The following is a 71068-nucleotide window of genomic DNA, read 5'->3' as shown; positions in this document are numbered from 1 at the left end:
GGGCATTTGGGCTCTGTGGCTGCCCTTGGGGAAGCTCCTCCTCCTGCCCAGGGAGCCCCTTCTCGCAGTAGCTATGGAGGTGGTCTCCTCCTCTTCAATATGTGGGGACTGCAGGGTTATTGGAGAATCTGGAGACAAAGGCTCTAGTAGCCCCTCGGGTGAACAGGAATTTGCCCCAGCCCCCGGATCAGGTGGTACCACCTCAGGGGTCTGGCCCCCTGGTCCAGGCTCTAGGGTCTGATCCCCCGCATCCCATGCCAGGGTTCCCTCAGGACCATGTCCACCTCCGGGGGAGAGGGGGCTTTATAGAGCAGCCCCCCCAGCCCCAGCAACTCAGTGGCTCCATCCAGGACTCCAGGGTCTTTTTCCAGGCCAGCAGGGGTATCAAGCAGGTCCAGGGCTCCCGAGGATGGAGAAGGGCCAGGGGGGGCCCATCCTCGAGTTGGGGCAGTCTGGGATTCCAGCAGATCCTCTCCAAATTCCATGTCTACTGGTAGGTCTCCAGCCAGGGGCTTCTCTGGCAGGGTCAATGGGTCAAATGGACTGGGGAAATCACTGGGGTCCATGAGTATGGCTGGATATGTACTGCAGATTAGGAGTAGAAGAGGAGGCAGTAGAGGTGGTCTTAGCCAGAATTCCTTCTTACATGGGCTCTGAGACACACCCCATCATCCACTTGGATTTCTTATGAACAGCCCCCACCACCACAATCTACAAGCATTTCCGAAGGCTTTAGTCCTAATGACCACTCCCCCCAATACAGCGCCCCCAGTGGGGAGAGGCGTTCCCCGCCCTGGCCCTGTGCCCACACTGGCCAGGCAGTCGGTCGTTCCACCCGCCCACCCCCCTACTCGACTGCAACTCCCATTCCCTTCCCCCCTTACCTTTCACCCCCCGCAACTCAGGCTGAACGCCCCCTTAGAGTCTCCTAAGGCCGTCGCCACCAGGAGCCTTTCCCGCCCCCGCGATCTCAGTTTCTATTCCCTCCCCACTCTACTGGAGCCCCCAGCTCCCCAGTCTTTACCCACCAGTCTGGCCCCACCCCCCCTCCCCGCGTTGCTAGGTCCTCCCTCGGCCCTTCCCCCGCCCCACAAACTGCCCTTCGCAACCCTTCCCCCAGTTACCTTTCAGGTCGCCCACTTCCTCAGCCCCGTCCCCCTTTCCCATTGCTCCTCCAGTCCTCCCTTCTCCTGTTGCCCACCCCCAACCTCAGGCATTTACAGGAAGACATTTTGGAGCTACGATCTCTCCTTAGACCCCCCCCCCCCCCACCGCCTCCGGCTACTGCAAGATCCCGCTTGCAGGTTCGGTTCGGCTTGAGCAGGCCCGACCCCTACCTGCGGCAGGGTTAGTGCAAAGGCTACAAGCCTAGAACTGCAGACAGCAACGGCCCCGCGCTCCTTCTCCACCTCCCTCCCTAGCAGCCGGGACAGGGGTCGCGGCCCCTTTAAATGGCAGCGCCGCTCGCAGCGCCCAGCGCTCTGCACCAGGCGGGCGGGCGGTGCCAGCAACCAACCCCATTGGCTGGCTCCAGGAGGGGGCTCGCGAGACAGCGCCGGCCCCCGGCGCGAGACTCCCAGTCCAGTGGCCGCCTGGAAATTGCGGAGTGGAGTACAGCCACTGGAGACGGCGCCTGAGCCCCCGCCCGGGGCCCCGTTAGTTGAGAAGGAAAAGATAGCCTCTGGAGCTTTGAAGCCGGCCCCCCGGGAAAGGCGGCGTCCCCTTTCCATCCAAGGGCCGAGTGCGCTCACCCACCAAAAACACAGATCTACGCACCTGCTCCCCTTACCTGGCTCAAGAGTCTGGCCCCCGTCACACCCTGCCCGCCCTGCCTCCTGGAGCCCACTCTACCCGTGATCCTCCTCTCATTCAAATGGTTCCCGGTCCCCTCCCCCTCCCCGTGTCTCTCTCGCTTCCCACTCGTGTTCACCCCCCCGGCGTCCGGCCCCCTCAATAGTCCCTACCTACGCCATGCAGCAGGCGCCTGCCAAGATTACCCTCCCCCATCCCCACCTCTCCGGGGCCCGCCCCCTGGGCGACTGTTGGGGTAGTGAGTGACAGCGGAGGATGGGGGGAGGCAGGGACCCAGCCCTCACGTGCCCCTCCTCCCCTTGTCTGCAGCCCCGGGGCCCCCAAAACAGTCTGAGAGTCAGAGTTATGGGGTATCTGAAGCTTGATCCCCAGCCACACAGGTCGGGTTAAATGGCTCTGGCTCAGTGGCAACGCCTGTGCGGTAACCGTTACTGCTTGATGACCCCCAGCCAGGTCCTGCAAAGCCACCCCCTACTCTCTCAACAGTCTTAGGGAAGTTCTGGGATCTTCTCCCTGAGTCTTCCTGCAGGAGCTCCCTGCATTATCTCTGGAGTTTTCCTCCCTCACCAGGGCTGATCTCTCTGTCTCTGTCTCTGTCTCTGTCTCTGTCTCTCTCTCCCTCCTCCCGCCCCCTTTCTGTCCTTGTCTGTCTCTCTCTTCTCGCTCTCTCTTCTCTCTCTCCCCCTGTCTCTTTTTGTCTCCGTCTCTGTCTCTGCTTCTCGTGCGCACGAGCACGCAGGCGCGCTACACGCTCCCCCCTCCTGGAGGTCCTTAGCATGTGGGTGTGGCTGAGGTTAGGCTAGAGAAGTGGAGTAGGGGTAGGTGGCACTAGCGTTAAGCCTACTGTCTTTAAAAAATGTGTGCCAGCATCCATTCTCAGTCCGCATTATATTAATAGTTAGAGCACTTTACAATCCCCGCTCCCCACTTCCCACCCCACCCCTAAGGGCTAAGAGCATTTAGTAGCTGAACTACCAGAGGAGGCTCAGGCTGGAAGGAAGTCTCCTTAGGAACAGGAAGGTTTGGTATCCAGTGCCTATTCTAGCCTGCCTCGTTGACTTCTGGCCTCTCCTCTTGGCCACACAAAGCCTCTCCTGGCCTTGTAGTCCTCGGGAGTTTACCCTCCCTTTTTTCATTCCTTTTCCCAGAAACCTTATCCTTCCTAGCTCCCCACATGGCCTTGAGGTTATCTTTGCTCCTTCCTACATACAGAGATAAAAGCCAGAGTTTCTTACTTTTTGGTTTCCCAAATCCAGCTTTCTCTTTATCTTAACCAGTATTCTATGTACTCATCTCCTACCTCCTGTTTATTTCTATTCCTGGACCTCCCCTTTGCGTTTTCTGCTTGTTCCATCTCAGTTGAGCCACGTAGTTTTTTCTATATTGCCTGCCTTCCTCGATATATACTTGAATCCTTGGCTGCTCTGCTTGTGGAGGTGCCTGGTCACTATCTTTCAAGTTGAGGGGAGCTGATCTAATGGAGTTAAGTGGTGTATTATTAATTCTAGGCGCAGTGTGGTGGCCTAAGAATGGGTTCTGGAGTCGGACCAGATTTCTAATCTCAGTTCTGCCTACTTTTTAGCCAGATGACTTTGGACAAGTGACTTGTCAAGTGAAGGGCCTTAGTTTTCTCCTCTTTAAAACAGATAAGGAAACAATCTAAATGTCCAATAATAGGGGATTTGGGTTATACAACGGACATAGTCATTAACAACCACATTTAGGTAGGGCGCAGTGACTCATGCCTGTAATCCCGGCGCTTTGGGATGCGGAGGCACATGGATCCTTTGAGCCTAAGAGTTCCAAAGCGGCCTGGGAAACATGGTGAAACCCCTTCTCTACAAAAAATACAAAAAATTAGAAAGGTGTGGTGGTGCACACCTGTAGTCCCAGCTACTCAGGAGGCGGAGGTGTGAGGATCACTTGAGTTGGGAGGCAGAAATTGCAGCGAGCTCAGATGGCGCCACCGCACTCCAGTCCGGGGCAACAGAGGACTCTGTCTCAAACCAAACAGAACAAAACCTCACATTAAAAAAAAAAAAAAAGAAAGAAACTAATGGCAGACAGCACAGAGGATTTTACGGTAGCGAAAATACCCTCATGATACTGTAATAGTGGATACATGTAATATACATTTGTTCAAAGATACACAATGTAACTACCAAGGGTGAACTAACTCTAATGTAAACCGCAGGCTTTGGTTAGTAATGATGTGTCAATGTAGGTTCATCGATTGTAACAAATTTACCACTCTGATCTGGATGTTGGTAGTCAGGGAAGTCATGACTGCATGGGGGAAGGAGGTATATGGGACTCCCCGGACCTACCTGTCAGTTTTGCTGTGAAACTAAAATTGCTCTTAAAAATAAAATCTTTATTAAAAAAAATTAAAACCCATAGAATGTACAACACCAAAGGAAGCCCTTATGTAAACTATGGGCTTTGGTTGATAATGTGTCACTGTACATTCATCACTGCAACAAATTTACCACTCTGGACAGGATGTTGATAGGGAGGCTGTGTCTGTGTGTGGAGAGGGGTACAAAGGACTCTTGATACTTTCAGCTCAATTTTGCGGTGATGCCAAAACTGCTCTAAAAAATAAAGTGGGCCGGGTGCAGTAACTCCTGTAATCCCAGCACTTTGGGAGGCCGAGGCGGGTGGATTACTTGAGCCCAGGAGTTCAAAACTAGCCTGGGCAACCCTGTCTCTACAAAAAATACAAAAAAAAAAAAAAACTATCCCGGTGTGGTGTCGTGCGCCTGTATTCCCAGCTACTCCGGAGGCTGCGGGGAGGGTCCCTTGAGCCGGGAGGCAGAGATTGCAGTGAGCCACAATTGCTTCACTGCACCACTGCAGCCTGGGCAACAGAGCAGGACACTATCTGAAAAACAAAAACAAAAAACAAGGCTTGGTGAGGTGGCTTACGCCTGTAATCCCAACACTTTGGGAAGCCGAGGTGGGCAGATCACCTGAGGCCAGGAGTTCGATACCAGCCTAGGCATCATGGTGAAACCCCATCTCTACTAAAAATACAAAAATTACCCAGGCATGGTGGTACACGCCTGTAATCCCAGCTACTCAGGAGGTTGAGGTAGGAGAATCGCTTGAACTTGGGAGGCAGAGGTTGCAGTGAGACGAGATCGGGCCACTGCACTCCAGCCTGGGCAAAGAGCAAGACTCTGTCTCAAAAAAAACAAAAACAAACAACAACAACAACAAAAAAAAAAAGCCACTTAAAAAAAAAAAAACAGCTGGGCACAGTGGCTCAGGCCTGTGATCCCAGCACTTGGGAGGCCGAGGTGGGCGGATCACCTGAGGTCAGGAGTTCAAGACCAGCCTGCCCAACATGGTGAAACCCTGTCTCTACTAAAAATACAAAAAAAAAAAAAAAAAAAATTAGTCAGGTGTAGTGGTGGGAGCCTGTAATCCCAGCTACTCGGGAGGCTGAGGCAGAATTGCTTGAACCCAGGATACAGAGGTTGCAGTGAACCAAGATCAGGCCACTGCACTCCAGCCTGGGCGACAGAGACAGACTACCTCTCCAAAGAAAACAAAAACTAGCCAGGCACGGTGGCTCAAGCCTGTAATCCCAGCACTTTGGGAGGCCGAGACGGGCGGATCACGAGGTCAGGAGATCGAGACCATCCTGGCTAACCCGTGAAACCCCGTCTCTACTAAAAATACAAAAACTAGCCGGGCGAGGTGGTGGGCACCTGTAGTCCCAGCTACTCCGGAGGCTGAGGCAGGAGAATGGCATAAACCTGGGAGGCAGAGTTTGCAGTGAGCTGAGATCCGGCCACTGCACTCCAGCCTGGGTGACAGAGCGAGACTCCGTCTCAAAAAAAAAAAAGAAAGAAAGAAAGAAAGAAAACAAAAACCAATGGCAGGAGGCACAGAGCTTTCGTTAGTAATGAAGTGTCTTTTTTTTTTTAATCTGATGTGTCAATGTAGACTCATCCATTGTAACAAATTTACCACTCTGGTCAGGATATTGTAGTCACGGAAGCTGTGCCTGCATGGGTAAAGGAAGTATATGGGAATCTGTACCTACCTGTCAGTTTTGCTGTGAAGTTAAAATGCTTTTTTTTTTTTTTTTTTTTTGAGAGGGAGTCTCACTCTGTCGCCCAGGCTGCAGTGCTGCGGCGGGATCTCAGCTCGATACAACCTCTGCCCCCCAGGTTCAAGCGATTCTCAAACCTCAGCCTTCCCAGTAGCTGGGATTACAGGCGCGCGCCACCATGCCCAGCTAATTTTTGTATTTCTAGTAGAGATTGGATTTCACCATGTTGGCCAGACTGGTCTCAAACTCCTGGCCTCAAGCTATCCACCCACCTCAGCCTCCCAAAGTGCCAGGATTACAGGCATAAATCACTGTGCCTGGCCTAAAACTGCTATTAAAAATGGCTGGGTGCGGTAGCTCACCTGTAATTCCAGCACTTTGGGAGGCCGAGACCGGCGGATCACGAGGTCAGGAGATGGAGACCATCCTGGCTAACCCGGTGAAACCCCGTCTCTACTAAAAAATACAAAAAACTAGCCGGGCGAGGTGGCGGGCATCTGTAGTCCCAGCTACTCGGGAGGCTGAGGCAGGAGAATGGCATAAACTTGGGAGGCAGAGTTTGCAGTGAGCTGAGATCCAGCCACTGCACTCCAGCCTGGGCGACAGAGCGAGACTCAGTCTCAAAAAAAAAAAAGAAAGAAAGAAAGAAAACAAAAACCAATGGCAGGAGGCACAGAAGATTTTTAGGATAGCAAAAATACTTTTCATGGTATTTTAATAGTGGATACATGTCGGTATACATTTGTAAACCGCAGGCTTTCGTTAGTAATGAAGTGTCTTTTTTTTTTAATCTGATGTGTCAATGTAGACTCATCCATTGTAACAAATTTACCACTCTGGTCAGGATATTGGTAGTCACGGAAGCTGTGCCTGCATGGATGAAGGAGTATATGGGAATCTGTACCTACCTGTCAGTTTTGCTGTGAAGCTAAAATGCTTTTTTTCTTTTTTCTTTTTTTTTTTTTTTTTTTGAGAGGGAGTCTCACTCTGTCGCCCAGGCTGCAGTGTAGCGGCGGCATCTCAGCTCAATGCAACCTCTGCCCCCCAGGTTCAAGCGATTCTCAAACCTCAGCCTTCCCAGTAGCTGGGATTACAGGCGTGCGCCACCATGCCCAGCTAATTTTTGTATTTCTAGTAGAGACTGGGTTTCACCATGTTGGCCAGACTGGTCTCAAACTCCTGGCCTCAAGCTATCCACCCACCTCAGCCTCCCAAAGTGCCAGGATTACAGGCATAAATCACTGTGCCTGGCCTAAAACTGCTATTAAAAATGGCTGGGTGCGGTAGCTCACCTGTAATCCCAGCACTTTGGGAGGCCGAGGCGGGCAGATCATGAGGTCAGGAGTTCAAGATCAGCTTGGCCAACATGGTGAAACCCCATCTCTAATAAAAATACAAAAATTAGCCGGGCATGGTGGTGGGTGCCTGTAATCCTAGCTACTCAGGAGGCTGAGGCAGGAGAATCACTTGAACCTGGGAGGTGGAGGTTGCAATGAGCTGAGATCACACCACCGCACTCCAGCCTAGGGGACAGAGCGAGACTCCGTCTCAGGGAAAAAAAACAAAATACAAAAAAAAACTGCTATAAAAAAAATACAAAAAATTGGCAAGGCATGGTGGCTCACACCTGTAATCCCAGCACTTTGGGAGGCCGAGGCGGGCAGATCACCTGAGGTCAGGAGTTCTATACCAGCCTGGCCAACATATAGTGAGACCCCATCTCTACTAAAAAAATGCAAAATGATCTGGGTGTGGGGGCACAAGCCTGTAGTCCCAGCTACTTAGGAAGCTGAGGCAGGAGAATCGCTTGAACCCGGGAGGCGGAAGTTGTGGTGAGCTGAGACTAAGCCACTGCACTCCAGCCTGGGCCACACAGTGAGACTGCATCTCTCAAATCAAAAAAAAAGGCTGGAGTGCAGTGGCACCATCTCTGCTCACTGCAACCTCTGCCTCCCAGGTTCAAGCGATTCTCCAGCCTCAGCCTCCTGAATGCCTGGATTACAGGTATGCACAACTACACCTGAGTAATTTTTGTATTTTTTGTAGAGACAGTGTTTCACTATGTTGGCCAGGCTGGTCTTGAACTCCTGACCTCAGGTTATCTGCCCACCTTGGCCTCCCAAAATGCTGGGATATAGGCGTGAGCCACTGCAACCATCCGTATTCTTGCTCTTATCCTTTTTAATTTTTTTTTTTTTTTTTTGAGACAGAGTTTCACTCTTGTCGCCCAGGCTAGAGTGCAATGGCACGATCTCGGCTCACCACAACCTCTTCCTCCCAGGTTCAAGCAATTCTCCTGCCTCAGCCTCCCTAGTAGTTGGGATTACAGCCATGTGCCACTATGCCCGGCAAATTTTGTACTTTTAGTAGAGATGGGGTGTCTCTATGTTGGCCAGGCTGGTCTCGATCTTCCGACCTCAGGTGATCCGCCCATCTCCCAAAGTGCTGGAATTACAGGCGTGAGCCACTGTGCCCAGCAACTCTTATGCTCATTGTTAGTGTTTTGTAGCATTCTAAACTACCCAGGGTGGGGGGCAGGCACGGTGGCTCACACCTGTAATCCCTGCTCTTTGGGAGGCTGAGGCAGGTGGATTGCCTGAGCTCAGGAGTTCGAGACGAGCCTGGGCATCATGGTGAAATCCCGTCTCTACTAAAAATACAAAAATTAGTCCTGGTGTGGTTGCTCACACCTGTAATCCCAGCATTTTGGGAGGCTGAGGCAGGCGGATCACGAGGTCAGGAGATTGAGACCATCCTGGCTAACACGTGAAACCCCATCTCTACTAAAAATACAAAGAAATTAGCCAGGCGTGGTGGCAGGTGCCTGTAGTCCCAGCTACTCAGAAGGCTGAGGCAGGAGAATGGTGTGAACCCAGGAGGCAGAGCTTGCAGTAAGCCGAGATTGCGCCACTGCACTCCAGCCTGAGCAACAGAGCAAGACTCCGTCTCAAAAAATAATAATAATAATAATTTGGGCATGGTGGCGTGTGCCTGTAGTCCCAGCTACTTGGGAGGCTGAGACAGGAGAATTGCTCGAACCCAAGAGGCAGAGGTTGCAGTGTGCTGAGATCATGCCACTGCACTCCAGCCTGGGCAACAGAGCAAGACTCTGTCTCAAAAAAAAAAAAAAAAGGATAAATAAAATGATGACATGTAATGAAAAGATAATTCATCCTCCTTATTATTAGTAAGTCCAATGGTGGTAGTCAGACTTCATGGTGTGCTTCTAACTATACTCCACTCATTAACTTTTACTCTGTACTGTTTCAAACATCTCTCCCAACTTTGGAGGCAACATTTCCTAGCTTATTCCCAGAAAGTCTACTGATTTTCCTGGGGATTTTGTGGGTCCCAATGTCCCTACAGGATTTTCTGCTATGGCACTGTGCCTCGGGAAATCAAGTTAGGTTAATATTATTTCTTCAATTCATACTTATAGTTCTTTATTTAAAATAAAAGCTTTATTGAGATAGAATTCATATACCATGCAACTTGCCCATTTAAAGTGTACAATTCGGCCGGGCGCGGTGGCTCAAGCCTGTAATCCCAGCACTTTGGGAGGCCGAGACGGGCGGATCACGAGGTCAGGAGATCGAGACCATCCTGGCTAACATGATGAAACCCCGTCTCTACTAAAAATACAAAAAACTAGCCGGGCGACGTGGCGGGCGCCTGTAGTCCCAGCTACTTGGGAGGCTGGGGCAGGAGAATGGCGTAAACCCAGGAGGCGGAGCTTGCAGTGAGCTGAGACCCGGCCACTGCACTCCAGCCTGGGCGGCAGAGCGAGACTCCGTCTCAAAAAAAAAAAAAAAAAAAGTGTACAATTCTGCCAGCACAGTGGCTCATGCCTGTAATCCCAGCACTTTGGCTGAGGCGGGAGGATCACTTGAGCCCAGGAGTTCGAGACCATCCTGGCCAACATAGGGAGACCTCATCTCTATTAAAAAAAAAAAAAAAAAGCCAGGCTTGGTGGCTCACATGTGTAATCCCAGCACTTTGGGAGGCCAAGGCAGGCAGATCACTTGAGATCAGTGTCAGGCCTCTGAGCCCAGCTAAGTCATCATATCCCCTGTGACCTGCACGTATACATCCAGATGGCCTGAAGCGACTGAAGATCCATAAAAGAAGTGAAAATAGCCAGTTCCTGCCTTAACTGATGACATTCCACCATTCCTGTCCCATCCTAACTGATCAATTGATTTTGTGACAATACACCCTCCCCGCCCTTGAGATAATGTACTTTGTGATATTCCCCCATCCTTGTGAATGTACTTTGTATGATATACCCTCCCCACCCTTGAGAAGGTACTTCAGGCCGGGTGCAGTGGCTCAAGCCTGTAATCCCAGCACATTGGGAGGCCGAGATGGGCGGATCACGAGGTCAGGAGATCGAGACCATCCTGGCTAACATGGTGAAACCCCATCTCTACTAAAAAAAACAAAAAACTAGCTGGGCGAGGTGGCGGGCGCCTGTAGTCCCAGCTACTCGGGAGGCTGAGGCAGGAGAATGGCATAAACCCGGGAGGCGGAGCTTGCAGTGAGCTGAGATCCGGCCACTGCACTCCAGCCTGGGCGACAGAGCGAGACTCCATCTCAAAAACAAACAAACAAACAAACAAACAAAAAAAAAGAAGGTACTTCATAATATCCTCCCCAGCCCTTAAGAATGTACTTTGTAATATTCTCCCCACCCTTAAGAATGTACTTTGCAAGATCCATCCCCTGCCTGCAAAAAATTGCTCCTAACTCCACCATCTATCCCAAACCTATAAGAACTAATGATAATCCCACCATCCTTTGTTGACTCCTTTTTTGGACTCAGCTTGCCTGCACCCTGGTGAAATAAACAGCCTGTTGCTCACACAAACCTGTTGGTGGACTCTCTTCACATGGATGTGTGTGACATTTGGTGCCGAAACCCGGGACAGGAGGACTCCGTCGGGAGATCAGTCCCCTTTCCTCGCCCTCACTCTGTGAGGAGATCCACCTACGACCTCGGGTCCTCAGACCAACTAGCCCAAGGAACATCTCACCAATTTCAAATCAGATAAGCAGTCTTTTCACTCTCTTCTCCAACCTCTCTTGCTATCCCTCCACCCTTCAATCTCTCCCTTCCTTAATTTCGGTTCATTTTCCTTTCTGGTAGAGACAGGAGATGAATTTAATCATGAAGTCAAAATTCTGGCGCTGGTCACGGACTTGGGAAGGCAGTCTTCCCTTGGTGTTTCATCACTGTGGGGATGCCTGCCTGGTTATTCACTCACATTTCAGAGGTGTCTGATCACTGTGGGGACGCCTGCCTTGATCCTTCACCTTGGTGGCAAGTACCACCTCCCCTGGGTGGCAAGTACCACCCCCCCAACCACACACACACACACACACACACACACACACACACACAACGTGTCTCTACCCTCTCTTTTCTCTGGGCTTGCTGCCTTCACTATGGGCAACCTTCCACCCTCCATTCCTCCTTCTTCTCCCTTAGCCTGTGTTCTTAAAAACTTAAAACCTCTTCACCTCACACCTGACCTAAACACCTTATTTTATTCTGCAATAACGTTTGACCCCAATACAAACTCAACAATGGTTCGAAATAGCCAGAAAACAGCACTTTTGATTTCTCCATCCCACAAGATCTAGAAAATGCTTGTCGTAAAATGGGCAAATGGTCTGAGGTGCCTGACGTCCAGGCATTCTTTTACATATCAGTCCCTCCCTAGTCTCTGCTCCTAATGTGACTCATCCCAAATCTTTCTTCTTTCTCTCCTGTCTGTTCCTTCAGTCTCCACCCCAAGCTCTGAGTCCTTTGAATCCTCCTTTTTAATGAACCCATGTGACCTCTCCCCTCCTCCCCAGACTACTCCTTGCCAGGCCAAGCCAGGTCCCAATTCTCCCTCAACCTCTGCTCCCCCACCCTATAATCCTTCTGTCACCTCCCCTCCTCACACCCAGTCTGGCTTAGTTTTGTTCTGCGACTAGCCCTCCCCCATCTGCCCAGCAATCTCCTCTTAGATAGGTGGCTGGAGCTGAAGGCATAGTCAAGGTTAATGCTCCTTGTTCTTTATCCCACCTCTCCTAAATCAGTTAGTATTTAGGTTCTTTTTCATTAAATATAAAAACCCAGCCCAGTCCATGGCCCATTGGCAACAACCCTTAGACACTTTACCACCCTAGACCCAGAAGGGCCAGAAGGCTGTATTATTCTCGGTATGCATTTTATTACCCAGTCTGCTCCCAACATTAGAGAAAGCTTCAAAAATTAGATTCCGGCCCTAGAACCCCACAACAGGACTTAATTAACCTCACTTTCAAGGTGTACAATAATAGAAAAGAGTTGCAATGATTTGCCTCCACTGTGACAAAAACCCCAACCATATCTCCAGCACACAAGAACTTCAAAACACCTGAACCACAGTGGCCAGGAGTTCCTCCAGGACCTCCTCCTCCAGGATCTTGCTTCAAGTGCCAAAAATCTGGCCACTGGGCCAAGGAGTGCCTGCAGCCTGGGATTCCTCCTAAGCCGTGTCTCATCTGTGCAGGACCCCACTGGAAATCGGACTGTCCAATTTGCCCAGCAGCCACTCCCAGAGCCCCTGAACTCTCACCCAAGGCTCTCTGACTGACTCCTTTCCAGATACTCTTGGCTTAGTGGCTGAAGACTGCCACTTTTGAGGTGATGCTGCCCAATCACCTCAAAAACCTCCTGGACCATCACAGATGCTTTGGTAACTCTTACAGTGGAGGGTAAGATCATCCCCTTCTTAATCAATACAGAGGCTACCCACTCCACATTACCTTCTTTTCAAGGCCTCTTTCCCTTGCCTCCATAACTGTTGTGGGTATTGATGGCCAGGCTTCTAAACCTCTTAAAACTCCCCAACTCAACTCTGGTGCCAACTTGGACAGCATTCTTTTTTTTTTTTTTTTTTTTGAGACAGAGTCTCACTCTGTTGCCCAGGCTGGAGTGCAGTGGTGCGATCTTGGCTAACTGCAAGCTCTGCCTCCCAGGTTCATGCCATTATCCTGCCTCAGCCTCCCGTGTAGCTGGGACTATAGGCGCCTGTCACCACACCTGGCTAATTTTTTATATTTTTAGTAGAGACAGGGTTTCACCATGTTAGACAGGATGGTCTCGATCTCCTGACCTCGCGATCCACCCACCTCGACCTCCCAAAGTGCTGGGATTACAGGCATGAGCCATTGTGCCTGGCTGACAACATTCTTTTATGCACTCCTTTTTAGTTATCCCCACCTGCCCAGTGCCCTTATTAGGTCAAGGCATTTTAACTAAATTATCTGATCCCTGACTATTCCTAGGCTAGAGCCACACCTCATTGCCACCCTCCTTTTCCCCAGTTCAAAGCCTCCTTCCATATCTTCCCCTTGTATCTGCCCACTTTAATCCACAAGTATGGAACACCTCTACTCCCTCCTTGGTGACCGATCATGCACCCCTTACCATCCCATTAAAACCTAATCCCTCTTACCCTGCTCAATGCCAATATCCCATCCCACAGCACACTTTAAAAGGATTAAAGCCTGTTATCACTCGCCTGATACAGCATGGTCTTCTAAAGCCTATAAACTCTCCTTACAATTCCCCCATTTTACCTGTCCAAAAACCGAACAAGTCTTACAGGTTAGTTCAGGATCTGCGCCTTGTCAACCAAATTGTCTTGCCTATCCACCCCATGGTTCCAAACCCATATATTCTCCTATCCTCAATACTCCCTCCACAACCCTTCCACAACCCATTATTCTGTTCTAGATCTCAAACATGATTTACTATTCCTTTGCACCCTTCATCCCAGCCTCTCTTCACTTTCACTTGGACTGATCCTGACACCCATCAGTCTTGGCAACTTACCTGGACTGTACTGCTGTGAGGCTTCAGAGACAGTCCCCATTACTTCAGTCAAGCTCTTTCTCATAATTTACTTTCTTTCCATCTGTCTGCTTCTCAAAGTATTAACTATTTTGATGATCTTCTACTTTATAGCCCCTCTACAAATCTTCCCAACAGAACACTCTCCTGCTCCTCCAACATCTATTCTCAAAAGGACATCGCACATCCCCCTCCAAAGCTCAAATTTCTTCCCCATCTGTTACCTACATGGGCATAATTCTTCATGAAAACATGCATGCTCTCCCTGCCAATCATGTCCAGCTGATCTCTCAAACCCCAACCCCTTCTACAAACCAACAATTCCTTTCCTTCCTGGGCATGGTTGGATACTTTCACCTTTGGATACCTGGTTTTGCCATCCTGACTAAGCCATTATGTAAACTCACAAAAGGAAACCTAGCTGACCCTATAGATCCTAAATCCTTTCCCCACTCCTCTTTTCATTCCTTAAAAACAGCCCTAGAAGCTGCTCCCACACTAGCTCTCCCTAACTCATCCCAACCCTTTTTCATTACACACAGCGGAAGTGCAGGGCTGTGTGGTCGGAATTCTTACATAAGAGCCGGGACCACGCCCTGTAGCCTTTCTGTCCAAACAACTTGACCTTACCACTTTATGCTGGCCCCCACATTATTCCTGATACCACACCTGACCCCCATGACTGTATCTCTCTGATCCACCTGGCATTCACTCCATTTCCCCATATTTCCTTCTTTCCTATTCCTCACCCTGATCACACTTGGTTTATTGATGTTAGTTCTTCCAGGCCCAATCGTCAATCACCAGCAAAGGCAGGCTATGCTATAGTGTCTTCCACATCTATCATTGAGACTACTGCTCTGCCCCACTCCACTACCTCTCAGCAAGCCAAACTCATTGCCTTAACTCAGGCCCTCACTCTTGCAAAGGGACTACGTGTCAATATTTATACTGACTCTAAATATGTCTTCCATATCCTGCACCACCATGCTGTTATATGGGCTGAAAGAGGTTTCCTGGCTACACAAGGGTCCTCCATCATTAATGTCTCTTTAATAAAAACTCTTCTCAAGGCTGCTTTACTTCCAAAGGAAGCTGGAGTCATTCACTGCAAAGGCCATCAAAGGGCCTCAGACCCCATTGCTCAAGGCAACAATTATGGTGATAAGACAGCTAAAGAAGCAGCCAATATACCTACTTCTGTTCCTCATGGCCAGTTTTTCTCCTTCTCATCAGTCACTCCTACTTACTCTCCCACTGACATTTCCACCTATCCATCCCTCCCCACTCAAGGCAAATGGTTCTTGGACCAAGGAAAATATCTCCTTCCAGCCTCACAAGCCCATTCTATTCTGTTGTCATTTTATAACCTCTTCTATGTAGGTTACAAGTCGCTAGCCCGTCTCTTAGAACCTCTCATTTCCTTTCCATCATGCAAATCTATCCTCAAGGAAATCATTTCTCAGTATTCCATCTGCTATTCTACTACTACTCAGGGATTTCTCAGGCCCCTCCCTCCCTACACATCAAGCTCAGGGATTTTCCCCTGCCCAGGACTGGCAAATTGACTTTACTCACATGCCCTGAGTCAGGAAACTAAAATACCTCTTTGTCTGGGTAGACACTTTCACTGGATGGGTAGAGGCCTTTCCCATAGGGTCTGAGAAGGCCACCCCAGTCATTCTTTCTCTTCTATCAGACATAATTCCTTGGTTTGGCCTTCCCACCTCTATAGAGTCCAATAACGGACCGGCCTTTTTTTTTTTTTTAATTCTCCAACTTAAATCTTTTAATTAAAAAGTAAACTTTGGCCAGGTGCAGTGGCTCATGCATGTAATCCCAGCACTTTGGGAGGCCGAGGTGGGCAGATCATGAGGTCAGGACCATCCTGGCTAACACAGTGAAACCCCGTCTCTACTAAAAATACAAAAAAAATTAGCCGGGTGTGGTGGTGGGTGCCTGTAGTCCCAGCTACTCAGGAGGCTGAGGCAGGAGAATGGCGTGAACCTGGGAGGTGGAGCTTGCAATGAACCTACATTGTGCCATTGCACTCCAGCCTGGGTGACAAAGCAAGACTCCATCTTAAAAAAATAAATAAATAAAAATAAAAAGTAAACTTTAATGTCAAAAATGCAAACTTGGGGAAGGCAGAAAGATCACACACAAGGCTGTCACTTTACTCTTGGAGGGTTGCACAGTGGCCAGGCAGAGGCTCTCCTCACTTCCCAGATGGTGGGTAGCGGCCAGAGGCGCTCTTCACTTCCCAGTCAGTTGGGTGACTGGGCAGAGGGGCTCCTCACTTTCTAGAAGGTGGGTGGCCAGGCAGAGGCGCTCCTTATGTCCCAGGCAGGGCGGCGACTGGGAAGAGGTGCTCCTCTCTTCCCAGACAGGGCAGTGACCAGAGAGAGGCGCTCCTCACTTGCCAGATGGCATGGCGGCCAGGCAGAGGTGGTGTTCCTCACATCCCAGATGGTGGCGGGGGGGGGCGGGCAGAGGTGCTCCTGACTTGCCAGATGGGGTGGCAGCCGGGCAGAGGTGCTCCTCATTTGCTAGATGGGGCAGCGGCCAGGCAGAGGCGGTCCTCACTTCCCAGATGGGTGGCAGCTGGGCAGAGGCACACCTCACTTCCCAGACAGTGGGGCAGCTGGGCAGAGGCGCTCCTCACATCCCAGACAGGGTGGTGGCCGGGCAGAGGTGCTTCTCACTTGCCAAACGGTGGGCAGCTGGGCAGAGGCGCTTCTCACATCCCAGACGGTGGGCAGCTCAGACCAGCCTTTATTAGTCAAATCACCCAAGCAGTTTGCCAGGCTCTTGGTATTCAGTGGAACCTTCATACCCCTTACCGTCCTCAATCTTCAGGAAAGGTAGAACAGACTAATGATCTTCTAAAGACATATCTCACCAAACTCAGCCTCTAACTTAAAAAGGCCTGGACAGTACTTTCACCACTTGCCCTTCTCAGAATTTGGGCCTGTCCTCGGGATGCTACAGGGTGCAGCCCATTTGAGCTCCTGTATGGATGCTCCTTTTTATTAGGCCCCTGTCTCATTCCAGACACCAGCCCTCTAGTTGATTATCTTCCAGTCCTCCAGCAGGCTAGACAGGAAATTCACCAGGCTCCTAATCTTCTCTTGCCTACTCCAGATTCCCAGCCATATGAAGACACCCTAGCTGGACGATCAGTTCTTGCTGAGAATCTGACCCCTCAAACTCTACAACCTTGATGGACCAGACCCTACTTAGTCATCTATAGTACCCCAACTGCCGTCCACCTGCAGGACCCTCCCCATTGGGTTCACTGTTCCAGAATAAAGCTGTGTCCATTGGACAGCCAGCCTGATCTCTCCTCTTCCTCCTGGAAGTCGCATGTACTCTCCTCTACTTCCCTTAAACTCACTCGCATTTCTGAAGAACAGTAATAACCCTTATGAGCCTAATACATCCTTTCATTTTTATTAGGTCTCTTCTTCCTTACCCTACTCTTTACAACAGGACTTTACGCAGTCACCCCCCACTAATTGGACTGCACCCCAAAAACTTGTCATCCCTACTATCTTCTGTCTAGTCATACTCCTACTCAACATTCTCAACTGCTCGTAAATGCCCTGCCCTTGTTTACATGGCTGGTTTACACTTTTCCTCCAAACCATCGTAGCAGATATCTCCTGGTATTATCCCCAATCCGCCATTCTTGACTCCCTCTTGGAGTGGATGGATGATCTTTGCTGACAGGGCACACTCCAATACTTCCACCTTGATGAAGTCCTATTCTTTACTTTTATACTTACTCTTTTTTTTTTGACACAGAGTCTCACTCTGTTGCCCAGGCTGGAGTGCCGCGGCATGATCTCGGCTCACTGCAAGCTCCGTCTCCCAGGTTCACGCCATTCTCCTGCCTCAGCCTCCCGAGTAGCTGGGACTACAGGCACGTGCCACCACACCTGTCTAATTTTTTGTATTTTTTTAGTAGAGATGGGGTTTCACCATGTTAGCCAGGATGGTCTTGATCTCCTGACCTCGTGATCTGCCCGCCTCAGCCTCCCAAAGTGCTGGGATTACAGGCATGAACCACCGCACCCAGCCTACTTTTATACTCACTCTTATTCTCATTCCTGTTCTTATGCCACCCTGTACTCTCCCCAGCTATCTCTACCACACTATCAATTTCACTCACTCTCTCCTAGCTGTTTCTAATCCTTCTTTAACAAACAATTGCTAGCTTTGCCTTTCTCTTTCCTCCAAAATTACCCAGGCCTCGACTTACTCACTGCTAAAAAAAGGGGACTCTGTATATTTTTAAATGAAGAGTGTTGTTTTTACCTAAATCAATATGGCCTGGTATATGACAACATAAAAAAACTCAAGGATAGAGTCCAAAAACTCGCCAACCAAGCAAATAATTACACTGAACCCCCTGGGCACTCTCTAATTGGATGTCCTGGTCCTCCCAATCTTAGTCCTTTAATACCTATTTTTCTCTTTCTCTTATTCGGACCTTGTGTCTTCCATTTAGTTTCTCAATTCATACAAAACTGCATCCAAGCCATCACCAATCATTCTATATGACAAATGCTCCTTCCAACAACCCCACAATATCACCCCTTACCCCAAAATCTTTTCTTCAGTTTAATCTCTCCCACTCTAGGTTCCCATGCCACCCCTAATCCCACTCGAAGCAGCCCTGAGAAACATCGCCCATTATCTCTCCATACCACCCCAAAAAGTGTTTGTCGCCCCAACACTTCATCACCATTTTATTTTGTTTTTCTTATTAATATAAGAAGACAGGAATGTCAGGCCTCTGAGCCCAAGCTAAGCCATCATATCCCCTGTGACCTGCACGTATACATCCAGATGGCCTGAAGCAACTGAAGATCCATAAAAGAAGTGAAAATAGCCAGTTCCTGCCTTAACTGATGACATTCCACCATTCCTGCCCCACCCTAACTGATCAATTGACTTTGTGACAATACACCCTCCCCGCCCTTGAGATAATGTACTTGTTTTTTGTTTTTTGTTTTTTCTTGAGACGGAGTCTCGCTCTGCCACCCAGGCTGGAGTGCAGTGGCCGGATCTCAGCTCACTGCAAGCTCCGCCTCCGGGTTCACGCCATTCTCCTGCCTCAGCCTCCCGAGTAGCTGGGACTACAGGCGCCCGCTACCTCGCCCGGCTAGTTTTTTGTATTCTTTTAGTAGAGACGAGGTTTCACCGTGTTAGCCAGGATGGTCTCGATCTCCTGACCTCGTGATCCGCCCGTCTCGGCCTCCCAAAGTGCTGGGATTACAGGGAGATAATGTACTTTGTGATACTCCCCCATCCTTGTGAATGTACTTTGTATGATATACCCTCCCCACCCTTGAGAAGGTACTTTGTAATATCCTTCCCAACCCTTAGGAAGGTACTTTGTAATATTCTCCCCACCCTTGAGAATGTACTTTGTAAGATCCATCCCCTGCCTGCAAAAAATTGCTCCTAACTCCACCGCCTATCCCAAACCTATAAGAACTAATGATAATCCCACCACCCTTTGCTGACTCCTTTTTCGGACTCAGCTTGCCTGCACCCAGGTGACATAAACAGCCTTGTTGCTCACACAAAGCTTGTTGGTGGACTCTCTTCACAAGGATGCACGTGACAGTCAGGAGTTTGGGACCAGCCTGGCCAACATGGTAAAACCCCCTCTCTACTAAAATACAAAAATCAGCTGGGCGTAGTGGCATGTGCCTGTAATCCCAGCTACCTGGGAGGCTGAGGCAGGAGAATCACTGGAACCTGGGAGGCAGAGGCTGCAGTGAGCTGGAATTGTGCCACTGCACTCCAGCCTGGGAGACAGAGCAAGACTCCATCTCAAAAAACAAACAAACAAGAGAGAGAGAAAATATATCATTTTTCTTGGGATGACAGTAATAGTATTAACATGATCATATTAACTTTTCAGGCCAGGCGTGGTGGCTCACGCCTGTGACCCCAGCACTTTGGGAGTCCGAGGTGGGTGGATCACCTGAGGTCACCCACCTCAAGTTGTTCAAGACCCGCCTGAGGCTGTTCAAGACCAGCCTGGCTAACATGGTGAAACTCCTGTGTACAAAAATACAAAAATTGGCTGGCAGTTTGAGGGGCCAAGGCGGACAAATCACGAGGTCAATAGATCAAGACCATCCTGACCAACACAGTGAAACCCCATCTCTACTAAAAAAAAAAAAAAAATTAGCTGGGCATGGTGGCTCATGCCTGTAGTTCCAGCTTCTCGGGGGGCTGAGGTAGGAGAGTCACTTAGTCACTTGAACCCGGGAGGCAGAGGTTGCTGTGAGCCGAGATGGCGCCACTGCACTCCAGCCTGGTGACGGAGTGAGACTCCATCTCAAAAAATTTAAAAAAAAATCACCTGAGAAGAGGAAAATATTTATTTTAGAAAAAAGAAATTAAAAAATAGCTCGGGTGCGGTGGTTCATGCCTGTAATCCCAGCACGCTGGGAGGCCAAGGCGGGCGGATCACGAGGTCAGGAGTTCGAGACCAGCCTGACCAACATGGTGAAACCCCATCTCTACTAAAAATACAAAAATTAGCCAGTCGTGGTGGCCCGCGCCTGTAATCCCAGCTACTCAGGAGGCTGAGGCAGGAGAATCGCTTGAACCTGGGACTGTAATCCCAGCTACTCAGGAGGCTGAGGCAGGAGAATCACTTGAACCCGGGAGCCGGAGGTTGCAGTGAGCCAAGATCGCACCATTGCACTCCAGCCTGGGCAACAGCGAGACTCCATCTCAAAAAAAAAGAAAAAGAAATTAAAAAATAATTATGAATACAATTCAGTGGATTTTAGTATCCTCACAGATACGTGTATACAATTCAGTGGATTTTAGTATATTCGCAGATATGTGTAACCATTACCAGTCAATGCTACATTTTCATTACCTCAGAATCTTAAGTCCTATACCCTTTAGCTGTCACCCCCATTTCCCCACCCTCCCAGCCTTTTTCTTTTCTTGTTTTTTTTTTTTTCATTTGTTGTTTTGCCAATTGGGAAGTCTCTCGAGCCAGAGTAGGCTCAGATACTTATTTTTATTTATTTTTTAAATTTTGTGTATTTATTTATTTTCCTCCCAGCCTTAAATAACCACCATGCTACTTTCTATCTCCATAGATTTACTTATTTGGGACATTTCATACAAATGGAATCATATAATATGTGGTCTTTTGTGGTTGCCTTTGTTCAAGTAGCATATTTTCAAGGTTCATCCACATTGTAGAATGTACCATTAGTTCATTCATTTTGCGGCTGAATTATATTCCATTGTATGGATAGACCATATTTTATTTATGCATTTATCAGTTGTACATCTGGGTTGTTTCCACTTTTGGCTATTATTAATAATTCTGCTATAAACATTTGTGTACAGGTTTTTGTGTGAATATATATTTTCAGTTTTCTTGGGTAGACAACTGGGAGTGGAAATGCTGGGTCACCTGCTATGTTTAATTGTTTGAGGAACTGCCAGACTGTCTTCCAAAACAGTTGTACCATTTTAGATTCCCACTAGGAAGGTTTCAGTTTCTTCACATCCTCGTCCACACTTGTTACTATCTGACTTTGATTCTAGCCATCCTAGTGGTTGTGAAGTAGAATCTCATTGTAGGTTTGATTTGCATTTCTCTGAAGACTAATAATGTTGAGCATCTTTTCATGTACTTTGAACCTTTTGCATATCTTCCTTGGAGAAATATATATTTAAAATTTTGTCCACTTTTGAATTGGGCTAGTGTTTTTTTGTTATTTGTGTTTTTTGTTTGTTTGTTTGTTTTGAGACAGAGTTTCACTCCTTGCCCAGGCTGGAGGGCAATGGCTCAATCTTGGCTCACTGCAACCTCCACCTCCCAGGTTCAAGCGATTCTCCTGCCTCAGCCTCCCAAGTAGCTGGGACTACAGGTGCACACCACCATGCCTGGCTAATTTTTGTATTTTTAGTAGAGACAGGGTTTCACCATGTCAGCCAGGCTAGTCTCGAACTCCTGACCTCGGGTGATCTGCCCACGTCAGCCTCCCAAAGTGCTGGGATTACAGGCATGAGTTACCAGGCCTGGCTTATTTGTCTTTTTATTATTGAGTTGTAAGAGTTCTTTGTATATCCTGGATACAAGCCCCTTATCAGATGTATGATTTACAAATATTTTTTCCCATTCGGTGTTGAAATTTTCATTTTCTTTTTTTTTTTGAGACGGAGTCTCGCTCTGTCGCCCAGGCTGGAGTGCAGTGGCCGGATCTCAGCTCACTGCAAGCTCGCCTCCCGGGTTCACGCCATTCTCCTGCCTCAGCTCCAAGTAGCTGGGACTACAGGCGCCCGCCACCTCGCCCGGCTAGTTTTTTGTATTTTTTTTTAGTAGAGATGGGGTTTCACCGTGTTAGCCAGGATGGTCTCGATCTCCTGACCTCGTGATCCGCCCGTCTCGGCCTCCCAAAGTGCTGGGATTACAGGCTTGAGCCACCGCACCGGCCTCATTTTCTTAATAATGTAATTTGAAGCAAAAAAGTTTTAATTTTTTTAGGACACCCGCCCAAAAAGTTTTCATTTTGATGTGGTCCAAGTTATCTATTTTTTCTTTTGATGTCTTTGCTTTGGGTGTTATATTTAAGAATTCATTGCCAAATTCAAGGTCATGAAGATTTATCTCTATGTTGTCTTCTAATAGTTTTATAGGCCAGGCGTGGTGGCTCACGCCTGTAATCCCAGCACTTTGGGAGGCAGAGGTGGGTGGATCACTTGAGGTCAAGAGTCTGAGACCAGCCTGCCCAACATAGTGAAGCCCCGTGTCTACTAAAAATACAAAAAGTAGCCGGGCATTGTGGTGCATGCCTGTAATCCCAGCTACTCAGGACTCCATCTCAAAAAAAAAAAAAAAAAAATAGAAAATGTGAGTCCTTGGCCTCACAAGAGCTTGTTAAAAAGAGAGAGACAGAGAGAGAGAGAAAGTGTGAGTCCTCCAATTTTGCTCTTATTTTATCAAAGTTGTTTTGGCTAATCTGGGTCCCTGGGAATTCCATATGAATTTTAGAATCAACTTGTCAAATTCTACAAATAACTTAGTTAGGATTCTGATAGGGATTGCATTGAATTTGTTGGTTAACTTGGGGAATATTGTCATTTTAACAACATTAGGCCTTCCGATCCACAATCATCAGGTGTTTTTCCATTTACTTAGATCCTCTTTAATTTCTTTTTCTTTTTTTTTTTTGAGACGGAGTCTCGCTCTGTCGCCCAGGCTGGAGTGCAGTGGCCGGATCTCAGCTCACTGCAAGCTCCGCCTCCGGGTTCACGCCATTCTCTGCCTCAGCCTCCAAGTAGCTGGGACTACAGGCGCCCGCCACCTCGCCCGGCTAGTTTTTTGTATTTTTTTTTAGTAGAGATGGGGTTTCACCGTGTTAGCCAGGATGGTCTCGATCTCCTGACCTCGTGATCCGCCCGTCTCGGCCTCCCAAGTGCTGGGATTACAGGCTTGAGCCACCGCACCCGGCCTCATTTTCTTAATAATGTAATTTGAAGCAAAAAAGTTTTAATTTTTTTAGGACACCCGCCCAAAAAGTTTTCATTTTGATGTGGTCCAAGTTATCTATTTTTTCTTTTGATGTCTTTGCTTTGGGTGTTATATTTAAGAATTCATTGCCAAATTCAAGGTCATGAAGATTTATCTCTATGTTGTCTTCTAATAGTTTTATAGGCCAGGCGTGGTGGCTCACGCCTGTAATCCCAGCACTTGGGAGGCAGAGGTGGGTGGATCACTTGAGGTCAAGAGTCTGAGACCAGCCTGCCCAACATAGTGAAGCCCCGTGTCTACTAAAAATACAAAAAGTAGCCGGGCATTGTGGTGCATGCCTGTAATCCCAGCTACTCAGGACTCCATCTCAAAAAAAAAAAAAAAAAAAATAGAAAATGTGAGTCCTTGGCCTCACAAGAGCTTGTTAAAAAGAGAGAGACAGAGAGAGAGAGAAAGTGTGAGTCCTCCAATTTTGCTCTTATTTTATCAAAGTTGTTTTGGCTAATCTGGGTCCCTGGGAATTCCATATGAATTTTAGAATCAACTTGTCAAATTCTACAAATAACTTAGTTAGGATTCTGATAGGGATTGCATTGAATTTGTTGGTTAACTTGGGGAATATTGTCATTTTAACAACATTAGGCCTTCCGATCCACAATCATCAGGTGTTTTTCCATTTACTTAGATCCTCTTTAATTTCTTTTTCTTTTTTTTTTTTGAGATGGAGTTTTGCTCTTGTTACCCAGGTTGGAGTGCAGTGGCGCGATCTCAGCTCACCGCAAGCTCCATTTCCCGGGTTCAAGTAATTTTCCTGCCTCAGGCTCCCGAGCAGCTGGGATTACAGGCGTCTGCCACCACGCCCAGCTAATTTTTTATATTTTTAGTAGAGGTGGGGTTTCATCATGTTGGCCAGGCTGGTCTTAAACTCCTGACCTCAGGTGATCCACCCGCCTCGGCAAAACCTGGCCAATATGGTGAAACCCCGTCTCTACTAAAAATACAAAAAAAAAAAAAAAAAAATTAGCCGGGCATGGTGGTGTGTGCCTATAATTCTAGCTACTCCAGAGGCTGAGGCAGGAGAATCGCTTGAACTCGGAAGGTGGAGGTTGCAGTGAGCCGAGATCAAGCCACTGCACTCTAGCCTGGGTGACACAATGAGACCGTCTCAACAACTAAACAAAACAAAACAATATTTTGTGGTATTCAGAGTGTAGGTTGTATACTTCTGCTGTTACATTTATTTCTAAGCATTTTATTCTTTCTGATGCTACTATAAATGGAATAGTTCCCTTAATTTTTTTTCTTTTTGTAGTACATGTTGTGGCTGTGGTGTTTCCTTAATTTCATTTTCAAATTGTTCATTGCAAGTGTATAGAAATATACTTGACTTTCCTATATTGACTTTTGTATATCCTGCAGCCTTGCTGAATTCATTTCTTTGTTCTAATAGGTTTTTTTTTTCTTTTAGTAGATGCCCTAGGATTTTCCATATACAATATCATGTCATCTGCAAATAGATACAGTTTGACTTCTTCCTTTACATTCTGGATATCTTTTCTTTTTCTTGTCAATTGCTCTGGCTAGAATCTCTAAGTACAATATTGAATACAATTGTCATTCATTTATAGTCCTTAAAGCAGAGTGTTGCAAACTGGGCCATTCACTTTTTCTTGATTGATATTTCTTATGTATCTAGTTACTCATTATTTATTGAGGACAGAAATCCTTAGTATTGATAAACCCCAATTATGTTCAGTACCTCGAAAGTATTCAAGTAGTATGGAATTGATAATGATACTTAGAAAAAAATGGCCTCTTGGGCGGGCGCAGTGGCTCATGCCTGTAATCCCAGCACTTTGGGAGGCTGAGGTGGGCGGATCACAAGGTCAGGAGTTCAAAACCAGCCTGGTCAATATGGTGAAAGCCCGTCTCTACAAAAAATACAAAAATTAGCCGAGCGTGGTGGCACGTGCATGTAGTGCCAGCTACTATAGGGGCTGAGGCAGAAGAATCGCTTGAATCCAGGAGGCGGAGGTTGCAGTGAGCTGAGATCATGCCACTGCACTCCAGCCTGGCGACAGAGCGAGACTCTTGTCTCAAAACAAACAAACAAACAAACAAACACACAAACAAAGTTAGGCGTGGTGGCAGACGCCTGTAATCCCAGCTACTTGGGAGGCTGAGACAAGAGAATGGCTTGAACCCAGGAGGTGGAGGTTGCAGTGAACCAAGATCGTGCCATTGCACTCCAGCCTGGGCGACAGAGTGAGACTCTGTCTCAAGAAAAAAAAAAAAGACCAGGGGCGGTGGCTCACGCCTGTAATCCCAGCACTTTGGGAGGCCAAAGGGGCAGATCACAAGGTCAGGAGTTTGAGACCAGTCTGGCCAACATCGTGAAACCTTGTCTCTACTAAAAATACAAAAATTAGCTGGGTGTGGTGGTGCACACCTGTAATCCCAGCTACTTGGGAGGCTGAGGCAGGAGCACTGCTTGAACCCGGGACGTGGAGGTTGCAGTGAACTGAGATCACGCCACTACTCTCAGCGTGGGCAACAGAGCAAGACTGTCTCGGGGGGAAAAGAAAAGAAAAAAAATGGCCTCTCAAAGCCTTGCTTGGACCTTCTTTCTCTGTTGCTTTGGCTGACTCCTCTCTATCACCTGCCTCTTAACTGTAGATGTTTTGCAGGTTTCTGTCCTAGGTTGTCTTTTTTTTTTTTAACTTCAGTTTTCTCATTCCCTCATGCCCTCAGCTTCCACTACCAACATTAGGTTGACAACTCACACATTGTCTATGTCGACAATCCAGACCTCTATTTCGTCATTTAGACCTACATTTCATTGGCTTGTAGCCAATTACATGTTATCTCCACCCGGACATTCTGCATACACTTAAACTCAACATGACCAAAACTGCACTGATTGACTTTCCCCAAATTTTGCTCTTCTGCCTCTATTTACTATCCTGGTTAGTGGCACAACCAGACTTCCAGGCACCCAAATCAGAAACCTGGGAATCATTCTAGTCTTCTTCCATTCCTTACCCCCTACATTTAACTGGTTATTAAGTTCCCTTGATCCTACCTTCTAAATATCTGAATTGGTTTCTTTCTCTTTACCCCTACAACCACTGCTGTAGTTCAGTACTTCCTGATTTCTTACCTGAATTATCATCATTGTATCCTAATTGGTGTCCCTATCTCCTAGCATAACTCCTCCAATCTATTCTACATTCTGTTCCCAGGGTTATATCCATGTCCTCTTCCCTGGAACCTATGAGTGTTAATTTATATGGCAGAGAAAAAGGACTTTGCAGATATGATTAAGTTAAGGATCTTGAGATAGAGAGATTATCCAGGTGGGCCCTAAATGCAATGACAAATGTCCTGATAAGAGAGAGAGAGAAATTTGACACACAGAGACGAGGAGAAGGCCATATGATGATGGAGGCAGAGACTGGAGTGAAAGGGCCACAAGCCAAGGAATGCCAGCAGCCACCAGAAGCTGGAAGAGACAAGAAACAGATTCTCCCCTAGAGCCTCTGGAAGGAGTATGCCCCTACCAACACCTTGATTTCATCTCAGTGATAATGATTTCAGATTTCTGTCCTCCAGAACTTTAAGAAAATACATTTCTCTTGTTTTAAGCCATCAAATTTGTGGTAATTTGTTACAACAGCCTCAGGAAACTAATACAGTGACTTTCTAAAATTCAATCCTATCACAGATGGAAAAAAATGATTTTCTCTGTCTCTGTCTCTATATATCTATCATTCCATCTATGTATTTATGTATCTATATGTCTATGTATGTATGTATCTATCTACCTATCTATCTGTGTGTGTATACCTGAAAGAAAAAACTACCAAAATGTTAAAAATTATTTCTGGACAGTGGGATTATGATGATTTTTATTCTGTGCATTTTCCAATTTTTCCCTCAAAAAGCATATATTACTTTTGTAATCAGAAAAAGCAATATAAATTATTTTTTAAAACCCTTCAATGGCTCCCCATCACTTACAGATTAAAGTGCAAACTTCTAAGCATAGCACAGGGCCTTAATTTTTTGGTCTTTGCCTATGTCTCTAGCCTAATTTCCTATCACTCAGCCTCCCAACTTCTCTTCAGCCATGAAAAACTACCCAAAACATATCATTCTGCCTCTGACACTTTGCATATTGATCTTTTTGACTTCATCCTCTTGGTCAAGAACTAATTCATATCAGGGAAGGTGGCTCATGCCTGTAATCCTAGCACTTTGGGAGGCTGAGGCAGGAGGACGGCTTGAGCTCAGGAGTTTAAGACCAGCCTGGGCAACAGGGCAAAACCACGTTTCTACAAACACACAAACAAACAGATTAGCCGAGTGTGGTGGTAAGCATCTGTAGTCCCAGCCACTTGGAGGCTGAGGTAGCAGGATTGCTTGAGACCAGGAGGTCAAGGCTGCAGTGAACCGTGTTCATGCCACTGCTCTCCAGCCTGGGTGACAGCCAGATCATGTGTCAAAATAAATAAATAAATATATAAACCAATTCAAAGGTATTCTTTCCTGCGAAGCCATTCGTGATCTACTTAAGCAGATCCATGTTACCCTTTACTGCTACTGTACCTCCAATACGCTACTATTATTTTATCTGCATAAGGTATTGCAATTATTGGTTATTACATGAACATCTTTCCAGTTATTTTATTAACAACATATAAATTCATTAAAATGTTATTGAATCTATAGTGGTTTTTTGTAATTATGTATTTTCTCACTCAGCAGATAACTAAAAACTATCATGTGGCAATCTATAAAATGTTTGATATTAAAAAGTAGTCCTGGGCCGGGCGCAGTGGCTCAAGCCTGTAATCCCAGCACTTTGGGAGGCCGAGACGGGCGGATCACGAGGTCAGGAGATCGAGACCATCCTGGCTAACACAGTGAAACCCCGTCTCTACTAAAAAATACAAAAAACTAGCCAGGCGAGGTGGCGGGCGCCTGTAGTCCCAGCTACTCGGGAGGCTGAGGCAGGAGAATGGCGTAAACCGGGAGACGGAGCTTGCAGTGAGCTGAGATCCGGCCACTGTACTCCAGCCTGGGCCACAGAGCCGACTCCGTCTCAAAAAAAAAAAAAAAAAAAAAAAAAGTAGTCCTGGGCAGGCACAGTGGCTCACGCTTGTAATCCTAGTACTTTGAGGGGCCGAGGTGGGCGGATCACTTGAGGTCAGGAGCTTGAGACCAGCCTGGCCAACATGGTGAAACCCTGTCCCTACTAAAAATAACAAAAGTTAGCCGGACGTGGTGGCAGGCCCCTGTAATCCCAGCTACTCGGGAGGCTGAGGCAGGAGAATCGCTTGAACCTGGGAGGCAGTGGCTGCAGTGAGCGGAGATCACACCACTGCACTCCAGTCTGGGCAACAGAGCGAGACTGCGTCCCCCCGCCAAAAAAAAAAGTGGTCCTCCGCTGGGCCCCCAGCACTTTGCCAAGCGGAGGTGGGATTGCTTACACCCAGGAGTTTAAGACCAGTCTGGGCAACATGGTGAACCCTGTCTCTAAAAAACATACAAAACGCCCCCCCGGGGCGTAGTTGTGCACTCCTGTAGTCCCAGCTACTCAGGAAGCTGAGGTGGGAGAATCGCTAGAACCTGAAAGGCAGAGGCTGCAGTGAGCCGTGTTTGTGCCACTGCACTCCAGCCTGGGTGACAGAACAAGACTCTGTCTCTAACTAAATAAATATAAACAGTACATACATAGAAAACAGAAATGCAAGAAAGTGGTCATAATTGCTATCTCTAGAGAATGAATAGAGGGGGAGACTTTTCTCTTTATACTGTTGGGTATTTTTTGTTGTTGTTGTTTTTTCCATGAGTAGGTATTAGTTTTCTTCTTTTTAAACCGAGACGAGGTCTCACAATGTCACTCAGTCTGGAGTGCAGTGGCGCGATCTCTACTCATTGCAGCCTCTGCTTCCCGAGCGAGCTCAAGCTATCCTCCCACCTTAACCTTAACCTCCCGAGTAGGTGGGACTAGAGGGACGCTCCACCATGACAGGCTAATTTTTGCTTTTTTTTTTTTTTTGGAGATGGTTTTTCGCCATGTTACCCAGGCTGGTCTCGAACTCCTGGGCTTAAGCGATCCTCCCATCTCGGCCTCTCAAAGTGCTGGGATTACAGGCATGAGCACTGCACCCAGCTAGAATTAAAAATTCAGGTCCTCAGTTGCATTAGTTCTATTTCAATGGCCACTTATAGTTAGTTAGTAGCTGCCATATTGAACACAGCAGACATAGGACCCTTCCATCATTGCAGACAGTTCTATTGAACAGCCCAAGTCTAGATCATTGCGCTCCCACATAAGGTGGTGCGCATTGGGATACCCTGCAACCCTGAGTGTGAATTAATTAATGGGAATTAACAACAAATACTTAACAATTGATCCTTGTAGTCCTTGGTTAACCACGGGGGCAGGGCGAGTTAGGCATTACTGAAACAATGAAGGTTAGTTACTGATAGGTCTCCTACGGAATATACAGTCTGATCTAGAGGCCTACAATATATCCATGGCAATGATGACACCTGTTGAATCTCTCTGTAAATCATAGGAACAATAGTGATGTTTGGACTGCTAGGTTTTCTGGTTACCATGGAAATGAGGGTGCTGGTTACAATTCTGTGTAATCACGCAGAGACTAAGGTGTGATGCACCCCCTCCTCCCCCACCCCGTTTGTAACCATGACCAAAGAGTTGACTATTTCATTTGCGTTTCCCGAGTAGCCCCAGCAACAGGAGAAGCACCTAGAAATCTGATTAAGTGTGTGGTGTCAGGATGCAAGCCCTAAAAAGGAAGTGTGAAAAAAGAAACATGGCGGGGCACTTTTTCAGTAGGAAAAGGCCAAATCTATTACATTGAATACAATGACATTGTTCCTCTTGCTTCTTGCACAGGCGCAGTGCAGGACTGCTCCGAGCACGCCTACGCGCGCATTTTCTCCCCTTCCTCTCCCTCTTTCCACTTTCCTCTCCCATTTTCTCCTCTCCTTTCCCCCTCCCACCACTTAGTCTTTGAGTCTTTCAGTTAGTTCGTTTATGTCTCTCCTTCCGACCCCCAGCCCCAGCTCCTCTCCTTTTCCTTTTCCCCCTCCCCCTTTCCTTTTCGTCTCACGCGCCAGGCCGCTTGCACATGCGCATTAGGTACAGAGCCTCGCTCTTTGTCCCCATCTGTCGTTCACACGAACGCAAGCCTTTGGCATTCGGCAGCCAATAGAATCTAAGAAATGGCGGAAAAATGATTCCGCCTCGGGAGATAAACCTTGATTGGCAGTTCAGCTAACCAATCGAGAACGCCACTTTGTACCCCTTGGGAGGCGCCGAGCTCCGTCGTCTCGTTTCCGGCGGTCGCGCGCTCTTTTCTCGGGACGGGAGAGGCCGTGTAGCGTCGCCGTTACTCCGAGGAGAAACCAGTCGGTAGAGGGTGAGTTTTGAGACATCTTGGTTCTTGTTTGGGAGGGTAGTGGGATTTCTTGGAACAATCAGCGAAAGAAGAGGCTAGGGCGAAGCTAGGTTTGGAGGGAGGATGGCGGTTCCGAGGCCCCTTGAGGCCTTGTCTCCGCCGCCACACTACCTTCTCAGCCCACCCGCGGGGGCCCACCTCTCTTAACTCGCTTCGCATCGGGCTTTCCCCGTTTTCGTTCCCGCCGCGTTTCTTTGTGCAACTCATCTCCGAATCTTACCCGTGTCAGTGTAAGTTGCCGGCCTCTGAGCCGCCCTGGGCCCGAGGGTGTGGGGTCTATTATGAGAGATCGCTGAAGTCGTGGTTGGTTGGAGGAGGAGGCGCTTTGTCAGGCGCTCCTCCTCTCGGCCCCGCGAGGCCATTAATTCAGAATGGGCAAATGGGGCCCCTCGAGCGATATTTCTTTGTCAAAACTCTTAGTTGGAAAGTTCCTCTGCATATCCAGAGCCCACCGCTTTCGTAGTCTGATTTCTGTATGCCCTTTTTCTAGTCTTACCGCCTGGCTCCTTGACGCATTTATATAGCATCACTTTTTAAAATGAAACTTAAATTGATGGATTTCGCATCGAGTATTTTATTTTCCAGATTGAGAAACTCTTACCATAACCTGACACGTTTCTTTGTGTTTTTAACAGAGAAGTCGAGGTTAGAGAGAACTGGGAGGCACTTTGCTGTCTTTAATCGAAGTTGAGGTAGGTGTAAGGGATGGGGTTGCCAGACAAAACACGGGGCACCCAGTTGAATTAGAATTTCACATACACAACCATTATTTTTAAGTATACGTTGCATAGTTTCAATTAAATTTGAAATTCAAATTTAATTGTGGGTTGTGTGTTTTATTTGCTAAATCTGACAACTCTAGTGGAGGGGGGGGTGGCCTGGCTGTATTTATACTATGTCTTTGTCCACCTTCCTTGTTATTAAATGAAAAATCCTAAGAAACTCTTAGCAAAGGACCTTAGTTCATTTCAGGCTGGCCGTCCAGGCGGCCATCTCAGTCTCGTAAATTTATACCAGATTTAGATTTCAGATATGTGTGATACAATGTTTGGTCCTGTACCTGAACATTTGTTCAGTTGTAACATGCCCAGTAGTTAGTCTTTCTCAACCAGCAATACGTATTTTCTCTCAAAATTCTTCATCAGGATTATTAGTCTCAGGAACACATAAGTAGATAGAAATCGTTGCTGCTGATGTTTGCGCTGTGTTCACTTTTCAGAGGCCCAGTATTTAGGCGACAGTGAATTTATTACTCTGAAGAGGGCTCTGCACATATTTCCAAATTATATTGGTGGTCATGAGAAGTAGGTGATAGGAAGAAATACTTCTCGAGCTACTTGCTACTTGTAGGCACTGTTCTAGATGCTTTATACAGTATGACAGTCTTCACTAGTGCATTCCATCTTGGGCCTCTCCAGGGCCAGGGGAAGAGAGATGTTTAACACCTGGAACCCAAATAGGAAAAGATTTGATTCTGATGCCCACCTTACCCCATCCCAGCTGTTTCCAGGGTGGACTTTAGATTTTGTATGTTTTAACTTCCTGCTTTTGTATCTTATTTTTTAAAACACTATTTCCTTTTTTTTTTTTTTAAGGTATCTCGTTTGCCATGAAACTGCTACCTGCTTGTGGCATTTAAAATCCTTACAACTTTTTGAGAAAACGATGTTGCACTATGTGGCAAGGGTCACAGGGCAGATTCTATTTTTAAGAATTTATCCTGTGGAAATAATTAAATGGAAATAAAACTGAAAGCCAGAAGACATTTACTGCAGCATTGTAATAGGAAAAGCCAAAAACAACAACCTAAATGTCTTATAGTAGGGTGTAGTTTAGTAAATTAATTAGTACATCCTGGGGAACTTTATATAGTCATTAAAAATTACAATTATGTTGACGTTAGCAGAAATTAGGAAACACTGAATATACAAGGGTGCATTATCAGTTACCGAAATGATAACGTATGTCTAAATAAACAAGAATGGAAAATTGAGGGAGGAATATTTAATCATGGATATGTCCAAAGATTAGCTATGAGCATTGATTATGATGGTGAAAAATAAGAAGCAACCCAGGTGTCCAACACAATAGGGACTTGGCTGACAACTGAATGCTGTGTCCGTTAACGTAAAGGATTTAATGACGTGAAACTGTTTATGATACATCATAAAGTGGAAGAAACAGGTTACAGAATAGTTTTTATCATACCTCATTCAAATACCTAAATTAATGATTAGAAGGATATACCAACATGTTAACAGTGACTATTTTAGTGGCAGGTCTGTGGATTTTTATATTTGTATTTTTATTTATTTTGGTTTTTCTAAATTTTCTATATTAATACATTTTGTAATAAGTATCTGATTGTAGTTTCTGTTTAAAAATTTTTAAATAGAATTTTAAATTGTAATTTTTGATACCTTATAACATTAATGAGAAACATAAAATTGATTAAATGATATAAATGTGAACATTTAAATCTTTAAATGTGAAATGTCAAATATTGTGAGGTTTATTACCATCTGCCTCCTTCCACTCCCTATCCACTTTACCTTCCTCCTCCGTTTTATTTTCCCATAGCACTTACTCTCTTAAGTACTATATAATTTACTTATATATATTGTCTCTCACTAGAAGTAAGCTCTGTAGGCAAGAAACTGCTTTGTTCACTGATCCACTCTAACCATCTGGAATAGTGCCTAGCAAATGGTAGGCATTCACTGAATATTTTTTGAATGAAATCGTGAATTGAAAAATTATCAGTAACCTACAAGCAATGCAGTTTTCATTTTTGCCTACCTTCTGTTCCTTGTCTATATTCACATCTTTAAAATAAAAAAAAAAAAACCCTTTCCCCGTTAGAGTATCAGACATACTCGTGTTTATGTGGTCTTCATAATTTTTAATGCTGTGAATATTCTATTGTATAGATGTACCATAATTTCATGAAAACCTTTCCCCTAATTTTGGAAATTTAAGTCATTTTTGTTATTTTGTTACCATAAAGGCCATTACAATGAACATTTTCACAAGTGTAGTTTTCAATTTTAAAATTATTAGGATAAATTTCCAGGAGTAGAATTTCCGAATTAAAGACTATGAATGAACATCTTGATAGCTCTTGTTAACTGTTGTCTTACTAAACTTTTGGATACAGAATTTGGTAATTGCATTGATGTTTTCAGTTTTGGTGGGATGTGACATAAAATGGATTAGGAATGTTTTTATACACATGAAGTATTCCCATATATACTCATCGTCAAAATCAGTAGTTATCAAGCCTGTGTCACCTTTCTTTCATCTGAGAAATATAATTTTCTGTGTTTATTATGGTTTGAGACAGACTCTGTTGCCCAGGCTGGAGTGCAGTGGCACCATCTTGGCCTACTGCAATCTCCGCCTCTCAGGTTCAAGTGATGCTCCTGCCTCAGCCTCCTGAGTAGCTGGGATTACAGATGCCCACCACCATGCCCAGCTAATTTTTGTGTTTTTGGTAGAGACGGGGTTTCACCATGTTGGTCAGGCTGGTCTTAAATTCCTGACCTCAAGCAAGCAGTCCACCCTCGGCCTCCCAAAGTGTTGGGATTACTGGTGTGAGCCACCACGCCCAGCCAATTTTATTTTTTGTTTTTTGTGTTTTGTTTTGTATTTGAGATAGTCTCAATCTGGAGTGCAGTGGTGTGATCTCGGCTCACTGCAATCTTTCTCTCCCGGGTTCAAGTGATCCTCCCACTTCAGCCTCCCAAGTAGCTGGGATTACAGGTGCACACCGCCATGCCTGGCTAATTTATTTATTTATTTTATTTTTATTTTTGAGACGGAGTCTAGGTCTGTTGCCCAGGCTGGAGTGCAGTGGGGCGATCTCAGCTCACTGCAACCTCCGCCTCCCGGGTTCAAGTGATTCTCCTGCCTCAGCCTCTCGAGTAGCTGGGATTACAGGCGCCCACCACCACTCCCAGCTAATTTTTGTATTTTTAGTAGAGACAGGATTTCACTGTGTTGGCCAGGCTGGTCTCAAACTTCCTGACCTCATGATCCGCTCACCTCGGCCTCCCAAAGTGCTGGGATTACAAGCATGAGCCACTGTGCCCAGCCTAATTTTTGTATTTTTAGGAGAAATGGGGTTTCACTATGTTAGCAAGGTTGGTCTTGAACTCCTGACCTCAAAATGATCCACCCACTTCCGCCTCCCAAAGTGCTGCGATTACAGGCATGAGCCGCTGTATCTTACCTAATTTTCTTTATTTTTATTTATTTGTTTATTTTTGAAGTGGAATCTTGCTCTGCTGCCCAAGCTGGAGTGCAGTGGCACGATCTCAGCTCACTGCAACCTCCACCTCCTGGGTTCAAGCAATTATCTTGCCTCAGCCTCCTGAGTAGCTGGGACTACAGGCGCCCGCCGCCACGCCTGGCTAATTTTTGTATTTTTAGTAGAGACGAGGTTTCACCATGTTGGCCAGGCTGGTCTCGAGCTCTTGATCTTTGTGATCCGCCTGCCTCAGCCTCCCAAAGTGCTGGGATTATAGGTGTGAGCCACCGCAGCCAGCCAATTTTCTCTTATTTCAGAGGAAGCATATAGTATTAATGCGATGCTCATAGAAGTCTTTTCTGCATCTTTTCTTCAGCTAAATTATTACTAGAGCGTCTTGTGTTTGAGGGAATGGATTTAGGTTTGATGTCCTCTTAATTCCTGGAGAACCGTCCTTGAATAAGGAAGACTGTCCTCAGTTTGTTAACCTGATCAATTTGAAAATTTTCATTTTAAAACTCCACTTTTGAATTCAGTCTGGATTATACCAATAATCTTGTTTTTTTTCTTTCTTTATTTTTATTTATTTATTTTGAGACGGAGTTTCGCTCCTGTTGCCCAGGCTGGAGTGCAGTGGCCATGATCTCGGTTCACTGCAACCTCTGCTTCCCAGGTTCAAGCGATTCTCCTGCCTCATCCTGCCGAATAGCTGGGATTACAGGCATGTGCCACCACGCCTGGCTAATTTTTGTATTTGTAGTAGAGACGGGGTTTCTCCATGTTGGTCAGGCTGGTCTTGAATTCCTGACCTCGGGTGATCCGCCTACCTTGGCCTCCCAAAGTGCTAGGATTACAGGCGTGAGCCACCGTGCCCGGCCTGTTTATTTTTGAGACCAAGTCTCACTCTGCTGCACAGGCTGGAGTGCAATGGCAGCATCTCTGCTCACTGCAATCTCGGCCTCCTGGGTTCAAGCAATTCTCCTGCCTCAGCCTTCCAAGTAGCTGGGACTACAGGTGCACACTACCACACCTGGCTAATTTTTTGTGTTTTTGGTAGAGACAGGGTTTCACCATGTTGGCCAGGCTGGTCTCAAACTCCTGACCTCAGGTGATCTGGTCTGCCTCAACCCCCCAAATTACTGGGATTACAGGCATGAACCGCCGTGCCCAGCCTATTTTCTTCATTTTTTTGAGATAGGGTCTCATTTTGTTGCCTAGGCTGGAGTGCAGTGTTATGATTTGCCTCACTGCAACCTCCTCTTCCTGGGCTCAAGTGATTGTCCAGCCTCAGCCTCCCAAATAGCTGGGACTACAGGCATGAGCCACTGCACCTGGCCTCCCCTCCCCCATACCTTTTTTTTTTTTTTTTTTTAAATAGAGACTGAGTCTTGCTATGTTGCCCATGCTGGTCTCCTGGGTTCAAGCCATCTTCCCACCTCAGCCTCCCAAAGTGCTGGGATTACAGGCCTGAGCCACCGTGCTAGCCTTGTTTGTTTCTTTTTTTATTTCAACATTTGGGAGCACAGAACACTTGTTTTCTTTTTAATCTTATGTTGATTTTTAAATGATAGAATTTATTATTTTTATTTTTTTAATTTATTTATTTCTCTTGAGATAGGATCTCATTCTCCCTGCCCAGGCTAGAATACAATGGCATGATCATAGCTCACTGCAGCCTCAGCCTCTCAAGTAGCTGGAACTACATGAATGTGCTATCATGCCTGATTTTTTTATACATATTTTTTGTAGAGATGGGGTTACTATGTTGCCCAGGCTGGTCTCTTAACTACTGGGCCCAAGCAGTCCTCCCATCTAGACCTCCCAAATTGCTGGGATTACAGATGTGAGCCACTGTGCCCATCCTGTTTATCTTTTCTCCTTTTATTTATTTATTTTTGTTTGTTTTTGTTTTTGTTTTTTTTGAAACAATTTCGCTCTTGTGCCCAGGCTGGAGTGCAATGGCACAATCTGGCTCACTGCAACCTCTGCCTCCCAGGTTCAAGTGATTCTCCTGCCTCAGCCTCCTGAGTAACTGGGACTACAGGCATGTGCCACCATGCCCCACTAATTTTTGTATTTTTAGTAGAGATAGGGTTTCACCATGTTGGTGAGGCTGTTCTTGCACTCCTGGCCTCAGCTGATCCACTGGCCTTGGCCTCCCGAAGTGCTGGGATTACAGGCGTGAGCTGTCTCGCCTCGCCTGTCTTTATGTTTGCTTTTATTGTTTTAGTAGTCATTTGTCTTTCCGTTGTGATTAATAAATATTTAGAGTGTGTACCGTATGCCAGTAGTGAGCCAGCATTTTCACATGTTATTCTCATAGCCTCTTTGAGAGCGGTATTATCATCCCCTTTAGAACAGCTGAAGAAACAGGTACAGAATAATTTACTAGTAAGTAGTACACAATTGAGAAACACAATTCAAACCTAAGGATGCGTAACCTCACAGCCCATACTTGTACCACTGTTACTTACACAGTATGTACTGTGGGCTAGGATTGGTAGGTGCCAGAGAAGATAAGACTTTACTAGTCTTTGTCCTTGTGATAACCAGAATCTATTTCAATCATTTTGTTTTTATAGTGTGCCTAAATGTGTGATGGGGCCAGTTTTTAAGAGTAGATTCTTTTGGAAAAGTAGTTTTCTATTAAGGTATAGTATTGAACTGGGAAGTTCCTTAAGCTATTCTAGTACAAACTGTCCTCATCCAGTACTCATTTAGTTTTTATGTGCAGTATAACTGCTAATGCCTGGTTGTTTTTAGATTTTTGTTTTTATTTTTATTTTTTCAGATAGGGTCTTGCTCGGTTGCCCAGGCTGGAGTGCAGTGGCACAGTCATGGCTTGTTACAGCCTCTAACTCCTGGGCTCAAGTGATCCTCCAGCTCCAGCCTCCTGAGTAGCTGGGACTACGGTGCCACTATGCCTGGGTAGTGTTTTTTTGTTTTGTTTTGTTTTTTGGAGACAGAGTCTCGCTCTGTACCAGGCTGGAGTACAGTGGTGCGATCTCGGCTTACTGCAACCTCCGCCTCCCAGGTTCAAGCGATTCTCCTGTCTCACTCAGCCTCCCAAGTAGCTGGGATTACAGGCACCTGCTATCATGCCTGGCTAGTTGTTGTATTTTTAGTATAGATGTGGTTTCACCATGTTGGCCAGGCTTGTCTCAAATCCCTGACCTGGTGATCCACCCACCTCGGCCTCCCAAAGTGCTAGGATTACAGGCTTGAGCCACGCACCCAGCCTGCCTGGGTCATTTTTAAATGTTTTTGTAGAGATGAGGTCTCGTGGTATTGTCTAGGCTGGTCTTGAATTCCTGGGCTCAAGTGATCCTCCCACCTCAGCCTCCCAAGTACCTGGAACCACAGGCGTGTGCCACCACACCCAGCTAATTTTTGTATTTTTTTTGGTAGAGATGAGCCATGTTGCCCAGGCTGATCTCAAACTCCTGGACTCAGGCAGTCCTCCCACCTCTGCCTCCCAAAGTGTTGGGATTATAGGCATGAGCCACTGCACCCGGCCTTTTTCTTTATTTTTTCCTTTTTTGTTTGATTTTTACTATATTTTGTAACCTCCAGAACGCAAGATTTTTTTTTTAACATAGTTTCCATATACAACACTGATAGATTTTTGAATTGTTGTTCTTTTTTTTTTTTTTGAGACGGAGTCTCGCTCTGTCACCCAGGCTGGAGTGCTGTGGCCGGATCTCAGCTCACTGCAAGCTCCGCCTCCCGGGTTCACGCCATTCTCCTGCCTCAGCCTCCCGAGTAGCTGGGACTACAGGCGCCGCCACCTCGCCCAGCTAGTTTTTTGTAGTTTTTAGTAGAGACGGGCTTTCACTGTGTTAGCCAGGATGGTCTCGATCTCCTGACCTCGTGATCCGTCCGTCTCGGCCTCCCAAAGTGCTGGGATTACAGGCTTGAGCCACCGCACCCGGCCGAATTGTTGTTCTTTGTCATAGTTGTTCAAAGTAACCAATTGTTTGCCTCTGGCAAAAGCCAGAGCACCAAAGGTGATGAATTACATATAAGTCATCAGGAAGGTGGCTGATGGTGTTATTAGTACTGAATTAATTTATTAGTCTACTTTTTCTTTGTAGGGTGCAAAAATGCAGAGTAATAAAACTTTTAACTTGGAGAAGCAAAACCATACTCCAAGAAAGCATCATCAACACCACCACCAGCAGCAGCACCACCAGCAGCAACAGCAGCAGCCGCCACCACCACCAATACCTGCAAATGGGCAACAGGCCAGCAGCCAAAGTGTGTATATGCTAGGTGATGGAGTAGAAATAGATTCCCTCTGGGAATGATTTCTTGGTTTTTAGATTAGTTTCTCGGGCTTATAAGGGAATACATAGACCTTTATGGCACACCTTTGTTCTTTTTTCTCTTTACCTCTTAATACTTCTTATGATGGAAAAGGCTGATTTTCCGAAACAAGGAGCAAACATGTATGACAGCAGTTGAGTACAGGTTGCTCTGCTGTGTTGACACATTCTACTGCTAAACAGATGTCTGCATGTTTTACCTCAGCGTGGTTCTTAGGGGTAGTCATCAGATGACTGGTAGTTAAAAAGAATATAGAAAAGTCTTTAAGGCTTAAATGGAGGAGTCTGGTACTGAGTACTGTACTTATAGCCTTGAGCCTGTACCAGCTCATTGTGAAAAGTCTTTAAGTATATGTTCCCGTTTGAGTACCAATTGTGTGCCTCTAAGACTAGAACCAATCCCAACTTTATTTCCAGAGATTACTATAAAGAATTGCTCTTTCATAACTCATCATTCCGTTGCCCCCAGCCTGAAAGATTGGGAACTGTTAAGGTTATGAAAATTGGTGAGAGATTAGGAAAATGGAACTGTTACTTTGTTTTGTTTTTGTTTTCATTTTATTTTTGTTTGTTTGTTTATTCTCATCTGAAGGTACGTTTTGAATGTTAAAAATCTGATCCCTTGTAACATAGGGCTCCTTCCTTGAGTTACTTAATTTTTCTCTTTGGCCAGTAGTGCCTATATTTTTCTCTCTCTTGCTTAGTCCAGCTTGACTTCTGGCCTGTCATAGAGAGAGATGTTCAGATGTCCTTGCAGATCTCTGCATACTGCTTTCACATTCTAAGGCACAATATACTCATAAGTGGTTAGGTTGCCTTGGGAAATGGTGTTTGCATTTTCTACAACAATTAATGTTTCCTAATCTAGCAATGGTTATAGGTCTTTGAGGATACAACTGTAATTCTATTTCCCCAGTCTTTTAAGTGACTGTGTGTCTTCTCTCAGATGAAGGCTTGACTATTGACCTGAAGAATTTTAGAAAACCAGGAGAGAAGACCTTCACCCAACGAAGCCGTCTTTTTGTGGGAAATCTTCCTCCCGACATCACCGAGGAAGAAATGAGGAAACTATTTGAGAAATATGGAAAGGCAGGCGAAGTCTTCATTCATAAGGATAAAGGATTTGGCTTTATCCGCTTGGTGAGCAACTGTTGGCTTTTGAGGCATGTGCTCTAAAGGTGGGGAAGCTGAAGAATAATAGATATGCAAAAATAGGCAGTGGAAATGATTCTCAGATGATTTGTTCATTAAAAGCTTGTTGATGAAACAACCACCAAAATGGCACATTTTAATTTTTCCTCATTGGTTTTGTTTCAAGGATAACAGGTTTTTTTGCCTAGGATACTGGAGTTAAAGTATGCCCTTTTGAGACGGAGTATCACTCTTGTAGTCCAGGCTGGCGTGCAGTAGTGGGATCTCAGCTCACTGCAACCTCCACCTCCTGGGTTCAAGTGATTCTCCTGCCTCAGCCTCCTGAGTAGCTGGGATTACAGGCATCTGCCACCACGCCCGGCTAATTTTTGTATTTTTGGTAGAGACGGAGTTTCACCATTTTGGCCAGGCTGGTCTTGAGCTCCTGACCTCAGGTGATCCACCCACCTTGGCCTCTCAAAGTGCTGAGATTACAGATGTGAGCCACCACACCTGGCTGGAACTTTTTTTATTTTAATTGGGAAATTTCAAGCATACAGAAGTAGACAGAATAATAACCTGCACATATGCATTGTATAGCTTCAGTAATTATCAAGTTGTGGTTAATTTTGTTTTATCTATACCCTTCCCCTATTTGGTCCCCCCATGATCAAGAGATGGGTGTCTCACCCTGTTGCCTTGGCTGGACTTGAATTCCTGAGCTTAAGCAATTAATTCTCTGTCCTCAGCCTCCTGAGTGGCTGGGACAGTAGACACGCACCACGGTGTCTGGTTTATTTGTATCTTTAAAATTTTTTTTTAAATTGAATTAGCCAGACATGGTGTGTGTCTGTAGTCCTAACTACTCAACTAGGCTAAGATGAGAGGGTTGATTGAACCTAGGAGTTTGAGATTACAGTGAGCTATGCTCATAGCACTGCACTTCAGCCTGGGTGATAGAGTGAGACCCAGTCTCTTTTTTTTTTTTTTTGAGACGGAGTCTCGCTCTGTCACCCAGGCTGGAGTGCAGTGGCCAGATCTCAGCTCACTGTAAGCTCCGCCTCCGGGTTTACGCCATTCTCCTGCCTCAGCCTCCCGAGTAGCTGGGATTACAGGCGCCGCCACCTCGCCCGGCTAGTTTTTTGTATTTTTAGTAGAGACGGGGTTTCACAGTGTTAGCCAGGATGGTCTCGATCTCCTGACCTCGTGATCCGCCTGTCTCGGCCTCCCAAAGTGCTGGGATTACAGGCTTGAGTCACCGCGCCCGGCCGAGACCCAGTCTCTTAAAAAAAAATTAGTGATGGTAAAACAAACATAACATAAAATTTACCATCTTAACCATTTGTAAGTGTAGACATTATTTTAAAATCTGTTTCGATTTAGGGAAAGTATATGAGAGGAAAACATTTCTAGACATTATCTACCTCCACAAATGGAAGAGAATAATGTGACAGCAGGATCACTGAGTGGGGTGGTCAGAACTGGTTTTCATTCCAGTCTGCCACTAACTATATAGGCAAGTCATTTTTCTCTGTGTATCAGATTTCTTTTTAGTAATATGAAAGGGATCCTATCAAGGTTCCTGGTTCCAAAAAGGCTTCTTGGAGGATATACGTGATTCTGGTACATCCCTAGCAAAAATTAGACTGAGCACGGTGGCTCATGCCTGTAATCCCAGCACTTTGGAAGGCCAAGGTGGGCGGATCACTTGAGGTCAGGAGTTTGAGACCAGCCTGGCCAACATGATGAAACCCTGTCTCTACTAAAACTACAACAATTAACTGGACATGGTGGTAAGCACCTGTAATTCCACCTGCTCAGGAGGCTGAGGCAGAATCGCCTGAACCTGGGAGGCAGAGGTTGCAGTGAGCTGAGATCGCTCCACTGCATTCCAGTCTGGGCAAAACAGCAAGACTCCATCTCGGAAAAAAACCTAAAATATTCTGGGTGATTTTAGGGTAGTCTTTGTGTTTTTGTTTTTTTGAGACAGAGTTTCACTCTGTTGCCCAGGCTGGAGTGCGGTGGCGTGATCTTGGCTCACTGTAACCTCCACCTCCCGGCGTCAGGCGATTTTCCTGCCTCAGCCTCTGGAGTAGCTGGAACTACCGGTGCTTTCTACTGCACCCAGCTAATTATTTGTATTTTAGTAGAGACAAGGTTTCACTGTATTAGCCAGGATGGTCTCAATCTCCTGACCTTGTTATCCACCTGCCTCGGCCTCCCAAAATGCTGGTATTACAGGCGTGAGCCACCGTACCCAGCCAATGGTCTTTGTTTTCTGGATGATCTGTTGTCACTTGGGAGAATAATACCTATGAAATTGATGACCACCTAAGTGTTATTAACTTCTAGGATTACATGTGATTTATTGCAAGGCCATCAGAAGCAAACTAGGGTGGCCAAAGAGCTGAAGCACACAGTTCTTTCACTTCTGTTTCTTTGTATGGTTGTTTGTTTTTCAGGGGAGATACTTTGTTATTGAACTATACTGTTTTAGACTGTTGATGGCTGCTAAGGTATTCTTTGTCAAACTGAGTTATTCTAATTTTCCTCTGCTTCCTAGGAAACACGAACCCTAGCGGAGATTGCCAAAGTGGAGCTGGACAATATGCCACTCCGTGGAAAGCAGCTGCGTGTGCGCTTTGCCTGCCATAGTGCATCTCTTACAGTTCGAAATCTTCCTCAGTATGTGTCAAACGAACTGCTGGAAGAAGCCTTTTCTGTGTTTGGCCAGGTAGAGAGGGCTGTAGTCATTGTGGATGATCGAGGAAGGCCCTCAGGAAAAGGCATTGTTGAGTTCTCAGGGAAGCCAGCTGCTCGGAAAGCTCTGGACAGATGCAGTGAAGGCTCCTTCCTGCTAACCACGTAAGTGGGGTCATTTTCAGACATAGACCTTAGATTGCTAATTCCTTCCATGGTCTGGAAAGTTAGCCTCTAGTAACCACATTTCTATGTCTAAAGACTTGGTCAGCCGGGCGTGGTGGCTGACACCTATAATCCCAGCATTTTGGGAGGCCGAGGCAGGCGGATCACCCGAGGTCAGGAGTTCAAGACCAGCCTGGCCAACATGGTGAAACCCTGTCTCTATTAAAAATACGAAAAATTAGCCGGGCATGGTGGCATGTGCCTGTAGTCCCAGCTACTTGGGAGGCTGAGGCAGGAGAATCGCTTGAACCCAGGAGGCAGAGGTTGTAGCAATCAGATCACACCACTGCACTCCAACCTGGGCAACAGAGTGAAACTGCCTCAAAGAAATAAATAAATAAAAGGCCAGGCATGGTTGATCACAAGGTGAGGAGATCAAGACCATCCTGGCCGACATGGTGAAAGCCCGTCTCTACTAAAAATACAAAAATTAGTTGGGCGTGGTGGCACACACGGGTAGTCCCAGCTACTCGGGAGGCTGAGGCAGGAGAATCACTTGAACCCAGAAGGCGGAGGCTGCAGTGAGCCAAGATTGTGCCACTGCACCCCAGCCTGACAACAGAACAAGACTCTGTCTCAAAAAAAAAAAGATGGCCGGGCGCGGTGGCTCAAGCCTGTAATCCCAGCACTTTGGGAGGCCGAGACGGGCGGATCACGAGGTCAGGAGATCGAGACCATTCTGGCTAACACGGTGAAACCCCGTCTCTACTAAAAAATACAAAAAACTAGCCTGGCGAGGTGGCGGGCACCTGTAGTCCCAGCTACTCAGGAGGCTGAGGCAGGAGAATGGCGTAAACCCGGGAGGCGGAGCTTGCAGTGAGCTGAGATCCGGCCACTGCACTCCAGCCTGGGCGACAGAGCGAGACTCCATCTCAAAAAAAAAAAAAAAAGACTTTGGCCGATGTGGGTGGATCACGAGGTCAGGAGATCGAGACCATCCTGGCTAACACGGTGAAACCCCCATCTCTACTAAAAAATACAACATATTAGCCGGGCATGGTGGTGGGCACCTGTAGCTACTCGGGAGGCTGAGGCAGGAGAATGGTGTGAACTCGGGAGGTGGAGCTTGCAGATTGCGCCACTGCACTCCAGCCTGGGCGACGGAACAAGACTCTGTATCAAAAAAAAAAAAAATAAAGACTTTTGGTATTAGGCTGGGTGCGGTGGCTCACGCCTGTAATCCTAACACTTAGGAGGCTGAGGCGAGTGAATCACAAGGTCCTGAGTTTGAGAGCAGCCTGGACAAGGTGGTGAAACCCCATCTGTACTAAAAATACAAAAATGTGGGCGCCTGTGATCCCAGCTACTCGGGAGGCTGAGGCAGGAAAATCGCTTGAACCCGGGAGGCAGAGGTTGCAGTGAGCCGAGATCACGCCACAGCACTCTAGCCTGGGCGACAGAGCAAGACTCTGTTTCAAAAAAAAAAAAAGACTTGGTACTAAGTGAGCTTTCTCATATGATTTTTGCTATAATCTTACATTAATAGAAGTGGGATGATGATTATGAAAATTAACTTTTTAGTCACTCGGTACGTTTTAATTTATTAGTGTTAACTCTCTCCTTACTTTGAAGTTTTAGAGCTCTGAAAAGTTGATTTGTGCATGCAGTATCTCTTAGTGTTTACCACAAGTCATTTCTCAGATTTTCTGTAGATGTTCAGGCTGCACTTAAGTACTGCATCTACCTACTTGGAATATCTTTGAGACTGTATTCAGAGATCGGAAGCCAGATTTCTCCTGTTAACCCCAGATTTTCTTCTTTTTTTTTTTTTTTTTTTTTTTTTTTTTGAGACAGAGTCTCACTCTGTATTCTGGGCTGGAGTACAGTGGCACAATCTTGGCTCATTTCAACCTCTGCCTCCTGGGTCCAAGCGATTCTCTCCCTCAGCCTCCTGAGTAGCTGAGATTACAGACGTCCGCCACTACACCCAGCTAATTTTTGGTATTTTTAGTAGAGTCAGGGTTTCACCATGTTGGCCAGGCTTGTCTTGAACTCCCGACCTCGTGATTCACCCGCCTCGTCCTCCCAAAGTGCTGGGATTACAGGCATGCGCCACCGCCCCTGGCCCAACCCCCAATTTTTTATAATGTCATTAGGTATAAAAACTCCTTCAGAAGTGTTTGTCCAATCCTGAGCCCTAGCTAATTCATTGTGCCAGTGACGTGTAGAGAAGAGGCCTGGTGGGATATGATTTGATTAACACTGAACTTCGTTCTTTCTCCTAGATTTCCTCGTCCTGTGACTGTGGAGCCCATGGACCAGTTAGATGATGAAGAGGGACTTCCAGAGAAGCTGGTTATAAAAAACCAGCAGTTTCACAAGTATGCTGTCTTGATAGATTTCCCTATTAGGTGTTTCCTTCTTAAGGAAGCTTATAAAGGGATATGTAAAAGAGGCAGGTCTTTGCTGCACATGTTCACTGGCAGCCATTATCTTGGTCCTCACAAGGAATGCAATACTTAGCTGGGGTAATCCTGGACAAAGTTAGTAACCTAGGAACCTTGCCTATAGGGAACGAGAGCAGCCACCCAGATTTGCACAGCCTGGCTCCTTTGAGTATGAGTATGCCATGCGCTGGAAGGCACTCATTGAGATGGAGAAGCAGCAGCAGGACCAAGTGGACCGCAACATCAAGGAGGCTCGTGAGAAGCTGGAGATGGAGATGGAGGCTGCACGCCATGAGCACCAGGTCATGCTAATGAGACAGGGTGAGTGTAGGCCTGTAAGTTTTAAAGCTGAAAGGACCAAAATGACATTTTTAAATGGGTTTCTTTGTATCAATTAGCAGAAAGGCCTGAATCTCTGCTTTTATACTTTGAAATATTTTGCGTTGATTTTGGTAGATAAGTAGACTTGGAGATGTGGCAGAGATACTGGATTCTATGAAGAAGGAAATGATAGGTTTGACTTCATTTTGGAATCTGGACACCACAGGTGGCTCCAAAGGAATTATATCCTCTTTGCTTTCTGGATCTTTATTTGAAGAAAGTCATTAGATCTATATGAAGACAATGAGGAATATTCTTAAGTCTGTTGTTTCTTTAGATTTGATGAGGCGCCAAGAAGAACTTCGGAGGATGGAAGAGCTGCACAACCAAGAGGTGCAAAAACGAAAGCAACTGGAGCTCAGGTAACTTTTCTCGAACCCTTTTTCTCTGACAACTCTAAAAGGTAATGTCTCATTCCTCTTTCCTACTGCCATGCTACCTCATGCATTATAAATGTGTTGGCAAATATTTCCTGACTGCTTCTCAGGTTCTTTCTTTGGATTGGAGATGTTTTAGCTGCCCATGGTTCTAGAAGTTACCTGCTAAAAAGAAAGCAGCTGAATACTGGTCTCATGAGGTTTCTTTGGGGGTTGCCTCAGGCTGGGCACACTTAGCAGTGAGTTTCCTGGTGAACTGGGATAGTTTTCAGTAGGCTGGTCTCCTTGGTCAAGTCCCCTGTTAACCTACTCAAGTTCTGAAATGCCTCTATCTTAAATATATTGGTGACTCTCTCTAGGCAGGAGAAGAGCGCAGGCGCCGTGAAGAAGAGATGCGGCGGCAGCAAGAAGAAATGATGCGGCGGCAGCAGGAAGGATTCAAGGGAACCTTCCCTGATGCGGTATATCTCCCATGTGCCCATGATGTGCCAGACCAGTTGTGATAAGACAAACTCACCATGAATTGTCTGCTAGGTTATCGGTTATGACCACTTTTCCCGTGTTGTGAAATAACCCTTTAGAAAAAATAATTCATAAGGAGAGGTAAGGTTTGAAGAGGAGTTCTTGCCTCACAAGCAATATAGGATGAAAAACTGGGTCTGCTGTATTCTGTTTAGACTCACTGACTATGGGAAAAGATATGCAACCTTGGCTAGTCCTCTGCTGTCCTTGCAGTTGTACAAGTTGGACCTTTAGAAGAAATCTCTTCCCCCTTTCACCTCTCTGGAGGCTCTGGCTTGTGTCCTAGTAGCTCTGTGACCTGAATTTGTTGCACAACTAGCAAGGGTTGTGCTCCTCAGCTTGTTCTCAGTGCTCTTTGGATGTGTTATCACTCGTCTACTTCCCTTAGTGTGTGGTCCTTAAGGGACTGTGGTAGAATGCACTGCTATCTTGGACTTTCTTGAGTATTTTTTGTTTTTCAGAGAGAGCAGGAGATTCGATGGGTCAGATGGCTATGGGAGGTAAGGACTTAGGAGATTAATGGCTCTGATTTCCTTTTTTGTTTGGTCTCTGGTGAACTATGTAGCTTCTGCTACCTACTTTAAGGGGATGACATGCATGTCTTAGCTCAGAGGTCTTGTTGAATTGTTTCCTTTGGCATAGAAAGAGACTAAAAATCTTTATCCCTTGTACTGATCACACTACTCTGCCTTAGGTGCTATGGGCATAAACAACAGAGGTGCCATGCCCCCTGCTCCTGTGCCAGCTGGTACCCCAGCTCCTCCAGGACCTGCCACTATGATGCCGGATGGAACTTTGGGATTGGTAATAAACTGCAAGGCCTTAACAGTAATTCTAAATGGTGGTAGGAGGAGAACAGGCATTGCTTTCGTAGCCCCTGGGGGCCTACCTCAATTTGCTACAGATAGCAACCTTTTTTTTTTTTTTTGAGACAGTGTTTCCCTCTTGTTGCCCAGGCTGGAGTGCAATGGCATGATCTTGGCTCACTGCAATTTTGCCTCCTGGGTTCAAGCGATTTTCCTGCCTCAGCCTCCTGAGTAGTTGAAATTACAGGCATGCGCCACCGTGCCCAGATCATTTTGTATTTTTAGTGGAGACCGAGTTTTACCATGTTGGTCAGGCTATTCTCGAACTCCTGACCTCAAATGATCCGCCCACCTCGGCCTCCCAAAGTGCAGAGACTACCGGCGTGAGCCACCAAGCCCGGCCTAGATAGCAGTCTTTAGGACTGCTGGTATCCATTAAATGTAACCTCAAGGTCTTTATTTTTGAATCTTGAGCAAACTCAGTGTCTATACTTAATCTAGGAGTTAAGTAAATGCCACCGTCTGACTGGCCACTCTGATGGACTACGTCTGTTGGAGGGAAATCAATGAAGGCTAGGCATTATCATATAAAATAGTTGTGAATCCAAATACTTCATGGCTCATGCAATCCTGGGGTTGTTTTGGTTATGGTGTTAAGATGCCAAAACTGGATAGTTTGGTTTATTGTTTTTTCTTTTTTTTCTTTTTGAGACAGAGTTTTGCTCTTTGTCGCCTAGGCTGGAGTGCGGTGGTGCAATCTTGGCTCACTGCAACCTCTGCCTCCCGGGTTCAAGCGATTCTCCTGCCTCAGCCTCCTTAGTAGCTGGGATTACAGGCATGCGCCACCACTTTTGGGGTTATCCACTAGAATTCTAAACAGACTTAATCACCCACTCCTACCTACCATCAGGATCCTTGAATAGTTGAATGGAAATAGCCTCCAGTGGAGGGACTCAGATGGTGGGAAGCTTCCAACAATGGCTCTGTTACAGTGTTGCTCTCTTTTTCTCTTTAAGACCCCACCAACAACTGAACGCTTTGGTCAGGCTGCTACAATGGAAGGAATTGGGGCAATTGGTGGAACTCCTCCTGCATTCAACCGTGCAGCTCCTGGAGCTGAATTTGCTCCAAACAAACGTCGCCGATACTAATAAGTTGCAGTGTCTAGTTTCTCAAAACCCTTAAAAGAAGGACCCTTTTTGGACTAGCCAGAATTCTACCCTGGAAAAGTGTTAGGGATTCCTTCCAATAGTTAGATCTGCCCGGCCTGTACTACTCTAGGGAGTATGCTGGAGGCAGAGGGCAAGGGGGGGTGGTATTAAACAAATGAATTCTGTGTGATATATTGTTTAATCAATTCTGTGTGGTGCATTCCTGAAGTCTCAAATGTGATTGTTGAGGGCCTGGGGAAACCATGGCAAAGTGGATCCAATTAGAGCCCATTAATCTTGATCATTCCGTTTTTTTTTTTGTCCATCTTGTTTCATTTCCTTGCCCCGCTCCCAAGACGGAGTGTCACTCTGTCACCCAGGTTGGACTGTACTGGCACGATCTCAGCTCACTACAACCTCTGCCTCCCGGGTTCAAGCTTCTCCAGGCTGATCTTGAACTCCTGACCTCATGATCCATCCACCTCGGCCTCCCAAAATGCTGGGATTACAGGGGTGAGCCACAGTGCCCATCCTTACTTTCTTATCTTTACACTCCCCTAGTCCCAGAGAAACTGCCACATACACCACAAAAACCAAACATCCCCCGATGACCTTAGCCCCATTGCTCCATTCACTCCCAGGTCAGAATTCAGGCAAACGTCCACAAAGGTCACAGGCAATGTGCGTACGGTTCTGTTATATCCCATATATTACCCCTTCATGTCCTAAAGAAGACATTTTCTCTTAGAGATTTTCATTTTAGTATATCTTTAAAAAAAAAAAAAAAATCTTGTGTTAACTTGCCTCCATCTTTTTCTTGGGTGAGGACACCCAGGAATGACCCTTTTGTGTCTATGATGTTGCTGTTCACAGCTTTTCTTGATAGGCCTAGTACAATCTTGGGAACAGGGTTGCTGTATACTGAAGGTCTGACAGTAGCTCTTAGACTCGCCTATCTTAGGTAGTCACGCTGTGCGTTTTTTTTCATTGGTGTACTGTGTTTGATTTGTCTCTGATATATTTGGAGTTTTTCTGAGAAATGGAGCAGTAATGCAGCATCAACCTATTAAATACATTTTAAGCCTTTTATTTTCTGTGGTGTTTTTGAAGGGGAAAGGAGGGAGGGGAGTTACCTTAGGAGATGAGCAGTAGGCTCTATAAAGGTAATCCTTTAGACCTTTTGATTACAGTATTCATCTAGACAAACATGGGGAGGTGGGGATGAGATGCAGCAAATGGCTGAAGTGGTTGGCAAGGATTAGTGCTGTTGACACTATATGGAAGTAACAATGGAGGAAAGCTGCCCCTTTGAAAGAGGAAGAAAATGGGCTTAACCCTCATTGAGCTGGGGGTGGGGGAGGTCTCAAAATTGGTGTTTGTTTCTTAGCAGCTGCTGCTATGTCCAAGGCTTGGAATTGCCGTGGTGAATCTAAAACTGTCTCAGTATGGTGAGCTGACCTCACCCAAGTTCCAAGCCCTACTCTGCCTGATCCTTTTTTCCTGAGCCTCAGAGCTAAACTGCCCCTGAGCTCTTTTCTATTGGCTGGAAAGACCAATTGAAGTTCCCTTGCCCATGTTAGGAGGTGTACGCCTCCTGAACTAAAGATAGAAACAGCTGGCCCTTCCAGGCAGCTAAAAGCCTCTAGACTAAGAGGTGTTCCCCATTCGGCAGCCAGACTCCTTGAAATACCCTTTCAGTAATTCTACCAACGCTTCCATGTCTCTACTCTGTCGTAACAAAGGCTGTGGGCAGCACTTTGACCCTAATACCAACCTTCCTGGTAAGTAAATGATCCTGACCTGGCCAGGGGCTCTGCGGGGTGTTGTGGAGTGGTCAGCTGGGGGGCAGTATGTTTGAGGAGTAGAGAAAGAAACTACCTGCCCTAGTTTAATTGGTCTGAGTGATCTTACAGCCTTTGATGCGTTTTTGTTTTCTTTTGTTTTTCACGTTATGTGGGAAGAAACCATAAATATAAACCCGGGGAAGAGGTGAAAAATTATACTTGGTATAGTTATCTTCCCTTCCTTGATAACTTGTACTGATGTCCACAGATTGCTGTTGCCATCACCCTGGGGTCCCAATCTTCCATGATGCACTTAAGGTGAGGAGTAGGTGAGGGGGGTTAGCAAGAGCATTTCCCAGAAGAGATATACCCAGGAAGCTAAGCTGATCTGGGTCTCTTGTTATCAGGGTTGGTCCTGTTGCCGAAAGCGAACTGTAGATTTCTCTGAGTTCTTAAACATCAAGGTAAATTATTTACATACTTGGATTCTGCCCCCAGTAGAAGGATTCTGTCCCTAATCCTTATCTCCTTATCTATACTAGGGCTGTACTATGGGACCACACTGTGCTGAGAAGCTCCTGAGGCCCCTCAACCTGAAGGCCCTGCTACAAGCAGTTCACTTCAGGAGCAAAAACCTCTGAATGTGATTCCAAAGTCAGCAGAGACCTTGCACCGGGAGAGGCCCCAGTAAAGAGGAGGAGGCCCTGGAGTTTTCCTATTTTCATGTAGCTTCCTAGGAGTGATTAACGGGTCATTGAGGGCTGGGAACCAGGGACCAGGGATATGAGGAGGGCCAGATGTCAGGGTTTGGATGGTGTATATCCTGTGCCTTAGGGGAAATTTGTGTCTGGAAATAACTCCCTTTTCTCTAAGGTGGTATGGGATGATGGGATAGATATCTGAATCAACAGGGTAGATAGGCCGGGCGCGGTGGCTCACGCCTGTAATCCCAGCACTTTGGGAGGCTGAGACAGGCGGATCACGAGGTCAGGAGATCGAGACCATCCTGGCTAACACAGTGAAACCCCGTCTCTACTAAAAATACAAAAAAATTAGCCAGGCGTGGTGGTGGGCACCTGTAGTCCCAGCTACTTGGGAGGCTGAGGCAGGAGAATGACGTGAACCTGGGAGGCGGAGCTTGCAGTGAGCCAAGATTGCGCCACTGCACTCCAGCCTGGGCAACAAAGTGAGACTCCGTCTCAAAAAAACCCAACAACAACAACAACAACAGAAAAACAGAGTAGATAGCCCCTCACAAATACATCCTTAGTATATAACACAAAAGGGATTGTTGAGAATGACTTCTCTTTCTAGAAAATAACTTTAAGATAAATCTCCTATCAAGAAAAGGATGTATTATTGGCAGCCAGGAGACTTCCCAAATTTTATGGGAATAATAAGAGCAACAGAAGGAAGTCATATTAGGTCCACGATTAGATAAAAGAGGAAGAGGATATGACTCAGTTCTGCAGAGAAAATGGTTAGGTTTAGAGCAACTGAGTAGATGGGTAAGAGAAGTGCTGGGGATTTCTCTAGGGTTCAGGTATTTGGGATGTCCACAGAGATGAAAATTGGCAATGGGTTTGCTACCCAACCTCTCCAACTCTGCCTCACTTTCACCAGGCTTTTTTAATTCCTTTACCATCGGTGGGAGTGTTGGAGCTAGCAATCATAGCTAATGGGTCAGAACTAAATCACCACCCATAACCCCTAGGTCAGAGTTGCCTCTGAAGCTGCTGCCGCTAAATATATCCCAAGCCCTGGAAATGGCATTGGAACAGAAGGAATTAGACCAGGAACCTGGGGCAGGTAGGTGGGTCTTTAGTAGGATCAACTTCATAGACTGGAATTTAGTGGAAGTGCCAATTGAGTGGGGGGATGGATAAGTTCCTGACTCTGTTTCCCTTGCCCAGGACTTGATAGTAGTCTGATCCGGACTGGTTCCAGCTGCCAGAACCCAGGATGTGATGCTGTGAGTGAGAGTTTTGAGGGGCTCAAGCATATGGCTGAGGGATGACTGGGTATAGATATGAGGCTGAGTAGGATATACCTTAGAATGACCTGGTTCTACTTTATCCTTCTTAGGTTTACCAAGGCCCTGAGAGTGATGCTACTCCATGTACCTACCACCCAGGAGCACCCCGATTCCATGAGGGGTGAGGGAGGGGACTGGGTGGGCTATGAGACAGGTTTCTCCTAATATTTGGTCATAAGATAATACTGGGGGTGAGAGAATTCAGTTGAATTATCTTCCTACTTCAGGATGAAGTCTTGGAGCTGTTGTGGCATCCAGACCCTGGATTTTGGGGCATTCTTGGCACAGCCAGGGTGCAGAGTTGGTAGACATGACTGGGGGAAGCAGGTAAGCCCCAGTTTTCCTGAACTCTTGATTAGGACCCAATCTCAGAGGTAAATTATCCTCCCTCTCTGTACCACATAGCCAAGCTCCCTGTCTTCTCCCTTTAGTACAGACCAAATAAGATTCTGCTCCTTATCCCTCAACAGCCCAGAGGCTTAGCATATGAGGTTGTGTTAATCTTTTTGAGACTCTCTGTCTCTTCTCCATATGCATCATGAGAACTCCCCTGGGCTAAAAATTTATTCTTACCACCTACATTTCACATCTTCTCTTTAGCTCCCAGCATCTTGCCGCCATGATTGGCACCAGACAGATTCCTTAGTAGTGGTGACTGTATATGGCCAGATTCCACTTCCTGCGTTTATCTGGGTGAAGGCCAGTCAAACTGAGGTGAGCAATGATCTAATGTTGGATGGGAGGATAGTGAATTGGGTGATACTACAATCTCACAGGCAGAGTTGCCATATGCTGTTAACCTGTAGGCTCCATAGTACCCTTAGAGGAAAGGAGAGCTATTAGGTCAGGGCTGTCTGGCCAATCTGTGGATCACACCTCTGACCTGGTTATCTGTCGTAATGACCTGTTCTGACCTTCTGGGTTTGTTACTACCCCTGTAATTCTTTTCTCTCAGCTTCATGTCCACATTGTCTTTGATGGTAACCGTGTGTTCCAAGCACAGATGAAGCTCTGGGGGGTAAGTGAAGACCAGGGGGCACAGGAGGGGGAGGCAGATGGGGTGAAAGAGCGGCTAGACTGGAATAGAGGGTGTCTTGAGGGAAGGAGTTGTAGTAGGAAAATAGAGATTTTCTCTTCATTTGCTTTCATTTTCTCTCTCTCTCCTGCTCTTCCTACTTCCCTCTTTCCCTCCCTCTTCCTTCTCCCTTTTCATCTCTCATTTCTTTCCTCTCTCTCCTTATTATATTGTCTTATTCCTCCCTTGTCTTTTTTCTCACCTTATTTTTAAAAATTTTCTCTCATTGTCACCACTCTAACGCTGACCCCAATGCCTTTGATTTCCTCATTCTGTCTTTCTTCTGTTTCCTTTGCTCCTCCTCAGGTCATAAACGTGGAGCAGAGCTCTGTCTCCTTGATGCCATCTCGGTTGAAATCTCCCTGGTCAAGGCTGACCCAGGATCCTGGGCCCAGCTGGAGCACCCTGATGCACTAGCTAAGAAGGCTAGGGCAGGGTTGTGTTAGAGATGGATGAGGAAGAATCTGACGATTCAGATGATGATCTGAGCTGGACAGAGGAGGAGGAAGAGGAGGAAGCAATGGGGGAATAGTGACCAGACAGTTGATGTCTAGATAGGACCTCAATGATTCCCTTAGAATCTTAGAGACCAGGATATTGTTGGCCATGTGGTGTCATTGAGCAGCAGGAAGCTGAAGGAGGGGAGAACAAATTGTCCAACCATGCTGTTTTTTCCCTTAAATAATCTTGTATTCTTCAGTTTCACATAGTGTCTTCTCTCACCTCACTATCTAAGATTGTATTTATTACCCCCAACTGTGTGTTCAACACACATTGTGAAAACAAGCACATGCACATTCATCTATTCCTCACAACCACCGGGTATTTACTGAATACTTCCTATATGCCCAGTTATGTGTTAGGTGGTTTAGAAATATCTGAGAAGCAGAAGACTTACTCATTTCTTTCAACAAAGTAACAACTTGGCTGACAAGTCAAGACCAGTCTACATGAAATAATAATAAACATTATCAGGTAGTTTAACTGAGTGCTAAATTGTGCAGTACAGTTTTAAAGAACTGTAGTTGAAAGAATGGAAAAGTTAATGTGGACAGTAGTGAAAAGGGAAGACTCCGTGGAAGAAGTTTTTTTTTTTTTTCTTTTAGAGACGGAGTCTCTCTCTGTCGCCCAGGCTGGAGAGTGCAGTGGCGCAATCTCAGCTCACTGCAACCTCTGCCTTGCGGGTTCAAGCAATTCTCCTGCCGAGTAGCTAAGACGACAGGCGCTCGCCACCATGCCCAGCTAATTGAAATACAGTTTATTTTTTTCTTTGGTTGCTTATACTTTTGATGTCATATCTAAGAAACCATGACCTAATCCAAGGTCATGAACATTTGTCCCTATGTTTTCTTCTAAGAGTTATATAGGGCTGGGCGCGGTGGCTCACGCCTATAATCCCTGCACTTTGGAAGGCTGAGGCAGGTGGATCACCTGAGTAGGGAGTTCGAGACCAGCCTGGCCAACATGATGAAACCTCTACTAAAGCTACAAAAAATTAGTTTGGTATGGTGGCACATGCCTGTATCCCAGCTACTCAGGAGGCTGAGGCAGGAGAATCGCTTGAACCTGGGAGGTGGAGATTGCAGTGAGCCGAGATCACTCCACTGCACTCCAGCCTGGGCAACAAAGAGCAAAAACTCCATCTCCAAAAAAAGTGATATAGTTTTTTAGCTCTTACATTTAGGTCATTGATCATTTTCAATTAATTTTGTATGTGATGTGAAGTAGGGGTCCGCCTTATGCTTTTGCATGTGGATGTCCAGTTGTCTCAGTACCATTTGTTGAAAAGACTATTCTTGGCCGGGCGCGGTGGCTGAAGCCTGTAATCCCAGCACTTTGGGAGGCCGAGACGGGCGGATCACGAGGTCAGGAGATCGAGACCGTCCTGGCTAACACGGTGAAACCCCGTCTCTACTAAAAAGTACAAAAAACTAGCCAGGCGAGGTGGTGGGCGCCTGTAGTCCCAGCTACTCGGGAGGCTGAGGCAGGAGAATGGCGTGAACCCGGGAGGCGGAGCTTGCAGTGAGCCGAGATTGCGCCACTGCACTCCAGCCTGGGCGACAGAGCGAGACTCCGTCTCAAAAAAAAAAAAAAAGAAAAGACTATTCTTTCTCCCATTGAATTGTCTTGGTTCCCTAGTTGAAAATTAACCATAAATGTGAAGGTTAAGAAATCCAGTTGACCCTTGAACAATGCAAGGTTGGGGCACTGACTCCCCACACATTTGACTTCTTTTTTAAAATTTTTATTTATTTATTTATTTTTTGAGATAGAGTCTCACTCTGTTGCCCAGGCTGGAATGCAGTGGCATGATCTTGGCTCACTGCAACCTCTGCCTCCTAAGTTCCAGTGATTCTTACGCCTCAGCCTCCTAAGTAGGTGGGATTACAGGCATGTGCCACCACACCTGGCTAATTTTTTTATTTTTAGTAGAGATGGGATTTCACTGTGTTTCCCAGGCTGGTCTCAAACTCCTCACCTCAAGTTATCCTCCCACCTCTGTCTCCCAAAGTGCTGGGATTACCGTGTGAGCTACCACACCCAGCCACCACATAGTGGACTTTTTTTTTTTTTTTTGAGATGGAGTCTAACTCTGTAGCCCAGGCTGGAGTGCAGTGGGGCGATCTCGGCTCACTGCAACCTCTGCCTCCCGGGTTCAAGTGATTCTCCTGCCTCAGCCTTCTGAGTAGCTGGGATTACAGGTGCCCGCCGTCACGCCCAGCGAATTTTTGTAGTTTTAGTAGAGACGGGGTTTCACTGTGTTGGCCAGGTTGGTCTTGAACTCCTGACCTCATGATCCACCTGCCTTGGCCTCCCAAAGTGTTGGGATTACATGCGTGAGCCACTGCCCCCAGCCCATAGTCGACTTTTGACTTCCCAAAAACTTAACTACTAATAGCCTACTGTTGACCAGAAGCCTTACTGATAACATAGTCAATTAACACATATGTTGAATGTTATGCGTATTATATACTGCATTCTTACAATAAAGTAGGCTAGAGAAAAGAAAATGTTATTAAGAAAATCATAAGGGGCTGGGCATGGTGGCTCATGCCTGTAATCCTAGCACTTTGGGTGGCTGAGGTGGGCCGATTACTTGTGCCTAGTTCAAGACCAGCCTGGACAACATGGCGAAACCCACTCTACAGAAACATACAAAAAAATTAGCCAGACATGGTAGCGCACACGTGTAGTCCAGCTACTTGGGAAGGTAAGGTAGGAGGATCACCTGAGCCCAGGAGATCGAAGCTACAGTAAGCCGTGATCGTCGCACTGCACTCCAGCCTGGGCAACAGAGTGAGGCCTTGTCTCCAAAAAAAAAAAAAAATAAGGAAGGGAAAATATATTATTATTCATTAAGTGGAATTGGGTTATCATAAAGTTCTTCATCATTGTCTTCATATTGAGTAGGCGGAGGAGGAGGAAGTGAGGGGTTGATCTTACTATCTCAGGGGCAGCGGAGGCAGAATCCACATATAAGTGGACCCGTGCAGTTAAAACCCTTGTTCAAATGTCACCTGTACATTTGAATGGAAATCTGAATAATGAGAAATTAATTTTGATGGGTATGGAAGATTAGGGAGAGCGATACTAGGGCAAAAGTTGTTTTAATTTATTTATTGTGTTTCATTTTAAATTCTAAAAGTAGTACATTATCACTGAAAAAAAATTAAATGCAGAAGTATGTAGAGTAAAAAGTAAATGCTTCTCTTCAGAGTCTCTCCAAGCTTAGTCCTCTTGTAAGCACTGGTAACAGAGGTTATGTTGAAGAAAGAAGACGAAAAAGTTAAATGGAGTGTGGCTAGATTAACAGGAGCCTAAAATTCTAGGTCAAGGATTTTGAAAGTGATTTAAAAGAGAGTTAAAAGGGCATTATAGGCCTTTGTAAAAAAAATATATATATATATTTTTTTTTTTTCTCTCTTTTTTTTTTTTTTTTTTTTTGAGACGGAGTCTCACTGTGTCGCCGGGGCTGGAGTGCAGTGGCCGGATCTCAGCTCACTGCAAGCTCCGCCCCCGGGGTTTATGCCATTCTCCTGCCTCAGCCTCCCAAGTAGCTGGGACTACAGGCGCCGTCACCTCGCCCGGCTATTTTTTTATATTTTTAGTAGAGACGGGGTTTCACCGTATTAGCCAGGATGGCTCGATCTCTGACCTCGTGATCCGCCCTTCTCGGCCTCCCAAAGTGCTGGGATTACAGGCTTGAGCCACCGCGCCCGGCCTTTTTTTTTTTTTTTTTTTTAAGACAAGGTCTCGCTCTGTCTCCCCAGGTGCACAGTGGCCGCAGTCTTGGCTCGCTGCAACCTCTGCCTCTCGGTTCAAGCCTCACCCTCACGATTAGCTGGGACTACAGGCATGCACCACCACGCCTGGCTATTTTTACATTTTTATAGAGATGGGGTTTTGCCATGTTGGCCAAGCTAGTCTCGAACTCCTAGCCTCAAGTGATCTGCCCACCTCGGTCTCCCAATGTGTTGGGATTATAGGTGTGAGCCACCATGCCCAGCCAATTCTTTTTTTTTTTTCCTTTTTTTTTTTTTTGAAACAGAGTTTTACTCTGTCACCCAGGCTGGAGTGCAGTAGCATGATCATGGCTCACTGCAGCTACAACCTCCCTGGCTCAAGCAATCCTCCCACCTCAGCCTCCTGAGAAGCTGGGACTACAGGCATGCGCCACCACGCTCAGCTAATTTTTTGTATTTTTAGTAGAGGCAGGATTTTGCTATGTTTCCCAGGCTGGTCTCAAACTTCTGGCCTTAAGCAATCCTCCCACCTCAGCCTCCCAAAGTGCTGGGATTACAGGTGTGAGCCATTGCACCCAGCCAAATGTAGATTCTTTTTATGTATGTATGTATGTATTTATGTATTTATGTATTTATTTATTTTTGAGACAGAGTTTCACTCTTGTTGCCCAGGCTGGACTGTAATGGTGTGATCTCGGCTCACCGCAACCCCCGCCTCCCGGGTTCAAGCGATTCTCTTACCTCAGTCTCCCAAGTAGCTGGGATTACAGGCGCCTGCCACCACACGCGACTAATTTTTTGTATTTTTAGTAGAGATGGGGTTTCACCAGCTTGGCCGGGCTGGTCTTGAACTCCTGACCTCGTGATCCACCCGCCTTGGCCTCCTAAAATGCTGGGATTATAAGTGTAAGCCATAGCACCCGGCCTCAAATGTAGATTCTTTTTTTTTTTTTTTTTTTTTTTGAGATGGAGTCTCGCTCTGCCGCCCAGGCTGGAGTGCAGTGGCTGGATCTCAGCTCACTGCAAGCTCCGCCTCCCGGGTTTACGCCATTCTCCTGCCTCAGCCTCCCGAGTAGCTGGGACTACAGGCGCGCGCCACCTCGCCCGGCTAGTTTTTTGTATTTTTTAGTAGAGATGGGGTTTCACCGTGTTAGCCAGGATGGTCTCGATCTCCTGACCTTGTGATCCACCTGTCTCGGCCTCCCAAAGTGCTGGGATTACAGGCTTGAGCCACCGCGCCTGGCCAAATGTAGATTCTTAATCAGAGGAGGAGTGAGGAGTGATCTCTCTTTCTTTCTCTCTGTCTTTGTTGTTGTTGTTGTTGTTGTTGTTGAGATGGTGTCTTGCTCTGCCATCCAATCTGGAGTGCAGTGGTGCCATCTCAGCTCACTGCAACATTCACCTCCCAGACTCCAGTGATCCTACCACCTCAGCCTCCCAAGTAGCTGGGACCACAGGCACATGTCACCACAACTGCCTGATTGTTGTATTTTTTGTAGAGATGGGGTTTTGCCATGTTGCCCAGGCTGGTCTTGAACTCCTGGACTCAAGTGAACTGCCTGCCTCAGCATCCCAAAGTGCTGGGTTTACAGGCACATGCAACAACGACCGGCTAATTTTTGTATTTTTAGTAGAGATGAGGTTTCACCATGTTGGCCAGACTGGTCTTGAACTCCTGACCTCAAGTAATTCGCCTGCCTTGGCCTCCCAAAGTGCTGGGGTTACAGGCGTGACCCACTGCACCTGGCCCATTAATCTTAAAGGTACAACTTTTTTCTATCTTCTTATCAAAATCAGGGAACCAGCAAGTATCCAGAAATTCTAAAGAGAACAGAAGTGAGGAATCAAAAGTTCAAGTAACTCTTGGCCGAGCGCAGTGACTCAAGTCTATAATCCCAGCATTTTAGGAGGCCGAGATGGGCGGATCATGAGATCAGAAAATCGTGACCATCCTGGCTAACACAGTGAAACCCCGTCTTTGCTAAAAATACAAAAACAAAAATTAGTTGGGCGTGGTGATGGGTACCTGTAGTCCCAGCTACTCGGGAGGCTGAGGCAGGAGAATGGCATTAACCTGGGAGGCGGAGCTTGCAGTGAGCCAAGATCACACCACTGCACTCCAGCCTGGGCGACAGAGTGAGACTCCCTCTCAAAAAAAAAAAAAAAAACCAAGTAACCCCTGTTGTATATAAATTTAACATATACAATTTGAAAGTCAAGTGCGGTGGCTTACACCTGTAATCCCAGCACTTTGGGAGGCCAAGGTGGGCAGATCACTTGAGGCCAGGAGTTCGAGACCAGCCTGGCCAACTTGGTGAAACCTCTCCTCTAGTAAAAATACAAAAATTAGCCAGGCGTAGTGGTGGGCACCTGTAATCCCAGCTACTCAGGAGGCTGAGGCAGGAGAATCACCTGAAACCGGGAAGTGGAGGTTGCAGTGAGCCAAGATCATGCCACTGTACTCCAGCCTGGGCGACAGAGCTAGACTCCATCTCAAAAAAATAAAAATTGAAATTTATAGCATTAATAAAGTAGGGTACTAGCTCATTTCACATGGACAAAGCCTAAAAGGTGAGAAATTTTCAAGCAGGTGTATGACATGAAAAATAACAACAATAGCCATAGTTACCATTTCTGATACAAACTGTGCCAGGCACTATGCTAAGTGCTTTGCATGCGTTATCTCATTTAATTCCCCATTTCCCACCATCACATCTACATATTTGCTCACATTAGAACAAATCCTCTTCCTACCTCCTTTTATACTTCTCATTTCTTCCTACTATATGCGATCTCCTTACACCTTCCCAGAAACCTTCCACTATTAATTATCCCTTCTCTGTCCTGTTTATTCAACATTCCCCTCTCACTGAGGTTTTTTTTTTTTGAGACGGAGTTTCTCTCTTATTGTCCAGGCTGGAGTGCAATGGCAGGATCTCGGCTCACTGCAACCTCCACCTCCCGGGTTCAAGCAATTCTCCTGCCTCAGCCTCCCGAGTGGTTGGGATTACAGGTGCCTGCCACCACACCCAGCTAATTTTTGTATTTTTAGTAGAGACGGGGTTTCACCACATTGGCCAGGCTGTTCTTGAACTCCTGACCTCAGGTGATCCACCCACCTCGGCCTCCCAAAGTGCTGGGGTTACAGGCGTGAGCCACTGCGTCCAGCCTCATTGACATATTTTTTTTTTTTTTTTTTTTTGAGACGGAGTCTCGCTCTGTCGCCCAAGCTGGAATGCAGTGGCCGGATCTCAGCTCACTACAAGCTCCGCCTCCCGGTTCACGCCATTCTCCTACCTCAGCCTCCCGAGTAGCTGGGACTACAGGCACCCACCACCTCGCCCGGCTAGTTTTTTGTATTTTTAGTAGAGACGGGGTTTCACCGTGTTAGCCAGGATGGTCTCGATCTCCTGACCTTGTGATCCGCCCGCCTCGGCCTCCCAAAGTGCTGGGATTACAAGCTTGAGCCACCGCGCCCGGCCTCATTGACATATTTTTATTGACATTTAAATATGCTCCAGTCTCTCCAGTCTTACAAAAATGATTTCCCTTGAGTTCACATCCCTCTCCAGCTACCAACTAACACCCTTCTATCCGTTATAGCCAAACTTCTTGAAATAACTATTATTTTTCCATTTCCTTCTTCTTACTCCCTTTTATTAATATAACACACTCTCATCTGACTTCCTCAGTCTGTGGTGATAATGTCACCAATGACTATCAAATCACCAAATCCAATGGATACTTTTAGTCCTCATCTCACTTGACCTGTCAAGCAAAATATGACAAGAAATAATCCTTGAAATACTTTGATACAGGCCGGGCGCGGTGGCTCAAGCCTGTAATCCCAGCACTTTGGGAGGCCGAGATGGGCGGATCACGAGGTCAGGAGATCGAGACCATCCTGGCTAACACGGTGAAACCCCATCTCTACTAAAAATACAAAAACGAGCCGGGTGAGGTGGCGGGCGCCTGTAGTCCCAGCTACTCAGGAGGCTGGGCAGAAGAATGGCGTAAACCCGGGAGGCGGAGCTTGCAGTGAGCTGAGATCTGGCCACTGCACTCCAGTCCGGGCGACAGAGCGAGACTCCGCCTCAAAAAAAAAAAAAAAAAAAAGAAATACTTTGATACATTGGCTTCTGTGACCCATCATGCCTCTTCTTTGTCCTACTTCTCTGGCCATTCCTTTCAATCTCATTTTTATTTTATTTTATTTATTTATTTTTCAAATAAATCTTTTTAATATATTTTTTTTCTGGGATGACAACAATGGTATTATTATGATAGTATTAACTTTTCTCATTTTTATTGCTTTTACCAGTTAAAAAAGTAATAAATGGGTGTTCTTATAAAGTTAAACAATATAGAAATACACAAAGTAGAAAATTAAAGACTCTCTAATCCCATTCCCATATAACTACCTGCAGACAGAACGGGAAGATTTTGTCATAAATACAAAGAAGATACATGGAAAAAATAGACAATTATTAACTCTAGGAAAAATATAATCATAGCATACTCCTCAGCTCAGAAGTGAAAAGTATTTACGTGGTCATTAAAAAAAATACAAATGGATTTTCTCCCCCCTTTTTTTTTTTTGAGAAGGAGTCTCGCTCTGTTGCCCAGGCTGGAGTGCAGTGGCACAATCTTGGCTCACTGCAAGCTCTGCCTCCTGGGTTCATGCCATCCTCCCACCTCACCCTCCTGAGTAGCTGGGACTACAGGCGCCCGTCACCACGCCTGGCTAATTTTGTTTTTGTGTTTTTAGTAGAGATGGTGTTTCACCATGTTAGCCAGGATGGTCTTGATCTCCTTACCTCGTGATCCAACCGCCTCGGCCTCCCAAAATGCTGGGATTACAGGCATGAACCACCGCACCTGGCTGTAATTTTTTTTTTTGAGATGGAGTCTTGCTCTGTCACCCAGGCTGGAGTGCAATGGTACGATCTTGGCTCACTGCAATGTCCACCTCCCAGGTTCAAGCGATTCTCCTGCCTCAGCCTCCCAAGTAGCTGGGATTACAGGTGCCTGCCACCATGCCTGGCTAATTTTTGTATTTTTTAGTAGATACCGTGTTTCACCATGTTGGTCAGGCTGGTCTCAAACTCCTGACCTCAGGTGATCCATCCACCTCGGCCTCACAAAGTGCTGGGACCCAAAATTTTTAACACAGCCACATTGGGAAGATTGAGGAAGGTAGGAGAAGTATAAGAGACTGAATAATTCCCCTTCATTCTTTTATTAAGTGACAGAAATATATGTATTGTATTTAGCAACGTGTATGCACATATGAGTAGTTTCTTCTAGGGAATGGAATTTGGTGCTATGGGTAGGGCAGACAAATAACACCTGTGTTTGATTTTAAGCCTTTTAGAGCTATGTTACTTTATATTTTATAGGTATTTACAATTTATTTTATAGTTACTTTCAATTTATCCAGATTGGGATAAAGCTACAAGAAATATGATGACAAAACACCCATATTTAAAGGCAAAATTATCTTGAAAAGTGTATTAACATAAATAACAATAAATCATTCAACTTTTCGGTCTTCAGGAAGTTTGTGGGTTTTTTTTTTTTTTTTTTTTTGAGACGGAGTCTTGCTCTGTCGCTCAGGCTGGAGTGCAGTGGCGCAATCTCGGCTCACTGCAAGCTCCGCCTCCTGGGTTTATTCCCTTCTCCTGCCTCAAGCTCCCGAGTCACTGGGACTACAGGTGCCTGCCACCATGCCCGGCTAATTTTTTTCTATTTTTAGTAGAAACAGGGTTTCACTGTGTTGGCCAGGATGGTCTCGATCTCCTGACCTGATGATCCGCCCACCTCAGTCTCCCAAAGTGCTGGGATTATAGGCATGAGCCACCACTCCTGGTCAATTTTTTGTATTTTTAGTAGAGATAGTTTCACTATGTTGGCCAGGCTGGTCTCGAACTCCTGACCTCGTGATCTGCCCACCTCGGCCTTCCAAATCTTTTCTCAGCCAGGCGCGGTGGCTCACACCTGTAATCCTAGCACTTTGGGAGGCCGAGGCGGGCAGATCACCTGAGGTCAGGAGTTCAAGACCAGCCTGGTCAACATGGTGAAACCCTGTCTCTACTAAAAATACAAAAATTAGCCGGGTGTAGTGGCGTGTGCCTGTAATCCCAGCTACCTGGGAGGCTGAGGCAGAAGAATCGCTGGAACCTGGGAGGAGGCAGAGGCTGCAGTAAGCCTGGATCGTGCCACTGCACTCCAGCCTGGGTGACAGAGCGAAACTCCATCTCAAAAAGAAGGAGAGAAAATATATCATTTTTCTTGGGATGACAGTAATAGTATTAACATGATAGTGTTAACTTTTCTTATTTTTATTAAAATTAGATCATCAAGATTGTTACTAACAAATCTTATTTTTATTACTGTTCTAGGGCAAGATTTTAATCACTGAGTTTCTTCCTTATCATGGAAATATGTGCTTTTCTTTATCCTTGGGCATCTTGAATCATCTGATGTTGAGGGGCCTCCTGAACTGGGTTTCCATTTTTTTTTGTTTTTCAATTTTGGCTTGCTGGAATGCTGTGGCCTGACTCAGGCTGTCAAGAGCAGGATTCTCCCCTTCATCTTTACTTTCTTCTGCTTCCTCAATTTCTTCTGATTCAGGAACTTTCTTTTTTTTCTTTTTTTCTTTCTTCTTTGGAGGCCCACGTTCTCCAAGCATATTTTTCAGACAGGCATAACTTAAGTGTCCACTTTCCCCACATTGATAACACTTGGATTTATCAAAGTAGTTTCGCCTTCGGATGAACACAGCTGCTCTTCCATTGTCCATAGCAATGCTTCCTCTTGTTTTTGTTTTTGTTTTGTTTTGGTTTTTGGTTTTTTTCTTTTTTTCTTTTTTTTTTTTTTGAGATGGAGTCTTGCTCTGTCACCCAGGCTGGAGTGCAGTGGCGTGATCTCTGCTCACTGCAACCTCTGCCTTCCAGCTTCAAGTGATTCTCCTGTCTCACCTCCCTAGTAGCTGGGATTACAGGCGCGCCACCACACCTGACTAGTTTTTGTATTTTTAGTAGAGATGGAGTCTCGCCATGTTGGCCAGGCTGGTCTTGAACTCCTGGGCTCAAGTGATCCGCCCACTTCGGCCTCCCAAAGTGCTGGGATTACAGGCATGAGCCACCGCAACCAGCCAACGCTTGCTTTTATCACTCTACCAAATAACTGTTTGTTGTGTATTGCCCTGGTACAGTTTTGTACAGTCTTTATCCAAAAATACAATAAATGCAACCCCTTTACTCTTCCTGATATCTTTATCTTTCATTATGGTAACCTTTACAACTTTGCCATAGTTGGAAAATATCCACTACAAGTCATTGTCAGGGAAAAGGGCAAGCTGGATACATACACTGTGCTCTTACTTGGAGCCAATCCACCACTCATTTCTTCAGGTGGGGCGGTCCTGGGAGACCAGAAGAGTGCGAGCCCTCAGCTCAGCTGGGGCTCAACCCCGCCTCAACCCCGACTCTTCATAGCCGCTCGCAGCAGCCTTGGCGTCACGAGTCCTGGGACTCATTTTTACACTCCTCTTTTTCTTCCTGGCCATTCAGTGATTCAGTTCCTTAGGACTCAGTCCTAGGATTGCTCTCTTCTCATATAACTCTTCCAGGCACCCTCAATTATGTACGTGACTTCAAATATCACCCCCATACAGATGACTCACATTTTAATCTCTAGGCCATATGATTCCTCTAAGGCTCAAATCCAGTAAACATGTGTTTGCTATTATTATTACTGCTGCTACTATTCTTTTTCTTCACTGAAAGTTTTTTTACCTCAGTGTGTTAGGAAAGTTGGATGACTTTTTTATTGAAGGGGCGGACACATCTCCAATATCCAATTTTATAATGTTTCATTAAGAAAATAGGATTTTCAGCCGGGCACAGTGGCTCACGCCTGTAATCCCAGCACTTTGGGAGGCTGAGGCGGGCGGATCACAAGGTCAGGAGATCAAGACCATCCTGGCTAACACAATGAAACCCTGTCTCTACTAAAAATACAAAAAAATTAGCTGAGTGTGGTGGTGGGCACCTGTAGTTCCAGCTACTTGGGAGGCTGACGCAGGAGAAAGGTGTGAACCCCGGAGGCGGAGGTTGCAGTGAGCAGAGATTGCGCCACTGCACTCCAGCCGGGGTGACAGAGCAAGACTCCGCCTCAAAAAAAAAAAAAAAAACAGGAAAGAAATAGGATTTTCTTGACAGTCTGACAGTCAGGTTTTGCTCCTCTATAAAGTGATAACATATTTACCACACAGTTGCATCAGCTTCAGGATTAAGGGAGACTATATTCACCTGATGAGGGAGTACAGCATTCTGTATAGAATACCACTGTGCTAGGCACTTCTACCCACATTATTTTATTTAATCCTCACACTTGCTCTACGAGGTAAGTATTATCACAACTTCTTGTAGATGAGGAAACTAGGGAACAAAATATAAAATAGCTTGCCTGGGGTCATACAGCTACTGATTAAAACCTCAGGCATTGCTAAGAGCTGTCCTAGAGTCATTTGAAAACATCTAAAACCTAAAAACCTAAAAGGGATCTTGGAAGAGGATCTTGATATGATGCCCCTCTAGCCTAGCAGAGTTCCTTTGATAAAACTAACTGGGGAACAGGGAGGCTCTTGGTTGATCAGTGATATCTTACATTGATGTAAGGCTTTTCCAAATAACTTTTACATCTCTGATCACCTGCTCTCTAACCTCACTGAGATGCCTAGGTACTCCACCTCTCAATTCATCCAGATCAAGTAATTATCTCCCAGTTATACTAGTTTTCTCTCCCACACTCCATGAACAGCCACTCCAATGTTACTGTCTCTGAGACCCCTGCCTCCATTATCCTCTTTCTTCCTTTCGGCTCCCAAAGTCCCAGAAACTGCTAGAGGGAGAACCAAGTAGACAAATATAAATTCATGCTGTCCAATTTCAACTTGGCCCTTGCAGCTGCTCAGCAACCCTTTTATTTGTCTCATACATTCCCTGGCACTCTCCCACAGAGACTGTTCCAGACCTTCCTCTTCTTAAATTCCAGCTCTCCTGTTCTCTCCTTCAGACTAATCTACACTTTCATTAGATGCTTGAGGATTCAATAACATTGTTTTAAAACTTTTTAATGAAGAATTTATAACATGTATAAAAATAGACTAGTATAACAAAAATATTTCAGTATATTTCTCTAAAAAGTAAGAATTATTTTTAAAAAAATCATTATAATATTAGCACACATAAACAATAATTCCTTCATATCAGATACCAAGAAGATACCTTCATATCATCAAATACCAAGTATTTATATACATATATATATATGTATGTTTTTTTTTTCTGAGATGAAGTCGCACTCTATCACCCAGGCTGGAGCTCACTGCAACCTCTGCCTCCCGGGTTCAAGCAATTCTGCCTCAGCCTCCCGAGCAGCTGGGATTACAGGTGCCCACCACCACACCCAGCTACTTTTTGTATTTTTAGTAGAGATGGGGTTTCACCATGTTGGCTAGGCTGGTCTCGAACTCCTGACCTCAGGTGATCCACCTGCCTCGGCCTCTCAAAGTGCTGGGATTACAGGCGTGAGCCACCACACTCGGTCTCTCTCTCTCTATATATATATGTATATATACATATATGTGTATATATATGTGTGTGTATGTGTGTGTGTGTGTATGTGTGTGTGTGTGTGTGTGTGTGTGTGTGTATATATTTAGACGGAGTCTCACTCTTATCTCCCAGACTGGAGTGCAGTGGCTCAATCTCGGATCACTGCAACAACCGTTTCCCGGGGTCAAGGGATTCTCCTGCCTCAGCCTCCCAAGTAGCTGGGATTACAGGTGCCCGTCAGCATGCCCAGCTAACTTTTGTATTTTTAGTAGAGACAAGGTTTCACCATGTTGGCCAGGCTGGTCTCAAACTCATGACCTCAGGTGATCCACCTGCCTCGGCCTCCCAAAGTGCTGGGATTACAGGTGTAAGCCACCATGCCCAGCATTTTTTTTTCTTTCTTATTTTTATACAGAGCCTCAGTCTGTCGCCCAGGCTGGAGTGCAGTGGCCTGGTCTCCTCTTACTGCAACGTCTACTTCCTGTGTTCAAGTGATTCTTTGCCTCAGCCTCCCAAGTAGCTGGGACTACAGGTGCACACCACCACATCCAGCTAATTTTTTTTTTTTTTTTTTTTTGACACTGAGTATCGCTCTGCGCCCAGTCTGGAGTGCAGTGGCAGAATCTCATCTCACTGCAACCTTCGCCTCCCAGGGTCAAGTGATTCTCCTGCCTCAGCCTCCCAAGTAGCTGGAATTACAGACGAGTACCAACACACCTGGCTAATTTTTGTATTTTTAGAAAGACGGGGTTTCATCATGTTGGCCAGGCTGGTCTCGAACTCCTGACCTCAAATGATCTGCCCGCCTCAGCCTCCCAAAGTGCTGGGATTACTGGCATGAGCCAGCATGCCCAGACACTTTTTGTATTTTTAGTAGAGATGGGGATTCACCATGTTAATCAGGCTGGTCTCAAATTCCTGACCTCAAGTGATCCGCCCACCTTGGCCTCCCAAAGTGCTGGGATTACAGGTGTGAGCCACCATGCCCAGCACAGGAACCCTTAATTTGAAAGTGACATATACTGGGGCTGGGCGCAGTGGCTCAGGTCTGTAATCCCAGCATTTTGCGAGGCCCAGGCAGGCAGATCACTTGAGGTCAGGAGTTCGAGACCAACCCAACCAACGTGGTGAAACCCCCCATCTCCACTAAATCACCAAAAATTAGCCGGGTGTGGTGGCGGCCACATGTAGTTCCAGCTACTTGGAAAATTGAGAGCCTGAGGCAGGAGAATTGCTTGAACCCGGGGTTGGTGGGGCGGGGGGGGAGGCTGCCGTGAGCCAATATCATACCACTGCACTCCAGCCTAGGTGACAGAGCGAGATCTCCCTCTGAAAAATTAAAATAAAAAATAAATAAAAGTTATCTTTATCTCATTTTTTCCTTGCAATTTTTCATTGAAGGAATTGGGTATTTTTCAGTAGAGTTTCACACAGTCTGGGTTTTGCTGATTGCAACTTTGTCACATTAATTAATATGTTTCTTGACCTGTGTGTTGTATATATTGATAAAATTGTATATATTGATAAAATCAATAACATCTTGGCCGGGCGCGGTGGCTCACACCTGTAATCCCATCACTTTGGGAGGCTGAGGCAGGCAGATCACAAGGTCAGGAGTTCCATACCAGCCTGACCAACATGGTGAAACCCCCATCTCTACAAAAAATACAAAAATTAGCCTGGCGTGGCAGTGGGCGCCTATAGTCCCAGCTACTCGGGAGGCTGAGGCAGGAGAATTGCTTGAACCTGGAAGGCAGAGGCTGCAGTGAGCAGAGACCGTGTGGCTGCAGTCCAGCCTGGGCCATAGAGTAAGACTCTGTCTCAAAAAAAAAAAAATCAATAACATCTTTTTGTTTGTTTGTTTGTTTGTTTTTTGAGACAGAGACTCTCTCTGTGGCCCAGGCTGGAGTACAGCGGCACAATTTCAGCTAACTGTGACCTCTGCCTCCCAGGTTCAAGCGATTCTCCTGCCTCAGCCTCCTGAGTAGCTGGGACTGCAGGTGCCCGCCACCATGCCCAGCTAATTTTTGTATTTTTAGTAGAGACAGGGTTTCACCATGTTGGCCAGGCTTGTCTCAGACTCCTGACCGCAAGTGATCTGCCCGCCTCAGCCTTCCAAAGTGTTGTGATTACTGGTATAAGCCACCATGCCTGGCCCTACATTGCATCTTTTATATTCATTGTCTTGGGGTTTTTTTGTTTGTTTTTTGTTTTGAGATGGAGTTTTGCTTTTATTGCCCAGGCTGGAGTACGGTGGAGCAATCTTGGCTCACTACAGCCTCCGCCTTCCAGTTTCAAACAATTCTCCTGCCTCAGCCTCCCGAGTAGCTGGGATTACAGGCGCCCGCCACCATGCCCGGCTAATTTTTGTATTTTTAGTAGAGATGAGGTTTCACCAGGTTTCACCCACCTTGTGATTCAGTCCCCAAAGTGATGGGATTACAGGCGTGAGCTACTGCGCCTGGCCCCATTGTCCTGTTTTTAATGGTAACCAAGGAAATGGAAGGTGTCTGACTTGGAAAGTGACTCAGGAAGGAGCTGGGACCTCTTTAACAAGACTGAAACACATGGTTCGGGTGAAAGCTTAATAAATAGTAACGAAGGTCCAGGCAAGATAGGAGGGGTGAGGGGCCATGTAGTGTCATATTTCTACTCAGCTGGTATGTAGAATATGTCAGGCAGGGAAGCAGTTGGGCTGAAGACAGAACTGGAAAAGGAGAAGTAGCAGTTGAGGCAGCAGCTGGGATTATTTATCAGGGGATTACTCTACACTATACCCTGTTTTCTAAATATATCTTATAATTCCACCTCTATGCCTTTGCCCAGGATGTTTGTCCTGGTTGGAATATCATCTCCTTTCTCTTCACCTATCCAAATCCTACTTATCTTTTTTTTTTTTTTTTTGGAGACGGAGTTTAGCTCTTACAGGTGTATGCCACCACGCCTAGCTAATTTTTTGTCTTTTTAGTAGAGATGAGGTTTCACCATGTTGGCCAGGCTGGTCTCGAACTCCTGACCTCAAGTGATCCACCCACCTCAGCCTCCCAAAGTGCTGGGATTATAGCGTGCTACCACGCCTGGCTTTTTTTTTTTTTTTTTTTTTTTTTTTTGAGACAGAATCTGCTCTGTCATCTAGGCTAGAGTGCAGTGGCGTGACCATGGTCCATGGCTCACCACAGCCTCAACCTCCTGGCTGAAGTGATCCTCCATTCAGCCTCTTGGGTAGCTGGTACTACAGGCATGCACCACCATGCCCAGCTAATTT

The 71068-nt window shown here is 46.1% G+C and overlaps 3 protein-coding genes and 1 pseudogene across 4 annotated transcripts in view; 2 read left to right on the top strand and 2 right to left on the bottom strand.

Annotated features, from left to right (window-relative positions):
• ZMYM3 (zinc finger MYM-type containing 3) overlaps positions 1-1730 on the bottom strand; it is a 15488-nt gene extending 13758 nt beyond the window's left edge. Inside the window, exons 1-3 of the mRNA XM_033201385.1 lie at positions 1273-1730; positions 276-585; positions 1-43 (exon numbers count right to left, since the gene is read on the bottom strand). The exon at positions 1-43 is cut by the window's left edge and continues 99 nt beyond it. Coding sequence (XP_033057276.1) covers positions 1-43; positions 276-585; positions 1273-1730 — 811 coding nt within the window. The remainder of the gene's footprint in view (positions 44-275; positions 586-1272) is intronic.
• A 28432-nt stretch (positions 1731-30162) lies between these two features.
• NONO (non-POU domain containing octamer binding) lies at positions 30163-50131 on the top strand. The gene is given in 13 exon segments (XM_033201610.1): positions 30163-30749; positions 31424-31480; positions 39132-39294; positions 40309-40502; positions 43057-43358; positions 45644-45739; positions 45930-46126; positions 46464-46550; positions 46924-47024; positions 47547-47559; positions 47562-47585; positions 47780-47889; positions 48908-50131. Coding segments are annotated over 11 exon segments (1413 nt in total). The 5' UTR covers positions 30163-30749; positions 31424-31480; positions 39132-39140; the 3' UTR covers positions 49043-50131.
• A 64-nt stretch (positions 50132-50195) lies between these two features.
• Positions 50196-54632, top strand: ITGB1BP2 (integrin subunit beta 1 binding protein 2). The gene is given in 14 exon segments (XM_033201609.1): positions 50196-50823; positions 51095-51144; positions 51234-51290; positions 51369-51399; positions 51402-51513; positions 52541-52635; positions 52740-52798; positions 52912-52982; positions 53089-53188; positions 53462-53575; positions 53817-53879; positions 54243-54285; positions 54288-54371; positions 54374-54632. Coding segments are annotated over 14 exon segments (1038 nt in total). The 5' UTR covers positions 50196-50759; the 3' UTR covers positions 54469-54632.
• A 9830-nt stretch (positions 54633-64462) lies between these two features.
• On the bottom strand, positions 64463-65696 carry LOC117078105 (annotated as a pseudogene). The gene is made up of 2 exons (XR_004434924.1): positions 65334-65696; positions 64463-64989 (listed from the first exon to the last, which is right to left on the bottom strand). The product of XR_004434924.1 is annotated as a zinc finger CCHC-type and RNA-binding motif-containing protein 1-like (transcript).
• Between the last annotated feature and the right edge of the window lie 5372 nt (positions 65697-71068).

Source organism: Trachypithecus francoisi, unplaced genomic scaffold (genome assembly GCF_009764315.1).
Source record: "Trachypithecus francoisi isolate TF-2019V2 unplaced genomic scaffold, Tfra_2.0 Lachesis_group6, whole genome shotgun sequence".
Taxonomy (NCBI): domain Eukaryota; kingdom Metazoa; phylum Chordata; class Mammalia; order Primates; family Cercopithecidae; genus Trachypithecus; species Trachypithecus francoisi.
The sequence above is the reverse complement of the archived record's forward strand: the minus strand, read 5'-3'. Positions and strand labels throughout refer to the sequence as shown.